The following is a 71,761-nucleotide window of genomic DNA, read 5'->3' as shown; positions in this document are numbered from 1 at the left end:
CTCCAACCACAGCTGGACCCCCATTCCACTCCTGTGGATATGAATGAGTTTTCTACAGAGAGCGCCAGGCTCAAGTGTCTACTCCCCACCCCAGGGCAGGGCTAGCCCTGGCCTGGAGGTTTACATCTCCCACTGATACAGAAACATTAGTTTCAGTGTATCAGAACAGTTCCGTTTACATCTCTGAGCTGCTGAAGAGTAGGGATGTGGCCTGCCGCGTACATCATGCAGCTGTTTTGTGCTACACCCCCAAAGTCTCCGTGGTCAGTTACTGCACAGGGCCTCTAGATGTCATCAGTAGAAACAGCAAGCACGGAGCAAGCAAAGCGAGGCATAACGCTTGGCAGAAAATTCCTCAGCGAAAGTGTGCTCTCTGATAATAAGGATAGCCCAGTTAAACGTTCAGATTACTAATGCAGCTGTACTAGTAGGAGTTTTAGTCAATTGAATACAAGCCAGAGTACTATAGGAAGAAGGATTTTCTTCAATTGAGAAAAAATGTCTCCATCAGATTTGCCTGTATGCAATTCTATGGTGCATTTTCTTAATTCATGATTGGTATGGCTTGAGAGGGCCCAGCTCACTATGGGCAGCACCTTCCCTAGGCTGGTGGCCCAGATGCTGTGAGGAAGCAAGTTGAGCAAGCCACGGGGAGCGCAGCAGTAAAGCCATATCTCCCATGGCCTCTGCCTCAATTCCCGCCTTCAGCTTCCTGCCTTGAGTTCCCGCCCTGATTTTTCCTGTGATACAGAAGAATACAATATAAGAAACTCTGTTCTCCCCAACTTGTTTTTTGACATAGTCTTTATCAGAGCAGTAGAAGACAATAGTGATGAACCAGGCATGGTGGCCCAAACTTTAATCCCACCACTCAAGAGGCAGAGGAAGGCAGATCTCTGAGTTCAATGCCAGCCTGGTCTACAGAGTGAGTTCCAGGACAGCCAGGGCTACACAGAGATGCCGTGTCCTGCCAGTAACCTTAATGTCATGCTTCGGTCTCCTTGGCAGCAAGGGGACTTTTGGCATCAGCAGCACAGAAACATGGAGTACAGGGGCGCTAAGACCTTATAAAGACTGCAGTGCCACTAGGCATAAGACTTTTCCAGCTCCATTTCCTTATAGGGCTGTTGTCCCACAGGGGATCAGAACTGAAATGTCAGATCAGGGTGTGGTCAGATTTATCCTCGGGTTATGTAACTCATGTCCTTGTTCACACGTGAGGTCACACAGGGCAAAGTGATGGAGCTGAGGTTGACTCTTATGGAGTCTATTGCCTGTCTGCCTCCCTCTCTTCACAAGGTCTAGGCTGGGACCTGAGTGTCACCAATTTTGGTAGACTGGTTTCAATGCTCAGAGTGGTCCCTTGTCCATTAGGTGGCACAAGAGACTTGGCAGTTCCTCTGATGTGTTCTGGCCTGATCCATGTCCATGTGTTTGGACATGATCCTGTCCTGCTAGGGGCCATCTTGGCACCTTAAAACATGCCAATCTCAGTACATTTCATAGTACAGAACTAGGGGAAGAGGAGCAACCAGAGCCCAGGAGCAGACTGTGTTCAGTACCTCTGCCCTCAGACTCTAGGAGAGGCAGTTTGGGGCTGGGTCCCAACAGTGGCACCCCCAAGGCAACCAAGTGTCTGGCCTCTCCAGTGCAATAGAGATGCTACTGACAATAACATCTACCTCAGACAGTTGTGAGGAGGCTAGACACCTAATGCAGGGTCCATGCAGCAGAACCGAGTTCACAGTCAGGGCAATGTGTGCCATTACTCTCCTAGACAGTGCAGTGTGGCTTCCCTGTGATGGGCAATGACCTCCAGATCCTCTCTCCACCCCCAAGACCCTCTAGACTGAAAGTCTCCTTTGCCACCTCACTTCTCTCTGTGATCTGCCATGGGGAGCTCTGCCAAGCCAGGGGAGAGGGAGAGTGGGCTGAATTTCATCTTGCCTTTTACACTGTAGTTACTGGAGATAGTTACCTCCCTCTACAGAAAAGGGAAGCTTCTATCTACTTCTCTGCCTCGAACTCGCTCTGTCCCCTCTCCTGTCAGTCCCAGGGGACCAATGCTCCCAATGCTGTGGCTAAGGTTACAGCATTGACTTTCATGGCACCCATAATCCCAGTCGTCCTTTTGTGAACTAGCCCACCCATACTTTCAAGCCAGCTGATTGGAGTGTGTCAACACTTCCCACAGGAACACTTTTTAATAATATATGCCATGCCACTTGGAGTGGGGGGCTTGTAGTGAGACAATACCTTCATGAGGAGCGGTGGCAGTGAACAGCAAGTGTATAGAACTAGAAACTGGCCTGGTTTCAGAGAGGTCACGTAGCCTTTCTGGCCTGAGGTAGAGACCCCTGTCATCAGGGAAAAACTAAAGCTTTCAGAGCAGCCATCAGGGAGTGGGGCAGGGCCGGAAGCCAAGCTCTGGCCTCTTTCCACACACTCCCTACTGCTGTTCTCAGCTCTCCCAGGGAGGGTTCCCTGGGACCAGACCAGACATAACACTGAGGGAACAGTTTCTACTCTCACTGCTTCGAGAATGGGAGGCAGGAACAACTTTGCTCAGCAGGCTGTAGCCCCTGGGAGAGCTGAGAATCTGGGACCTTGCAAGGGATCTGCAGCATCTATGATTGAATGAAGTTTGAGCAGCAACCATTAAGAGGCCCAGACCAGCCTCCCTGCCTTGAGACCAAAGGCCTTCTGGGTTTAGGAATGTGGAGGGTCTCAGAATCTCCCTGTTTGCAGAAGAGAGAATAGGGTAGAGTCGGGGGGTTGAGGGGTAGGAATTTCCTTCCCAAATATTTCTCACATTTGGGACCTCTCCCCTTCCACGTGGCTGCCTTTCTCTCTGCTTTCCTTCTAAGAACACTTCTTCCCTTTGACCATAATTCACCCCTTCCAACATGCCCTGCTCTCACCCTGCCTCCATCCGATCTTAGGCAGGGTGATATCATTCATTCTTCCCCACATCTCCACCCTCAGCACCAGCATCACCTTTAGAAATCCTAGAGGTACGGAGCCAGTGACCTAGGCCAGAACAGGCCTGAGACAGCGAACTCTACAGGAACAGCTACAGGGGAGCAACCACTGAGGGAGTAGGCTGGAGCCAGAGACCTATGCGGGTTTGAGTGTGAGTCTAGGACCTCCAAGGGTGTAGGCAGGAGCTAGAGACCTCTGCTGGTCCAGGCATGAGTCTGGAACCTCTGAGGGAGTAGACCTGAGCCAGGACCTCTGTGGGTCTGGGCATGAGTCTGGGACCTCTGAGGGAGTAGGCCTGAGCCAGGACCACTGAGGCTAGAATAACAGGAACAGAAGACCCCCCCAAAAAATGAATGAGTGAATAAATATAAAAGATATGAGACTTTAAGTAAAAATAAGCAGATTGCTTATGTGAAAAATTGCTGGCTGGCCATTCACTAATATTAAATACTAATATTTAGAAAATACTGAAAGAAAAATTCCCTCAAAAAAATGGAGGAAAAGACAAATAAAAAGTTGGAAGGCATCAACAAATCCCTTAAAGAAAACCAAGAAAAAGCAATCAAACAGATGAAAGAAACAATTCAAACTTGAAAACTGAAATAGAGACAATAAAGAAAACACAAGCTGAGGGAATTATAGAAACTGAAATCATAAAAAAATGATTAGGAACCACAAATGAAAGCATAAACAGTAGAATACAAGAGATGGAAGAAAGAATCTCAAGTGCTGAAGATACAATAGAAGAAATAGATTCATCAGTCAAAGAAAACATTAAATCTAACAAAAGCTTAGCACAAAGTATCCAGGAAATACAGGACACCATGAAAAGACCAAACCTAAGAATAATAGATATAGAAGAAGGAGAAGAAGTTCAACTCAAAAGCACAGAAAACATATTTAACAAAATTATAGAAGAAAACTTTCCCAATCTAAAGAAAGATATGCCTATGAAGATACAAGAAGCATAAAGAACACCAAATAGACTGGATAAAAAGAAAAGTCCCCTTGCCACATAATAATCAAAATGCTAAACATACAAAGTAAAGAAAGAATATGAAGAGCTGCAAAGGAAAAAGGCCAAGTAACATATTAAGGTAGACCTATCAGAATTATATCTGACTTCTCAACACTTCATGAAAGCTTCTTAAAAATTGAACACATACTTGTTAACAAAACAAACCTCAACAGGTACAAAAAAATTGGAATAACCACATGTATCTTATCAGATCATCATGGCTTAAAATTAGAATTCAACAACAACACTAATTCTAGAAAGCCCACAAACACATGGAAATTAAACAAGGCTCTCTGAAGCATCAATAGGTCAATGAAGAAATAAAAGGAGAAATTAAAGACTTCATGAAGTTCAATGAAAATGATTACACAACATACCCAAATTTATGGGACACAATGAAAGCAGGGTTAAGAGGAAAGTTCATAGCACTAAATGCCTACATAAAGAAGCTGGAAAAATTCCACACTAGTGAATTAGCAGAACATTTGAAAACTTAAGAACAAAAAGAAGCAAACTCACCCAGGAGGACTAGACGGCAGGAAATAATCAAATTGAGAGCTGAAATCAAAACCCAGGATAGCCAAAACAATCTTATACAATAAAGGATCGTCTGGAGGCATTACCATCTCTGACTTCAAACTCTATTACAGAGCTACAGTATTGAAAACAGCTTGGTATTGGCATAAAAACATAGAAGTCGACCATTGGAATTGAATAGAAGACGCTGACTTTAACCCACAAACCTATGAACACCTGATTTTCGATAAAGGAGCTAAAAGTATACAATGGAAAAAAAGAGCATCTTCAACAAATTGTGCTGGCAAAACTGGATGTCAATCTGTGGAAGAATGAAAATAGATCCATATCTATCACCATGCACAAAACTCAAGTCCAAGTGGATTAAAGACCTCAATATCAGTCCGAACACACTGAACCTGATAGAAGAGAAAGTGGGAAATACCCTACAACACGTGGGCACAGGAGACCACTTCCTATGTATAACCCCAGCAGCACAGACATTAAGGGCATCATTGAATAAATGGGACCTCCTGAGACTGAGAAGCTTCTGTAAAGCAAAGGACACTGTCACTAAGACAGAAAGGCAACCCACTGACTGGGAGAAGATCTTCACCGACCCTGCAACTGACAAAGGTCTGATCTCCAAAATATATAAAGAACTCAAGAAACTAGACCGTAAAAGGCTAATCAACCCAATTATAAAATGGAGCACTGAGCTGAACAGAGAATTCTCAACAGAAGAAGTTCAAATGGCCAAAAGACAATTAAGGTCATGCTCAACTTCCTTAGCGATCAGGGAAATGCAAATCAAGACAACTTTAAGATACCATCTTATACCTGTCAGAATGGCTAAAATAAAAAACACCAATGATAGTCTTTGCTTGAGAGGCTGTGGAGAAAGGGGTGCACTCATCCATTGCTGGTTGGAATGCAAACTTGTGCAACCACTCTGGAAAGCAGTGTGGCGGTTTCTCAGGAAATTCGGGATCAACCTACCCCTGGACCCAGCAATACCGCTCTTGGGAATATACCCAAGAGAGGCCCTATCATACAACAAAAGTATATGCTCAACTATGTTCATAGCAGCATTGTTTGTAATAGCCAGAACCTGGAAACAACCTAGATGCCCTTCAATGGAAGAATGGATGAAGAAAGTATGGAATATATACATATTAGAGTACTGCTCAGCAGTAAAAAACAAGGACTTCTTGAATTTTGCATACAAATGGATGGAAATAGAAAACACTATCCTGAGTGAGGTAAGCCAGACCCAAAAAGAGGAACATGGGATGTACTCATTCATATTTGGTTTCTAGCCATAAAAAAAGGACATTGAGCCTATAATTCGTGATCCTAGAGAAGCTAAATAAGAAGGTGAACCCAAAGACAAACATATACGCATCCTCCTGAATATTAACCTTCATCAGGTGATGAAAGGAGACAGAGACAGAGACCCACATTGGAGCACCAGACTGAAATCTCAAGGTCCAAATCAGGAGCAAAAGGAGAGAGAGTACGAGCAAGGAACTCAGGACCACGAGGGGTGCACCCACACACTGAGACAATGGGGATGTTCTATCGGGAACCCACTAAGGCCAGCTGGCCTGGGTCTGAAAAAGCATGGGATAAAACCGGACTTGCTGAACATAGCGGACAATGAGGACTACTGAGAACTCAAGAACGATGGCAATGGGTTTTTGATCCTACTGCACGTACTGGCTTTGGGGGAGCCTAGGCAGTTTGGATGCTCACCTTACTATACCTGGATGAAGGTAGGTGGTCCTTGGACTTCCCACAGGTCAGGGAACCCTGATTGCTCTTCGAGCTGATGAGGGAGGGGGACTTGATCAGGGGAGGGGGAGGGAAATGGGAGGCAGTGGCGGGGAGGAGGCAGAAATCTTTAATAAATAAATAAATAATTAAAAAAAACAGTAGCCCTCCTTTACACAAACGATAAATGGGGTGAGAAAGAAATCAGAGACACATCACCCTTCACAATAGCCACAAATAGCATAAAATATCTCAGAGTAATTCTAACCAAACAAGTAGAAGACTTGTATGACAAGAACTTTAAATCTTTGAAGAAAGAAATTTAAGATGACACCAGAAAGTGGAAAGATCTCCCATGCTCTTGGGAAGGAAGATTTAGCATAGTAAAAATGGCAATCTTATCAAAGCAATCTACAGATTCAGTACAACGTCCATCAAAATCCCTGCAAAATTATTCACAGACCTCAAAAGAATGGTACTCAACTTCATATGGAAAAGCAAAAAACCCAGGATTACCAAAACAATCCTGTATACTAAAAGAACTTCTGGAAGCATCACAATCCCTGACTTCAAACTCTACTACAGAGCTACAGTACTGAAAACAGCCCAGTATTGGCATTAAAAAAGACAGGAGTACCAATGGAACTGAATCAAAGACAGGGATATCAATCCACCCACCCATGAACACCTGATTTTTGACGAAGAAGCAAAAAATATAAAATGGAGAAAAGAAAGCATATTTAACAAATAGTGCTGGCATAACTGAATATCAACATGTAGAAGAATGAAAATTGATCCATATCTATCACCATGCACAAAACTCAAGTCCAAATGGATCAAAGACCTTAACATAAAGCCAGCCACACTGAACCTCATAGAAGAGAAAGTGGGATGTACACTTGAACACATTGGCACAGGAGACCACTTCCTACACTTTCTACACTACCACTGCCTACAGTTATAAAGTATTTATGTCTGTAATATCAGGAAGCAAGCCTAATGCAAGGCATTGCTGTGTAATTCTACCATAACGGTCAGTTCCAGAAAAGCATGACCTCTAAGGCCTCAGTCAGGAAGGTTGCACAGCACATAGGCACACCGGAGACTGAGATTCAGAGTGATGAAGCATTTTCTCAAGGTCACACCTGGAGTAAGTGGATTCATGCCAGGATCTGCTGGGTTTCAGAGCCAGGTGCTCCTAACTGCTGATACCAGAGAGAACCCTAACAGATCTGAAGAGCCTGTCTTTGTGATAGAGATGAGGCTTATTTCTAAAGAGCAAGAGAAATGGCAGACACCGGGGACTTAATGTGGCTTCCCAATGCAAATGTCCAGAGCAAATGATCATATTGGTGGCCAATTCTCCTGAAATTATCCCATTAATTTGCTGTGATGCCAATAAAACACAGTAGCACTTGGAAGAAGATCTTGACAAAGCAATTACAATTAAATTGGGTGAAAAAATGTACAAAAGTAGCCAAGAAAATGTCTAAGAAAGAAACATAGAAAGAGAGCTCACATTACCCATTCACTCTCTCGGCGGATATTTAGACTTCCCTCTCTGCAATGTGCTACAGAACGGGAGGACTTATATGGTGTGCTTCCGGGCAAAGAAGACACAGGAAAACGCTTCTTGGGAGACGGCAGCCAAAGGGATTTAAGTGCTTTGCATGTGTAACACCTTGCAACGCCCCCCCCCCCAGTATTCCAGACTCCAAACCCCAACAGCTGCACTCTGCAAGTCAGATATGAACCCACAAACATCATGTGGCCAGGAAGCAGAGGTGAAGGAGCTAAGCCTGCCCAACTTCAAGGTCACTCACTGCTGGAGACTGCAGAATGATGGTGAGACTTGCAAGCTCCTCCGGTCAATGGAGAAAGTAGATATCTTGAGACGGTTAATTTGGCATTTCAGGGTCATCATAAAGGTAATGGGGAAAATAAAAAGTTAAAGGTTTTATGATTTTATTTTATGTGCATAACTGTCCATATGTGTTCCATGTGTGTGCCATGCTCATAGAGGCCAGAAGAGGGCGTCAGATCCTCTGGAACGAGAAACTGAACCTGGATCCTCAGCAGAAATAGTGGGTGCCGCCAGTCACTTAGCCATCTCTAGCAAGAAGTTTTATAATTTGGACTGAGAAAGGCTTTTCTCAGCATATTCAGAGGCTCAGCTGTGAGCCTCTCCTTCCCAAATTTCTAAGTAGTGTGAAAATATGCTATGCTATTGAAACAATGCAGCAAACAGTTGAACAAATGTTCACCACTGTGGCTGCCACCATTGTCACCGTGACTGCCATCAACAGTAGCACTGTCATCCTTGACATCGCCACCTTCATCTCGTCATCATCATGACACATAGGGACAAGATTTTAAAAGCCTAGAAGATATATATCAAAATTTATATCTGGAAAAGGGGGCCAGGGGAAGAGATCGTATTGTGACATTTGACTTTATACACATCTGTTTTTGTGATGGATACATCTTATATTAGAATACAAACGGAAGCTCTGGGGAGCCTTACTCTGAGTAAGGACCGTCAATAAGGAAAAGAAAACAAAGCAGAAGAACTGATAGAAAGAAATGAGATCCCCTGGGTCCCCAGAGTGTGGACAATGAACAGAGTGACTTCCAGATGCTGAGACAGACACAAGGAAAAGCAACTGTTGATTTGGAGAGTTGCCCCATCTTCTCCTTGGAGAAATGGGAGTTTTCATTTTAATACTTATGTGGGTTCAAATGGATCTTTACGCTTGCTAATCAAAGTACCCTAACATAGATAAGCAGCTTATAATGAAAAACAATGCATTCAACTTTACTGGAACACAATTGCAGACTAAAACACACAGACATCAGCTATCACCTATTACACTGAAAAAAATATTAGTCAGATGATTAAATGCTCAGTATTTGTGTGTGTGTGTGTGTGTGTGAGTGAGTGTGTGTGAGAGTGAGTGTGTGTGTGTGTGTGTGTGTGTGTGCGCGCGCGCTCCACATTCACAGTGCTGTTGAGCTCATACATCTATCTGGTATATCTTTGATATAGTGCTTTGTAGTAAATCAGTTAGCCTTAGAATGAGAAATTCCATTTTCAGATAGTGTCCCAAGAAATCCTGGGCCCATTCCTGAAGGTACAGTCACCAGGATGATGACATTGTTTACGCTGCTGCGAAGACTATCAACAGCCTGGGTGTGTAACAGCAAAGGAATGAACAAGTTGGACACTGTGACAGACACTTATGGCAGACAGTGGTCCCTCCTGAGGGACAATGGTCTTATATCCTGTAAAGATTTATCACTTGTATTGGTTTAATAAAATGCAGTTTGGCCAGTAGCCAGGCAGGAAGTATAGGTGTGGCAACCAGAACAGGAGAATTCTGGGGAGAGGAAAGACTTAGTCTACAGTCGTCACCCAGATGCAGAGGAAGCAAGATAGAGTACCTCACTGATAAAGGTATCGAGGCACATGGCTAACACAGGCAATAATTATGGGTTAATTTAATATACAAGAGTTAATTAATAAGAAGCCTGAACTAAGAGGCCAACCAGTTTATAATTAATGTAGACCTCTGTGTGTTTCTTTGGGACTGAATGACTGCCATTCAGGACAGGACACAAACCTCTGTTCACAGGTCCCCATTCTCCCCAGTTCCTAGGGTTTACACCTTCTGGTCAAACCGTTACTTTGAATGTGAGCAGGACCCAAAACTTGCTTCTAGCCAATAGAATATCTCAAAATAAGTGGATGTCACTTGTGATTTGACAACTAACAGTTGTAACTTCTGTCTTGCTAGCAGATTCTCTGCTTTGCTTGCTTTGGAGAAGCCAACTGCTATAATGTGAAGGGCTGCATGGGGAAGAACTGAGGCCAGTTCCTCAGCCAACAGCCACTAAGGAACTCAAGTCCTCAGCACAGTAACCCAAATGTACCTGAATTTTATCAACAGCTGTGGAAGTAAACCAGGTAGGAGCTCTGGCCCTGTGGAGATTTTAGAAAAGGACCCAAGCCTGCCAGACACCTTCATTACAGCTAAATGAGGGAACCAGAAGTGAAGACCCCCAACTAAGCCATGGGCAGATTCTTGACCCCCAGAAACTGTGAGATGATAAATAACATACATCATGTGGGTAAGTTACCCTGACAAAACCATGTGGCGTGTGCTTTAAAACCAGACATATGTAGCTAAGGTAGCTGAGAGGAGGAGCGTGTGATCTGACCTTGACATTCAAGCCAGGCTCTGGTGAGCCTAGGAGAAGACAAGATAGTGTATGGAATAGGAAGGCTGAGTCACGGTTCTTTAGAAGAAGGGCTGAATTGAGGGTGGGGCCCACACTCTCTGCACAGTCATGTTTTCTGGAGTTGGGATTGTGTTCAGTTGTGATAGAAGCAGACTCACAATGGCTTGACCCGGAGTCATTTCATTAGCCCACATGCAAAAAGTTGCAAAGTGGCCACTCCCAAGTGGTGCTGACTTTTCTTGGAAAGAGGCAAGAAATCCCAGATTGGGCAGCAGACCAATAAAGAAATAAATCAAGACGTTCAAGTCCACCTTGGTAAACCAGAGAGTTTACTGAAGTTACTTATGGGAACAGGGCTGATTAAGAAGCAGCTATCCCACCAGGAAGTCCCCTCCCTGAGTACGACAACTCACCTTGTTGTCCACCACTGAAGAGTCCCCCCTGAGGTCAGCTCTCTACCCATCTAGACTCTGGCCTTGGGTAACTGAGGCTGGAGGAGTCAGGGCTATTGTGTCTATGGCAGTCTGTCCCCACTTCTTCTATGAAGGAATGTGACAACACCATTACCATCACATAGACCCACCCCACACGGAGTCGTCCTCATGCCTGCTTTATTGCTATGGCCGCTGACTGAGGTATCCTGCAGAGGACCACACAACCGCATGATGGCAGATGGTTATGGCGTCCAGGAGTAAAGATTCCAGTACAACACCAGGACTTGTTCCTGAGCCCTGCAACCTCTGGGTTCTGTGTCCATTTCTCCTCAGTTCTTAGTACTTTTCCCTCTGGGTCAAGCATGGCTGTCTCAATGGTGTTATCAAAGGAGACAATAGGAAGGCAGCTGAAATGGATTAAATAAAAAATGCTGTGGATCCCCAGTGGCTGCAGCTGCAGTGAGCCATGAGACCACACTGCAGGTCCCCGAGCGGGGGCAGGCAGCAGGCCCCAGAGTAGCCAGTCCCAGGTATGGACGGCACAGTTCCCATGCCGTGCTCTCAGAGGGAGGCTGGTCCTGGGCAGCAGGCCACATGGTGGTGGCAGGTGAGAGACAGACGGATAGGCACACCATGCAGAGTGAGGCTGGATATTTATTCAGTGGGTTATGGAAGGGAAGAGGGAGAAGGAGAGAAGAACAGAGAAAGAGAGGGGGAAAGGAGAGAGAGCAGAAGCTGCCTCTTAGAGAGAGAGATGGAAAGGGAAGAGACTCAGGCTGCAAGCAGGAAGGAAGATCTGCCTGCCTCGGCGGATGGGGGGAGTGGATGTGGCTTGTCTCTTAAAGAGACAGAACATATCATTACAGCAGCCAAGGTAAAGGAAGAAGGTATTCCTTCTGTCTGACTTTCCTACTCTGAGTAAGAGTTTCACACCCTTTATCTCATTAATCAGAATGGGTCACATGATAATTGTTAGCTGCAGTGTAGGCTGGGAAAGCTATTAACAGGGTTGGAAGTCAGTGCTATGGACCAGGCACAAGCTCCAAGTGTCCTTTGACTGCACCCTGGACTTATCTTCTGACCTCATCCCACAGCTCTTTGCCTCTCTGGACTTAATTAATAATCCAGTTAGGCTCCCAGGATAATTCCCACACATGGTTCTGCCTTATTCTGAGTCCATGAGTCTGCAGGCCTGGGCAGCCAGTGGTAGCTGTTACTCCTCTGCCTTACACTGAAAGTTCTCTCCTGTCCTTGGCTTAGAAGATGGTTCTTAACTCCCTTCTGCTGTGAGTCTGTGTTCTCCAGAGAAATGGAGGCAAGAGAGGATGTAGGTGTGGGGGTGTTTCTGTACTTGTGTGTCTCTCTTTGTGTGTCTATGTCTCTCTGTGTGCATATGTGTCTCTCTGTGAGTGTGTATATCTGTATATATGTGTATGTGTGTGTATGTATGTCTGTGCCTGTATGTTTGTATGTGGTCTCTATGTGTCTCTGTCTTTGTGCGTATGTGTATGTATGCTTGTCCCTCTATGTCTGTGTGTATCTGTGTATGTGCATGTGTCTATGTGAGTATAGTAGGTAGAGACAGAGATTTTCATCATTATCATTATTGTTATTTAACTTTTATATGTTTATATATTATATATGTATGTGCATGTGTGTATATTTGTATCACTATGTGTATCTGTATGTGTGTGCCTATCTGTGCGTGTATCAGTGTTTATATGTGTGTATGTGTGTGTAGGTAGAGACAGTTCTCATATGATTGTTATTATCATTTAACTTTTATGTATGTTTGTGTGTGTGTCTGTGTGGGTGTATGCCACGTGCATAGGGTGCCCACAGTGGCCAGAAGAAGGCATTGGGTCCCTTGGGACTGGACTGGAATTGCAGACAGTTGTGAGCTCCCTGGTGTGGGTGCTGGGAAACAAAGAAGACCTCTGGAAGATCAGCAAGCGCCCCTAACCACTGGGCCATCTCTCCAGCCCCCAGAGGTTTATTTGAAGAAATCAGTGCACCCAACTCTGGAGGCTGACAATTCTGCAATCCAGGGCCCTGTACTGAGGCCCCAGGGAGGCTCATGCTGCAGCTGAACTCCATCTTTGGCTGGTAGAATTCTTCTTGTTTAGAACTCATTGGCCCTTTTCATCTCACTCGGGCTTTTAACTGATTTGCTAGATACACCCACTATGTGGACGTAGCCTGCTTTTCTCGAAGTCCAATGACTTAATTCAGATCTCACCCCCAAACCCTCACAGAAACATCCAAAGGAATGTTCTCATGAATACCTCGGGCCTGTGGTCAACCCACACATCTGTCAGTTCCTTATTCTGAACCTGGGTTGGTCACGCCCTCCTTGTGGCTCCCCTAGTTTCATGCAATATTGTATACTGCAGGTGCCTTCCTGGCAGGCTGTCAGCAGTCAGCACGCCACTTCCTTCCCTTGGTCTTGGGGCTTCAAGAACCCCTTTCCTCAACTTGCTTTGTCCTCGGATCAGAATAGTTAAGAGACTAGAATTAAAATCGTGTGACTTTAACGCCCAAGCTGAGATGCCACGAGAGTGAAAATTCTGGAGGACCAGGGGCGAGTGGTCTTCTAAAGGAGGAGGAGAAGACAGCTGGGGGATGCAGAAACGAGGTTCATAAGTTGCCCAAAGATCACGATACCGTGCTTCCCATGATACTGGGCCCAGACAATCTCTTCTCATATCCTCACTTCTCATGCTCAACCCTGCATTCCTGAACCAGTTCAGGGCATTTTTGTTGCTTATGATCAGAAGATGCCTTCTCTTTGGCCACCAGGACAAAGCACAGGCTCTAGGATAATGTTCAAGTGCTGTTTTGGACTTAGATTAATGCACCTTCTCAGCCTCTCAGAAATCCACTGTCCCTGCATTCAACATCCATGTTCTAGCCAAACTCCTCCCTTCCCCCTCCCTCCCTTCCCCCATCCTTCCTCTTCCTCTCCCTTCCTTTCCCTCTCCTTCCCTCTCCCTCCTTCCCCCTCCCTCCTCCCTCTCCCTGTATGTGTATGTAGTGCTCTCTCTCTCTCTCTCTCTCTCTCTCTCTCTCTCTCACACACACACACACACACATACACACACACACACACACACACACACACACCATGCTCTCATGTGCACTTGCATGCTAGGGTTTGAACTCAGGGCTCTCTGCTCTCCTACAGGGCTGTTAGAGACAAGAGACTTAGCTCACAATTCTCCCTGTGCCTGGCTTTGGGGAAGACCTCAAGGCAGACTAGGCAGGGGCATGCGCCAGAGATAGAGACTGCATTACCACAGGAAGGGGGGAGACTCAGATCCCAGAACCCCTTCAGAAGGCCACTCCCAACTAGTCTAAGGACCTTGTACTAGGTCTTAGCTCTTAAAGGTTCCAGCATCTCCCACATTACGCAATGGGGAGCAAGTCTTGGAGGACAAACACCACTGAAACCAAAGCATCTGAAGCTGTTTCTTGGAATATCTCTCCCACCCAGTCCATGAGCTGCCCTACTCTAGAAAGTCACCTCCTGGCTTCCTCTCTACTCCGTACCCTGAGTTTTCACAGAACAGTCTGCTTCACCAAGGGAGCATATGACCTAAAAGAAGGGGCGTGTTCGTATGAATCCCTAGTTGTAGAAATGAGAAGTGGGGAGTCCTCTGTGGCTTCAATTTCCTCCTCTGCAGCCTGAAGGAAATAGCAATGCTTACCTTACAGGGCTCTGAGGAGAATCAGTTGAGATGCTGTACGCAAAGAACTCAACACCATATGCAAACACTTGACACATGGCGCGCCTTCCTGTCTCACTAGCCCGAACTGAGCACTGTGCAGATTTAGAGATGCTGGGATTGGCTAGGTCTGGGTCCTGCAGCAGCTTTCAGGGTTAGGAACTGGCTCTACTCCTCCAGGACACCAGAACTGAAACCCTCACCACATCTCAGGACTCTGGGTGCGCAAAGGCCAGCAAATCGTGCCCACTCCCAACCACACTCTTGGTCCTGCACAAACCCTAAGCCACCATAGGAAATAAGCGGTGACAAAACCCAGCTGGTTCTCAGTGGAATTTTCCACAGGCTCCTCCTATTAAATGTTATCACCATACTGTGTCATTCATTATTTTAATTGTTGCATTTGTTTGTTTGTCTTTCCCCCCTTTCTCTCTCTCTTCCTTTCCCCCTTTCTCCGCCCCCCAATTTCTAGCTGTCAGACTCGGCAGAGATTATGCATTCTACAGGAAATACCTTTTTTATTTCCCCTTTCTATTTTTGTCAACAGCAGTTTGGGTTTTCTTAGCATGAGAGATTTCTTCTGGTGCCCTTTGCCGGAAGAAGATGGTGTTCACACACTCAGAGCAGGGGAACTTGGGGATGGCAGCCTCCACAGCCCCTGTAAGGTCGGACTGATGCCTCTGTCAGGGCTTAGCCACTTCCAATGGTCTCTCCATGGGATGGAGCTGAAAAGCTTCGGAACTGGAAAAGGTTGCAGTTGGGAGGCTGGTTGCAGCATATTTCCCAGCACCGGCAGTTTGACCATCCCACCGTCTTGTAGTGATGTGGCTGTGGCGAGCAGGCCTGATTTTCGTCCCGCCTGGATCCCGCACGGCTAGCTTTACATCCGAAATAACAACACACAAATTGTATTCATTTAAACACTGCCTGGCCCGTTAGTTTCAGCCTCTTATTGGCTAATTCTCACATCTTGCTTAACCCATTTCTATTAATGTGTGTAGCACCACGAGGTGGTGACTTACCAGGAAGATTCTAGCCTATGTCCATCTTGGGTCGAAGCTTTATCGCGTTTGACCTCACTTCCTTCTACCCAGCATCCTGTTCTGTTTACTCCACCCACCTAAGGGTTGGCCTATCAAATGGGCAAAGGCAGTTTCTTTATTAACCAATGAAATAAACACAAACAGATTGGTAGATGACAATACTACATCACCGTCTTGTGGTGGCTCTGCTCCCTTGGGGTTAACTCCTTTCACCCAGCTTATTAACCCCATTCTGATCAGCACCCTGTCCTTCATTCCGGTCTTCTTCCCATCCTCTCAACAAGGCCATACCTCCTACCTCAAAGGAACTTGCTGCTCTTCCCATGGAGACACTGTCCTACCCCCTCTTATTTCGCCAGCTCAGTTCTATTGCCAATCACACTAGTCATGGTAAACATAGTTGTCCCAGGTATCCCCAGTCCTATTACCTGTTTTAATTCCCTTTAGTAGAACCACCTGGCCTGTCTGTCTCTGTGTGGTGTAGTAGACCCTTGTCTATCTTGTCCAGCTCTGGATCCTGGCACAAAATTAGTGCCCAACAGGCTTCCATAGACCTTTGCTGAGTAAATAAGTGAATTTAATACTTACTTATTTAGTTTTTGTTTATTTGTTTTTGAGGCAGGGTTTCATGCCATTTAGGACACTCTGGAGCCAAGGACAACCTTGAACTCTTGATCTTCTGGTCTCCCAAGTATTGGGATTACAGGTCTACACACCACACCTGATTTTCTCTTCCCTTTCATCTCTTGATTTGGACCTTGCCCAAGCTCTTTGCAGCAGGCATTGACTATGACGCTGCCTTTACAGACTAGGAAAGGGCCTCAGAGTTGGGAACTGATCCTCTCTGGCTGCCCATCCTTGCTGTGTGACAAAGCACAGCTCAGGACACTTGCCTAAAACAGGGAACTGTTCTCTCTGTAGGCTGACGTGGTTCTTATGCTGCTCTTGCCTGAGCCCGCTCTGCATTCACCTGACAGTTCTAGGCCAGCTGAGCATCACTCTCCAGCCGCTCTGTCATCTGAAGCGGCTGCACAGTGCAGTGACTGGAGCATCACAGGGATGGTGGAGAAAGAGCTCAAGCTGCAAAACTCCCTGATCCAGACCCCCAGAGCAGGGTATATGTTCCACCCCCCATCGCACAGGAGCCTGGACCAAACTGTGGGGGTCATTTTGAAACAGCCATCCTTCCAAGCCACCAAGGGCTCGAATCAGCCTGACGGCGCCAACGACTCAGAAAGAACTGAAGGGATCACGACCATCAACAAGATCAGATGACTTTGGGTCTAAAGAATGGACTTGGCAGTTAAGAGCACTGGCTGGTCTTCCTGAAGACTTGAGTTTGAGTCCCACCACCCTCAGAGTGGCTCATATTTGTAACTTCAGTTCCAGGCTGTCCAGTGCCGTCTTCTGGTCTCCATGGACACAAGGCACACTCATGGTGCAAAGACATACATCCAGATAGAACATTCATACATACAAAAATAAAAACTAAAAATTTTTTTAAAAAAAATAAAGAGATCATATGACCTCAGAAATTACAAAGGCTTTCAGCAGGCTGAGCTCTTGTTAATAGTGCTTGTTTCCTGGGGACTCAGGTAAGGAAGCAGCCTCTTCCAGAGGCCCCCCTAATGGCATCCCACAGAAGACAGAAAAGAGACATTGCGAGTTCCAGTCAAAGCCATTCCCATCAACACATTAGTATCCATACAAGTTACAGCCCATCATGATCTAGCTGAGAAGAGCACTATGTGGGTGTGGACAGTGGCCTCACTCATCGTGAGGAGGCCACTGGGGATGGGAGGAGCCTGGATTTGAACGTAACTCCAAGGAGAAGTGTGGGCTTGCACTTTTGTTTTGTTTGTTTTTTATTTTTTTGTTTTTCGAAACAGGGTTTCTTTGTATGTAACAGCCCTAGCTGCCCTGGAACTCACTCTGCAGACCAGGTTGGCCCCGAACTCACAGAGATCCCCCTGCCTCTGCCTCCTGAGTGCTGGGATTAAAGGCATACACCACCATGCCCGACTCAACTTGCACTTTTTACAGATGACCTGGGCTGCTTGTCAATGGCGAGCAAACAAGAGAAGCATCCAGAATGCCACCTTAAACTGGTTTGGCACATATATCCCTAGTGAGCAGAGGATATACAAAGCTCCTCTTTCCCTCCCACTGCCCTGGCCAAGGCTTTCTCCTTTGCTGTCCAAGCCTCTCTGAGGTGCCTAGGACCCCTTAGGGCTACAAATTGAGACACCTGCCTAGTGCTTACCACAGGGCTTCGATAGAGGGGCAGGATGGCCACAGTGCTGTGCCAGGCACGGGAGCAGCAGCCTGGCAGAGAAAGGCAGGTAGGTGAGTGGAGCAGCCCCTGGGTCTTTGGGGATCTGCTGTGTGAGGGAGTTCTCTGCAGAAGTTTGGCAAAGGGAAGTGAGAGATTCAAGTCTATGCAGATTTCAAGCACATACTACTGACAGGTGCTCCACCTCAGGCTGCCTTGGCTCCACATCTGGGAGATGGGACTTCCTGCCTGGACAGACTTTATTTGTCCTACCCCCAAAACCCCACCCCCTCCCTGTTGTCACCAGAACCCCGTTCTGACTGAGCTCTGCCTATTCTCAGTTCTCAAACCTCTGCCTTTCCAGGTCCCCAAACTGGTTGGTTCTTCTCTCACATTCTGCAAGCTTGGAGTGGTCAGGTCCCGGGAATTCGGGTGAAGGATTCTGCTGATTTTGGGTTTAGAATTCTCAAGCTGGAGTGGGCCATAGCTAAGCATCCCCTCTCACGCCATCAGTGTGCACGCAGGTGGGCAGGGTCTCAGGCCAGGGAGGTGCCCAGGGTAAGGGCAGGAGGAAGCCATCGGGTGTGTGTGCGGAAGGGGGGGGGGGGAGTTGATAAGTGACCCTGTAAAAAGAACAGAGACAAGGGAGAAAGTGTCCAGAGAAGGAAAGCGGGGGTTGGGGGAGAAAGAGAGGGAAAGAGAGAGGGAGGGGGAGGGAGAAGAGAGAGCAAAAGAGAGAGGGAAGGAGGAAAGAGAAGAGGAGGAGGGAGAGAGGAGGACAAATAGGAGAGAGGAGGGGATGAATATGTGAGAAAAATGCTAAGGGAAGGAGCGGCTTTCAGAATAAGGAGGAGCGAGCTAGGGGCGGGGACGAGGAAGTGGGTGTTAGGCGCCACCAGCTCCATCCTTGTCCCAGCCAGTGCAGGCGCGCGGACCTAAGCGACCCGGTGCTGGCAGCGCACAGCAACAGCACCAGGTAAGGTAAGGTGGCCGCCGCCTCCCAGGAGACGTCTCCTCGGGAAGGGAACGCGGGTGGGTGACGCGATGACCAGGCTGTGGCGTGGAAGCTTTGGCTGCCTGCTCCAGGATCCTCGGGGTGCGTTGTGACCCCGTGCCCAGTTCGACCTCGGGCTGCGCTGCAAACAGCAGGCACCTGACCTTGAGCTAGCGCCTCTACCTCGGTTTCCTCCCTGTAACCCTCAAGGGTCATACCCACCACAAAGTGGGATTAAGAGCTAGGTTTGCAACCCCATCCCGCCAAGCGAGGGATTGTGGGGCAGCCTCAGACGCCCCCTACCCGCTAGGGTGGATTTGAAAGTCTACCTTCACCTTAAGGCTTGCTTTGTCCCTCAGTCTGGGCGGTGGCGGTGGCGTTGCTCCCCTGATGTATATGTGGGAGCTTGGAGAGACTTTTGGATTGCTGAGCACCAGTGAGGCGCCTGGGGCTGATGGGAAGGAGGCTCTCTAGTTTGTCAAGAACAGGTCGCCCTGACTACATCCTCCTGAGATGCTGCCCCATAATGGGGAACGAAGACCCCCCCTGCGCTCTACTGGGAGGGAGGGACTCCTCCATCAGGGACTTGGGGTAGCTGTTGTCTGGTAGAGGAAGTGGCCTTGACTCTGGCTTTGGCCTCTGGAGCAACCCAGTGACCTTGAGCCTGGAAACCTCAGTTTCCCCACCTGACACTCATTCTGACAACAGGTTGATGCTGCTGATCCTATCCTGGCCCTGAACATGAAATATGACCCTGAAATGCATAGCTCAGGGCCCGGCACCTAGCATGTACCCCTGATCAGCTATGCTTCCCTGCTTGTTCCCTGTGTAGGGGGCAGAGTAGCTACACGCTAACTGGAGGTGGCTGATGACTGTCGGGTTCCCTTACCAAGCATTGCCTTTAAGGGTCAGGAAGGAAGGTCACTTCCCAGTGTCCCACAGAAAGCTGATACCAGGCCGACTGCCTGTGCAGCTGACTCCTCTCTGTGCTGTATCACCCTGTCTGGGTCAACCTCCTCCCGTTTTGTCTCAGCCTAGATGGTTTCCCCGGGTTCCGAAGCTGGCGCATTCCCTCTGTGGTGGACTAATAGCTAATTTGCACTCACTGCATTGACTCAGATGTGTATTATCCAACTCTCATGAAATGAAGGATACATCAGAATTGGAGGGACAAGGCAGAAGACAAAAATCTGGTGACAGATTCCATCTGGCAAACACTCCTTTTAGAAACACTATCTCCTGAAGATCTGGGGACCCTTCCAGCTGTCATGGCCATGGGGAAAACAGACCCAGCTGTGGTCCCACTCCACCAACACCCCAAAGAAGTAAAAGCAGGATTAAGCTGCAATCTGAAGGATTTAGCTCATCCCTGGGAGGGAAAACATCCCTGATACTGGGGTAAGGGTCTTGGCAGGCCAAAAATGTTCTTTGCCAAGAGTGTTTTAAGACAAGAGTACACTCACACGAAGTGACTGGGATGAGGGAAAAGACTCTATCAATCCTCAAGATAAGCACCCAAACTCAAGAGTGTCTCCACGGCTGAAGAGAGGGCTTGGCATGTCTTTACTGAAAACAGAGAGCTGGGAATGGATGGGAACAGCCTAACCCATTGCAGATACAGATGTGGCCCCAGGCTTGTGACAAAAGCTTGGGGAGAAGGGGGAAGGGAATCCAAAGGCGGTTAACAATGTTTTCCCAGGGTGACAGGGTTGTTCCTCAGGCTTTCCTGATTTTATGCAAGGAGCATATACTTCAGTCATCGGCACACAGGCTTCTGTGGCTTCCAGGACTGTGGTCATGGGGAGAAACGGAGAGAGTGAACAGACAGGCATTTCCAGTGCAGTTCTGTGAATGGACACCCTGCCTCTGAGGGTTCCAGGTACCGTGGAGCAGGTGTCCTTAGAAGCAGTTTGCCCGATTAAGTTTGTCACCATCTTTTTGTTCCCTATCTTTCATCTGACTCCCACCCGTTCCCAGTTCTCATATTTATCTCATTATGAGTTGCATAATACAGATCTGAGAATTCACTCCCCTGCTCAAAAATAGGTCCAAAGTCCTTAGATGGGAATGCATGATTCTTCTGTGCTTCATTCTTACGGGTACGCACCTTCCCAGGGACCCCTGAAGGTGGAGGTTCTAGGACCTTTTCTCACCAGTCCTTGCACAAAGCTAGTGTGAGTGTTCTTATCAGTGGCAGAAGGACACAGGCACACCTGTGTGGAAACCTGTCAATGTCACAGGCAGAGAAGGAATCATAATCACTAATGCCAACAGCACCTGACACTTTGTGTGCTCCTTAACACATGAGTAACCATCCCACAGCCCTGTGAGAAGCAATGCCCTGGCCCACGTAGGTTATAAAATGGCTCCTGAGTGACCACAAGGTGATAAACTCTGTGCTAGAGTCCAGGGACCCAACACAAGGCACCTTCTCTACAGGGAATGCAGAGGGAGAATGGAAACAGGTACCCTTAAATTGGAGAGCATAGGAAACTGGAGACCTCAGGGGGAGATGCTCAAATGATTCTGCAATAGTCGCCAGCAAGGAAGGCGGTACTGACCAACAATCATGCTGCACTTCAGGGGACCTTGTTGACAACTGCAAGGTTTTGAATGTCACGGTGTCAGGAGGGATGTAGAGACTAGGGACACTGTTGAGCAGTCCACAGCCCTGTATACTGCTGTAGACTCCCAGCCCTGCAGCAAAGAATGACCTTGCCCCAAATGTGGATGGTGCTGGGGTTCACAAACACTAGGGTGGAAGAGATCCGTCCTAAGTGAGATCAGTATGTCCAAGATGTCTGCAGGTAGACACTAAGTGTTCTTGTGAGCTGGCCACTGCCATCCAGAACCTGCTCTGTGACTGCCGGGCTCCCATGCTTCCCCTTCATGCCTCCAGAAACCAGGGTGACCTTTTATTTAACTATAAAATTTTATACTAGAAAATCCACCCATTTAAACTGTACCAGTCAAGGGTTTAATAGAGCCGCTGGCTTTCGAAAGCACCCTAAACCTTACCCACACCCATCGTATAGGTTACTCGTATTGGTGGGTCCACAGTCACCAAATTTTAAAACCACTTTCACCATCACTGAAACAAACATTAGCCGTTCACCCTCCCCTTCACCCTTCAGCAGCACCCACCTCAACCCAGCTGTTCATCTACTTTCTATCTCTGTAGGCCTTTCTGTTCTGGACATCTCGGATAAATATTCTCACAGCATGGGACCTTTCATGACTGGCTTCTTCTACCTTGGGAAATGTTTTCATGGTCCATCCTGTTGGAGCATGTTGATGCACATGCTTGCATGCCTTTTTAGAGCTGACTAATATCCCACTGTTTGGGAGCCCCTTTCTATTTACCAGTTGATGGGAAGAAGTTGGGTTGCTTCCACTCTAGGGCTGTTTTGGTCGGTGTTTCTGTGAGCACGTGGGTACAGGCCTTTTGGAAAGACGCGTACTTTTCATGGGGTGTGTACGTGGGAGCAGATGTACCCATTGACTTGAGTTCCCCCATCCGCTTGTGCCTTTTGTTCAGGATCTGTCCAAACATTCAGGTAAAGCTTCTCACCTCACTTCCTTACTTAGACCACACTGTGAACTCCACAGATGTCTGTCTGCCTGGCAGCCTGTGACCTTGGCTGTGTCTCTCCTCTCTCTGCTGGCCTCAAAACGAGCCCTCTCCTTCTCCAACTTTGGCATGTTTCCTCTGTCCATGTTGCCCCAGGTGGAGCCCCATAGAGGCCCTCCCTGGCATCTCCACCTCCAGGCTAGCCCAGACTTCCTAGAACACCTCAAAATTTCCTTTAATCATTCTTTCCAACCTGATAAAATCTTGACGAACTGCCTCAGGTGTGACTCCACATTTCCTCCCTCTCTGAGATCCTGGGCAAGTAGTTTCCTCTCTGGACCTCGGGTGACCAATCTGAAGAAACCTCAGGGGCCTATCATTGGCTGATCTCAGAGGGGTTTTTCCAACTCAACCCTTGTTTGACAGTGTAGTGAGAAGGGTGTGGGCCTGGCCACAAGGAGAGAAAGCTAGCTAGGCCCACGATGGTCATGGATCAGAGCAAGCAGAATGGCAAATTGCTATCAAACTCATGAGACCTTTCTCCTGGAGTATATGGGAACTTTGGCCTGGTTTCTGGACTCAGAAAACAGCAGAGGTGATCATAAATACTTCTAGCTCCAGAAAAAAAAATGAATACCATGGTCACTGCCAGCTCTAAAATTACTCTTGATAGAATGGCCTCCAAACATCCAACCAGCACCTCTGAGCATCAGGGCTATCCGTTCTTTCACTGAGACATTCAGGAAACACTCACTAAGCCTGCCATGTGTCGAACCCTGAGCAGTTCACAGAAGACAGAGGCAGGTGAATGTGGTGCCTGCCCAAGGATGCATGTTTAGCAGGGAAGACAGTGCTGAGGATGCCAAGGGACAGCACAGCCCTTCAACCATGTGCAGCGCCCACACTTGGAGAATCGAGCACTCCCTCTTCAGAGGAAGTCACCTCCAAAGAGTTCTAAGACTGCCTTGGAGGTGATGGGTGTGCAAGGAGTGGCTGGGTCTTCAAGGCAGAGACACAGAAGGTCCAGAGGCATGGGGCTGCAGCGCTTCTGGGTGTTCTTAGGGCAGTTAGAACAACTAGGCTTCATTTGATGTCTACAGGGGATGGGGTGGGAAAGGGTTGTACAGAGGTCCACAGGACGCAGATCCTTCTCTGCTGAGTGCACTGTGGGAGCCACATGGAAGTCTAGGCTTTCAGTGATCAGGTTTGCTATCCCTTCAGGAAGCACAGAGGAAGGTGGGCTAGAGGAGGGTACAGACCTGGAGCCCACTGAGGATGCCCTGGCCCTCAGTCCCTACAGCCAGAGAAGGGAATGGATTCAGAAGGAATGGGAGGTCAAATCACCAGGGCAGGTATGAGGGAAAGGGAAGGGAGGGATGCAAGTGGAGAGAAACAGCAGCGGGAATGGGTCAGGCTCCTAGGGTCTCGGCTGCCATGAAGGAGGCCCAGACTGATGGGAGGTAGCATCTGAACCCAGAGTTCCAGTGTCTGGAGATGGAGGATGAAGGAAGCCAGACAGGGTAGTTCAGACCCAGGCATCTGGGTGGCAGAGAAACAGGAATGAAAATGCAGAGAATAAAAGATGAATGAAGCCTTCTGGGAACCTGAAGAACAGACAGTATGCTGGGAAGTGGGCGGGGGGAAGGGGGGACACAGACAGACAGACGGACGGATGGACGACTGAGGCCTCATCACAGCCAAGAGCAGGAGGCTCAGCTGCAGGGCTACTATGGGTTATTTCCAGAAGCAAAAATACTCATTACTCAGGAGAAAGCCTTCGGTTGGAGTCGGGCATCTCTCGCCTCAGCTCCCACGCCCAGAGTAGAGCATATGCTATCTTGCTACTCTAACAGAGGAGGATGTTAGTCCTCCCCACACTACTGCCAACGAATCTGTCCCGATCGGGAGCGAAACTCAAGCAATAATGACCTCTGAAAAGGCATTTCGAAAAGGGAGGTGTAAGACAGGGAGTCTTCCAGACTCTGCAGGGCACAGGAGGACATGCAGTGACCACATGTCCAGGGGACTTCCACAGAATCCACAAGATGTTTGTTTGTTTGAATGAGCCAAATGTTTCATGTTTCCCCAGCAGATATTAATTGTGCAGAGCGGTGGGTTTTGCCAGAACTTTTCCATGCATCTACTTGCTGTGTTTCGGTTATAGTCATACACCCATCACCCTCTCTCTGGTCCCTTCCCACTCCCACTAATCCCCTGGCTCTTTCCAACCACGTTTTCTTCTGCTGTCACATCTGTGTGTGTGTGTGTGTGTGCGCGCGCAGGCACGTGTACACACATGCATGTGCATTTGCACACGTGTGTCTCAGTGGTTTTCACTGGAGTTGTTTAGAGGAGCATGGGCAAAGGTTTGTTTACGTGGGGAGTTTGCCAGTGGCTATACCACTGAAGAAAGTTTTCCTTCCTACCAAGCAACATTCACCGTGTGGGTTCTAGGAGATGTGGAGCCTTGAGACCCTTCCGTGATGGACTGTCAGTTAGGCTCAGTCCTGCATCCATAGGTACATCAGCTGTGAGTTCGAGAGTGCAGGGGCTACATCATGCCTGGCTCAGTGCTCCACACCTCCCCCATGCTACATCATGCCTGGCTCAGTGCTCCACACCTCCCCCATGCTTCCCACCCCCTTCCTTGGGCTCTTGCATTCTTTCTGCCCTTTCTTCCAAGATGTGCCCCGAGCGTTGGGGTGCTGTAAACGTCTCCTTTGTGGTTGGATATTTATCAGTTGTTTATTTATCAGCATTTTGATGTTATGAGTCTCTGCAGTCAGGGCTAGCAAAGCTGACAGCAGCACTCGTGAACGGGCCTGGACGCAGCCGTGTAGAGGCATTTGGATGGGCACATCATGTCCATTCAGCAAGATAAAGCAATTGCTTCTTCACTGGGGCCTGCGTCTTCCCCAGCCACAGGCTTTTGGTGGGTTTCTAGTAATAGAAGTGAATTGCCTCCTGTAGAGTAGGCATCTAATCCAATCAAAAGTCTGCTAGTTCCCCTCATAGCTGTCTCGCCTCTGTTGCGCCTGGGGACTCCTCTTGCCTGGCTGGTTATATTGTTAGATGCAGGGCACACAGTTGAAAGGTATAGCTGTTGACAGCTCTCCCCCTGCGGCCTGCACAGTCCCTTCCAACACTGAGGGCTAACACAGTGGGAAGGAAGTTTCCAGACTAATTCCAGGTCAGTTTCTCTGTGCCCTGCAACCGAGGCATATGCGAGTCACCATTTTTAAAGGAAAGTTCACTGGAAATGAAGGCATCCTGTTTTAGAGCCAAAAGGTTGGAATTCACATCCAGCATTCTAGCTTCTTCTGAAAAATGTAACGAGGTGGCTCTGGGCTCATAGCTGTTCAGTGGCCACCCCTCTGGACATGGCTCTACCCGTCCCCAACACACACAGTGGATGTTAAGGTACACAGCCCACACACAGCCTATGTGGATAACGTGGACAAGAGGATTTGATCAATCCTGAGCAGGGCTGATGAGGTTTCATCATGAAACCCGGAACATCATGTCCCTTTTCTGTTGTTTGTTTGGAGACAGGCTATCTAATCCAGTGTGGCCTCAAATTTACAATTCTCTGGCCCAAGGCCTCCAAATATGGGAATTACAGGTATACACCACCATCCCTGAATTGACAGGCAACTAAAAGCCTAAGACTTGTTTACGTCTTGAATTTTCCATTAGTATCTTCAGGTTGTGGATGATCACAGAGAAGAAAACACAACAGATAAAAGGGCTCGCTGCATTTTATTTAAATTTTCATTATATTCATATTATATATGTATTCATATTTTTACCCCAAAGGGGAACATGTATATGCTATCCTATATTGCATGCGCTGGTTTTTATTTGCTAACATTAACTCTCAATAAAGAAAGAATGTAATAATTGGTATCAATAACACATACCCCAAAAAAACAGTTTTTACAATCAAATCTCTCTGGGCATTAGTATTTTGCGGTGTTCTCCCCTGCTTCATGTGGATAGGATAGAAGTTCATAGAATCATTACATTTGAATTATTTGAATCCTAGTGAGTTTTAAAAATCTAATTACAAGTATTTCCCCCATTATTATTTGTAGTTTCCAGTGTGTGGCAGTAGTAGATGTAGCATCTCTGATGCTTGACTCAACTACTCTTAAGTTCTGAGCATCAAAATTCACTTTCACCAGTCAAGCCATTGTCAAGAGCACAACCCCTTCTGTGGCTAAGTGGGCATGTCTGGGAAGTCTGGCCCTTGGGGTTGGTAGAGCAGGAATGGCGGGGGCAGAGGGATAAGAGAGCTGCTAAGTGAGAGGGCGGGACGGAGATCCAGAGGAGGAGCAGCAGAACAGGGTAAATGCAGGGGAGAAGCTAAAGAAAGGCAGGCAGACATGTGGGCCAGGGATTGGCTTGTCTGTCAGCAACCCACAGCATTGATGCCCTGATGTGAGCTCGGAGATACTGGGGCTTGAGATGCAGTTGCCTCCTGATCCCTTACAAGTCAGATGATGTGGTGGTTTGAATAGGAATGGACCCCATAGGCTCATATATTTCAATGCTTAGTCATCAGGGAATGGTATTATTTGATAAGGATTAGGAGGCGTGGTCTTGCTAGAGTGGGTGTGGCCTTGTTAGAGGAAATGTGTCACTAGAGGTGGGGTTTTGAGGTTTCAAGATGTTCTATTGGGATCTCACCAAGGCCAGCTGGCCTAAGTCTGAAAAAGCATGGGATAAATCCGGACTAGCTGAACATAGCGGACAATGAGGAATACTGAGAATTCAAGAACAATTGCAGTGGGTTTTTGATCCTACTGCACGTACTGGCTTTGTGGGAGCCTAGGCAGTTTGGATGCTCACCTTACGAGACCTGGATAGAGGTGGGCAGTCCTTGGGCTTCCCACAGGTCAGGGAACCCTGATTGCTCTTCGAGCAGATGAGGGGGGGGGGGACTTGATCGGGGGAGGGGGAGGGAAATGGGAAGCGGTTGCGGGGACGAAGCAGAAATCCTTAATAAATAATTAAATTTAAATAAATAAAATAAAATAAAATAAATTCATCCTAAAAAAAAAAAAAAAAGTCCTAGCCAGACCCAGTGGCTCTCTCTTCCTGCTGCCTGCAGATCCAAATGTGAACCGCTCAACTACTTCTCCAGCACCAGGTCTGACTGCCTACTGCCATGGTCCGTGCCATGCTCCCCACCAAGCTCCCCATCATGATGATAATGAAGCTGTAAGCCAGCCCCGGTTAAATGTTTCCTCTCGTAAGAGTTGCCTTGGTTATAATATCTCTTCACAGCAATAGAACACTGACTAGGGCAGACAATATTGTACAGGGACAGCTGGTTCTTCTAGGTGACAGGTGAGAGGTAGGGAGACCTGAGCTGTTGCAGCCAGAGAGAAGGTGCTGGTCTAGGGGAGTCTTGCTCTTGACCTTTAATCAAAAAGCCTCCTAACATCCTCTGAGGTCAGGATTATTTCACCACTTTTCAGGAGGGGAAATGGAAGCAGGAAACAAAGCTACTATCCCCAAATTGCTTATCCCTGGTCTAGTCAGATCCTGTCCATGCTTCTGGCCTGGACACCTGACTTCATGGGCACTCCAAGCTCTCCCAGCTCTGTGATGAGAGCCCCCAGCAACTGCCAAAAAAAAAAAAAAAGGTGTTTTTTTGCATCTGGTGTCTGAGGCTCACTGAGAATGAAATGGGGTGGGGAGTGGGAACAAGGCTGTGACCAAGTCACTCAAAGCCATGAGGCTGTTGAAATAGCGTCCACATGCAATGTATCCGGGGTGGATTAGGAAGGAGGCTACAAGGCCAGCCAGAATTGCCTACATCAGAGAGGGAATGGGGAAGGAGAGGAAATGAGACTTCTCCAGTGAGGGAAACCGAGGCTGGATTCTCCACTGGACTGTCTATATAGACATCTTCAGGGAGGCTGCGCCTTGTCTACAGTCTTATCACACACCCTTGAAAGACACATTGTGACACAGAGGCATAGAGAGCCCTGTCCCCCCTCAGATGCCGCAGTGTTCATGTCACCAATGTCTGTCATCCATGTGACATCCAGGACATGAGCCTCGTCTGCTCACTTGAGTATTTTAAAATAAACTTGTATCTATTTTAAATTCGAGTATTTTAAACTAAAACAAACCAGGGGCCAGTGTGGAGATGCTCAGAGGAAGAGCTCTTCTCAAGGATTCCTGGGGGCTTAGGTTCCATCCTGGCACCACTGTTAGCAGAACAATTTCCCACTAGTGAATTCAGGCTTCGTTTCTATTCTACGAGCACATGCTACCTTTCCATTGCAACAGTTAATAGAATTACAGAAGGAACTTAGTTCCTTGTTATAATAACCAATCTACCTCCAAGTTTTCCTGACCAACTCCCCTGCTTCAGGGCCATGACTGTGTTCAAACCCATGCAACCCTAACAGGACCCTCTTAATATTCTCAAAAAGCCTCAGCACTCCCCCAGGGGAATTGGCCTCTTCTGCTCTTGGCCTGAGCCGCAGAACCTCAAAGATGTCATGATCATCTAATTGGGTAGAGACTTTCTAAGAAGCCTCATTTTAACAAACTAAGGGAATTGCTACCTCAAAACGGCAAGCTCCAGCCTCTCAGAGACCAGGAAGCTGGCATTCCTGCCTGGTAAATCTGCTCTAAGTGACCCCCAGCATGAGGATAGACCCAAAGCTGACCACTAGCGATGTGGCCCTGGAATGTCTTCCAAAGGCACCAGCCAAGTGCAGTTAGCTAGAGGATGCCACAGCAGAGCCCAGCCTTCCGTAGACATGCTCAGGACACTTCCCTCGTCTTTCTGCTGGGCAGACAGCATCCAGCACAAAGCCTGTCTTCACAAGTGAGGCCCGCCTCATGAGACTTCTTGAGGTCTGTTCTAGAAGTGTGTGCTTTTGCTCCTTGTAAACTAAAAAATATTATGAAGCCAAGCCATGACAGTCAGACACTGACCCTAACTAGAAATCTAGATGTTTCCATTATATCTCCCGATTATAAAAATGGGCATTTAAAAAATTATGAGATTGTTTACGCCCAATAACACTCTTCAGCAGACTGAAATGCATGTAAGCACTGGCTTACTTCTTTACAAGAACATCAGCAAACTGAGGGTAATGCATGTCACTGAAGGGGCTGGGGTCAATCAAAGAAAGCTAGCCCGTCCATCCATGTGGAATACTGGACAGAGATTCCTGCACACTCAACGATCACTGGGCTGTTTCCCGTCTTCAGTCTGGCAACAGATGATGCATAGGTCCCATGAGCCTTGCCCTTACCGCTGGCTTCCCTTCTTCTCCCTCACCCCATGGCCTCCCTGAGACCGGACCGCAGGGACCCCTTGACTGTTCACAGTGGAGGTCAGTCCACTGGCCAAAGACCTGCCACAAGAAAACTACTAAAATCTTATCCTGGCTAGCTTTGCCAAACCCTGTCTGGGCACAGGCCTGTTACAGTGTTTCTTATTCCACCATGACTGAAAGGTGGTTTGACCAGAAGCCTCTGAGGATCTTTATCAGAAGAGCCACCAAGGGCTTATTAGGCTTATGAGCCCTGTGTGGGTTTGGTCTCCTCAGCAGATTGGAATCTTACAAATCTCCCTCGACCCCATGTCTCAGGAAACTTCTCTCCACGTATTATGTATTTAGAGTCTGACTATGCCTTGCCCCCAGGATAGACTCCTAGCTCCACAATAATCCATCCCTTCCCACTTGGCCTCACCCCTCTTCCTCACGATTACTGCCACTGTTAGGGGGCTGTCACCAAAGTGACCCCTTCCAGCACGAGCTCCCCTTCCTCTCTGCTCTCCCCCTTCATTCTCCACCTTCCAACCCAAACACAGGCCCATCCAGCCTGCCCTGGCCCCATTCCCAGTCCACAAGCTGCTTTAGATAGACTTGTTTTAGTCGCTCGCTGCCTCTCTCCATCTGGTGACCTTGGCTGCCTTCACTTCCAGACAAGGTGGGACTTCAAATAGGCTTCTGTGACAGAGAAGCAGACAGTCGCCATGAGGCATGCCATCTGTGGGGGAGCCTCCATGTTCCTCACACCGCCCCGACTTCCACTTTCGTCCTCTCAGCTGAGTGTTGTGATATACTACTCAGAGACGGAAGCACAGCCTCAGAGAGGTCAGCGACTTTCCCAGCAACATAATGACGGCACTGCTAAGCCAATATCCGACACACATCAGGCAGCTGCCTTCCCACAACATGGTGATGGTTCCCTGGGGAGGGTGAGATAATCCCGCTGGTGCAGAGCAGGCAGCCCTGGGGACCACCGAAGATAGATTTGGGTCATCAGTGACATACATATAACTAATGCCCAGATGTCATGTAAACTTTCCTTTGACCGTGGAGAAGACACCTGTCACACGCTACCATTCCCACTCTCCACCACCTTTCGAAAGCAGGCCAGTCACCCTCTGGTCTGCCCTCTGGGGCATCAATGACATTGGCTGTGCATTTATTGTTAGGGTGACCTATGTGTGGGAGAGTGATTCTATCCATGCAGATGAAGAGCAAAAAATTCCTTTTACAAAAATATTTAACCAATTCAAGGGGGGAAAATGTCAGATAAAAATATAGATGTGATGTTTTGTAAATTTGGCTAAGATTGTGATGGGGTGGAGGAGTGGAGGAGGCTTGAGAAACAGGGAGAGGGAGACAAGATGAATACAAGGTGAATTCCAAGGTTGACTCTTGACAGACATAACCAACTGTGTGACCTTCATCAAGGTAGTTGGTTTCTCTGTGTCATTTTGCAAAATGGGGTGACAGTGATATTCCACAGTTCTCCTACAGGCCTCACATTGAGGTAATGGGTGTGGAGAGACTGGGGGAAAAGGATGACCTAAGATAACCAATAGGGTGAATGTTCTTGGCAAGGGTTAGTTGTTTGCCTCTGATACCTCTAAAATGACCCAGCCGACTATAAAGCTTTTTCCTATACAACTAACCTGTACCCTGGGGCAGAGAACAGAGAAGAAGGAAAGACCCGGTCCCTGGGGAGATGGTGACAGAGGTGACCATAGCAGTGACTGTGGTGATGACTGAGATGATGAGGGTGATGGCAGGGTGGGAGTGGCGTATCCATTTGGCAGACTTGAAGGCAGTGCGGAACAGAGATGCAAGGACCTGAAAGATACAGAGTTCTGTAGCTCTGTCTGTAAGGAAGGACCTGGAGCCTCTCACAGACCTACAAAAAAAAAAATTGCAAACTCATGTCCATGCATACAAAGTTACAGATCAAAAATACAAGAGAGAAAAACACTAACTGCCAGTGGCACCATGTAATCACACAGCTTCATAGTGTTAGCCATCTGGTCACAACCACGGTGTCCTTTCTGTGGAAGTGCATAAACTGCAATGCTTTCCAGCCCTGCTCCCCGGGGAATATCGTTTTCAACAGAAAGTGTGCGAGGCCCTTGACAGGTCTCTAAATGACATATTGGAAAAAGTCTTGTAAGAAAGTTCTCTGTCATTAAAAGTACGTAAGGAGACCAAGATGGCTGTCTCTTGGGGGTAAAAGGGCCTTCGTGAATATTAGGGGGTGGCTGTGTTTGGATTCTATCCACATCTCTTCTATTTTGTTATTTGGTAGACACATAATTCCTTCCTGCTTTCTTTTGTTCCTTCCTTCCTTCCTTCCCCCCCCTTCCTTCTCTTCATGCATATAGAGTAGGGAGAACCTCAAGTCATTCTAAGCCTGCTTACTCATTTTTCTACCAAAGAAACTGAGTGTATAAGATATAACCTAGAAAATCAGAGTCGCACCAGGACTTAGCCTGGGAATCCAAATTTTCACTAGGTTACCCTCCTCACCCCAGTTCCTGCCCTGGGAGTTTTTGACCCCAAGGTGGTGGGGATTTGAGCTCCCAAAGCAGGGAGTCCTCTACTTTGCTTCCTTGAGAACCAAGGCAGAAGTTTGCCTTGGCTCAGTCTAGCCCCCGTTGATACACACCTTCACCAAGCCTTCCCCACACCTGCATGCCAACCCTTGCTCAGGGTACACTTTGACCAAGATACTCCAATTCCTAATCTATAAAATAGATATGAACAGTAGCTACAGAGCCGCAGTGGAGATTAAATGAGATCTCGTGTGTAATAGGAGCTAGAATGTTCCCTGGTACTTCAAAGTGCTTGGTAAATGGGGCATTACTATGTGATGGTCATTCAAGTCATATTTGGCCACTCTCCAGCTAACAACCATTGATCTCCTATTGCCTGTCAGAGAGCAAGATAAAGGGGCTCTTAGATCTTACACTAACCAGAGCTCACACTCCTACAGGGAGTGGCAACAAGCCAGGTGGGTATAGGCAGGACGCTGAGGCAGGAGAATCAAGAATTCATGGTCACTCTCGCCTACCTAGTGAGTGCAAAGTCAGCTTGGCCATGAGATTCTGTATCAAAAGAATTAAGTAATGCAAAATGTGCTATGTAAAAGGCCGGGTGGGGTGGTCGTGACAGTGGTGGGTGGTCGGGTGGATCCCCCTTCAGAACTGATACCTGTGCTGAGCTACTGAATCTGTGCTGGCAGAGTATCACAGAGTTGGTGGCACCAATAAAGAAGGTGGCAGCGAGAGGAGAGAAGACGGATATGGATTTTTGAGGCAGGACACATGGGGTTGGCTGGTGGTTGGGTGCTAGTGATGAAGGAGCATTTCACTGAGCAATGTTCATCTCTGAACAATGAATTGGTTGAAGGCCGGGCAAGAACAGAATAGAAAAAAAGACTCAGAGACCTATTGTCTGAAGTTTCTGTCCCACCTGGTCCTGAAGCCATTAAATCCCAAAGAATCACACAGAGGTCTACATTAATTATGAATTGATTGGCCCATTAGCTCAGGCTTCTATAAACTAATTCTTATAATTTACATTAGCCCATTATTCTTGTCTGTGTTAGCCATGTGGCTTGATACCTTTTTCAGCAAGGCTTGCTCTGTGTCTGGCTTCCTCTGCAGCTGGGTGATGACTGCAGACTGAAACTTCCCTCTTCCCAGAATTCTCATTGCCCCACCTCTACTTCCTGCCTGGTCACCCCACCTCTACTTCCTGCCTGGCTACTGGCTGATCAGCATTTATTTAAAACACAAGTGACAGGGTACAGACTACCCCACCCCCTTTTTTAAAACAAGAACTCTGAACCGAATCTCCTTTGTTTAGCTTTTCTATTGACCATTATCCATAACAACTTGTAAGCCAATTCTAAACAAAGACAAACATCCATAATCCATTTTTTTGGGGAATGCGAGCATAGTTTTCCAAGCTATTTCCTGCTGATTGGAGGTGCTGATAATCTTATGGGGACCTGAAGAAAAATTAGAATCATGATCAAGTCCTGACTGGAGTATCCTGTGAGGCTTGATCATCTCAGGCAGCAGTCTTGGAACTGTTCTGGATGTAGAGCTCAGACATCTGGGCCATTCCTCCTATCAGAGATTCCTCAGGAGGTCTTCCTTGGTCAAACCTGACTTTTCTTAAGGCAGAATGAATCCACGGGGACCCACTTCCTGGTTTCTGAGTGGCGATACACAGAGCAGACAAGTCTACAAACAGTAACTAAACCACTGGTCACCAGGGGTCGGAGGAGGGGACCGACAAGGAGAGTGTCTGCTTACAGGATGCTGTGTTTTAGAAGCCAGCTGAGGGGAGGGTTGTACGGTGTGACCAAGATACTGAAAACTGCCAGACTCTGCACCGCCATAACAGAGACTTATGCAAATTCCAGCTCAGGCAGGGAAAAATAGATGGCGCAGGAATAATGGCTTTCTCAGACAAACACAAAACTAAGGGACCATGTCCCCAGGAGGGTCTTGGCCACCTCCATGCACTGCTGTCAGATGCTAAGCAGATGTCCCTGAAAGGGAGACGTGACAGCCGAGCTAGCCAGATTCTAGATGCACATGGGAAGGCCGTGAATGCTCCCAGACTCTGACCTGAACCTTGTTCAAAGTTCTGCCGGCCGCCTCCCCAGCTGTGCGTCTTTAGACAAGTGACTTGCCCTCTCTGAGCCTTAGTTTTGCTACTCATCAGGTGGCAATAATGACCCCTGCTGTCGACGTGTTACCACCTGTATGTGCCTGGTCTGTGGAGGGTGACGGGAGCATGGGATGGTCACAGTCTAGGCTTCAAGTCCAAGCCACCTTCTCTTTCTATGATCCATCCATCATACTAGAGAGGCCTCTGTGCCCCCCAACATCCTGCTCTGAGCTGATGGGAACCTGACTGGGGGGCAGCAAAGCTCTTACCACCCTGGGCCAAGAGCAGCAGCTACAGGCCTTTGCCCCAAATTCCAGATGACATTCAGATATGCTCACCTTCAGCCTGTTTGTGTAGGGGGGTGGAGGGCACGATGTTTGGAACAAGGTGACATAAGGAGAAACAAAAGCCAGCTCTCGTTCTAGGTTCATGTGGCCGGAAGACACACAGTGTGGAATGAAAACCTCTGTACGGCTAGGCCTTCCCACTAAGCTACAGCCCCGGCTTTTCTTCCTTCGGTGATGGTAACGACCAAATGTCCCATCCACTATGGATGAGGAAGCAGCTGCTGATCTCACTATACAAAAAAACTGAAAGGCTCCCATGGCCATGCTTTTCAGGAAGGAAGAAGCCCGAGCTGCAAACGCAGGCAGTCAGGCCAAGCGGCCTTTGTCTGTTGAAAAGCTAAATGCAGAGTGGCTAAAAATAGGGCCTGTGGAGGCAGGCGGATCTGGGCTCAAATCCTGACTTGCCTTCTTCCCGGTTTTGAGACTCTGGGCAAGTGCCACAACTCCTAAACTTTGCTTTCTGCCTTTGTCAAGTGGGGAGAATAAAAACCCCTCCCCTGACAAAACTGTGCAAAGATGAAATAGAACAGCGCACAGCCCCAGGCCAGCCATGAGGCAAACCCTGTGGGCTAAGCTAGTTCCCCAGGGGACCAGCCTCACTGACTGCTCAGGGAGACATGGCATTCTGTGTGTCATCCACTCCACAGATGGGCTTGAACTTGTTCTGAGAACCGTCACTGGCACCCTGTTGCTGTCAGAAGACTAAACATCTAAACACTCCATCCCTAGCTGCATTTGCCTCCCAACGACCAGCTGGGAAGACAGGCAGGCTCTGGACCTCGCAAGCAAGGCAGGCACTGCCATTTCTACTCTAAGGGAACCTCTGGGGGACATGGCACAGTCACACACATGACCATCGGCTGTGAACCTCTCGGAGGGAAGGAGAATGGCCCCGGGGCTTAGGAGCCTGGAGGCAGTAGACTTCTTACAATGCAGCCCTCTCCCTAAGCTAGAGCCCTTAGCACCTCTGCCTCCACCCCTCTCGTTCTGACACACACACCCTCACACATTCACTTACTCTGATACACACACTAAACGTACACACTCAGAGCTGCCCCCACCCCAGGGCTGGTTCCTCTGAGTCTCCTTACCTCTCTCAACCTTTATTGTCCACCCCTTGCTGTTCTGAGTTCCTGGAGAGCTGGGACCTGCCATGTCATTTCCATCTGTGTCCCTGGCCCCTGCCTCGTTCTTCTGCATATGACGCTAAGTCCCAAGTCTCAGCTCAAGACGAACCTCCATGTCAGCATTTCCTGGCAGCCCCAAGAGGGCAGAGAGCACTCTTGAGAAGGCCTGACCTCATTTCAGCCACGACCCTCTAAGCCCAAGTCACCTTGCCAGTCACCATATGAGGTGGCTGCTCTGAGGCCTAGGTGACTCTGTTCTTCCACAAAGAATGAAAGTCATGGTGCTTCAGTAGCTACCTGCTTGCTGCATCCACTTAGGGCTGCTTCTTAGGAGTTGGTTCTGGGGCACTTCTAACCCTCTCCGCCCGGGGTACGTGGGACACTGAAGTAAATGGGCTGCCCTCTGGAGACCCAGTGACATCAGTGTCTGATCACCTATGGTGATGGCTAGGGGCATCATCAGTGCCTGCTCATGCAAACCCGTCAGGGACCTCTGATGGGTGCAGGAAAACAAGGCCCAGGAGTCCTGCTCCTGCCTTCCCAGTTCAGGCATCCTCTACCACTCTCCCTGTCCCCTGCTAGAAGTTTCCCACGCATCGTAGGTTAAAGAACACCATCTCTTACCTCAAGCTCTTTGGGGGTCTGCTCTCCATGTGGGATCTGCTTGCTCCCCATTTTCACTGCCACCTCCTTTCCGTCTTCCATGGCTCTCTCCACTCTCCCCTGTAGGGTACTTGATACAATTGCTATTAAATCAGCAAGTCTAGCACAGCTTCCATGGTTCATCCCTGCGCCACACCCCGGCCTCCATGTCTGTTGTGCTTGCAGCTCTGTCCCAAGAGCCCAGCCCAGGGTCTGCACCTGGATGGCTTTCAGGAAATGGATGGCGCATGCGTGCTGTCGGATGGCGCATGTGTGCTGTTGGGCCCTGATGAAGGTGCGGTTTGGCGTGGTGTGCACCCTGGTGCAATGCCGTTTGGCATGGGATGTGCTCAGGGTTTCAGTTTCCTTATGCTCACCATTTTGGTACCCACCAACTGAAGAAGGAAGTAGTCATTCTGGGACACCTTTGTCCCTCTGAAGAGAGCACATCAGAAACAGAACTCACATCCATCAGGGTCAGAGTCCCTGACTTCGGCACGCCTCTATTTCCCAGAATGCTTTTCTAGAATGAGAATCAGCCCACTTACGTCCCAGGAAGAATGCCCAGTGACCTCCATGTTCCTTAAGTGATGCTGGAGATACACACCATTGAGCCTTAACTGACCCCCACCCCACCCCCACTCTCTGGCTGCCTGTAGCCAAGCCTGGCATCCCACAAGGTCATGTTGGTGGTGAAAGCACATGTTTCACAGAAGGGAAAACTCTACTTACCACAGAGGGCATAGCACCAAGCCGAATTTCATCCAATAGGACTGGTCCAGCCTGTCCCCCAGCCCATGCTTTCCTAGTCATTTTTTTCTAGATTAGTAGCAATGAGATAGAAGCTGGGGCATCAGACCAACCTAGATTTACCCCCCGCTACTTTCCAGACATAGTGAAATGGTGTTCCGGACATCACCCCAATTCAGTTCCTGAGGAGACAGTACAGACAGTAAATTACCCCAGAGTGCCCCAGGAGGAACATTTATTTTTCACAAGGCCATGAAAACTCAGAACTCTGAACAAAAAGCATTAGCTATGGACAGGTAAGGAAAAATGAGGGGTTTGGAGGATGGAAAAACTACCTCCAAGAACCAGGAGATGACGGGAGACAAGCCTTGGAAGAAGAGTAAGAACATCCAGGACAAGAAAGGGCTGGAGGGCATGCCAGGCAGCAGAAACAACACCTGCAGTGGCTCAGGGTCAGAGGGGCCCTGGCATGTTCCAGAAGCAGGAAAAAGTGAATCCTGCCACAGCTGTGATCCTCAGAATGCTGGGAGGCACAATGGGTGTTCAGCAGGCAGGAACTGACATTGACAGTAGGAGATTGGGCCAGATCACAGAGTGTGTTGAATACCCAGCCAAAGGCAGGTCATGGGAACCGGCCAGAGCAGACCTCCCCACGCAGAGCCCAGCATAGCTGGGTGGGTGTAACAGGTACCCAAGAGATGCAATGGGGTCCCAGCCTATGGTTGCTTCTGAGCGCTGCTTATGTGGGCCACCTGGGATGAAAGGCATACAATGAGTTTGTTAACAAGGTGGCAGTGGTTGGGGACACCTGTGGGTAAAATCGGAAGCTTTCCTTTGTGTACTGGAGACGTGCTCTGCATGGGTACATTCAGGAAGCCTCTCTTTCAAATGTGTTAAGGCAATTATGAGGAACCTTTGAAAGGTGATATATAAATGCACAGCTGAAGTATTTGTGGGCAACCCATGAGATGGCAAAGGAAATGGCTGGTGAATAACAAACACATCTTTCTCACACACAGACAGAGGTAGAGTCAAACTGCTTGAATTTGTATCAAAGATAAGATATCATGCATACTATTTTTTTTCAATTTTACACAACTGCTTTGGAATATTCAATATAAAACAAACATATTTCACCTGTCCATTCAGGCATAGTCACCAGGCCCAATGAGCCTCAATGATGAGCATTCAGGTGGGGAAATGACCTATAAACACTTCACACTGTACACACTTCTCTTCATATGAGCAATGAGAAAGGATGTGGATGGGTGGGTGGATGGATGAATGGATGGGTGGGTGGATGGATGGATGGATGGATGGATGGGTAGGTAGATGGATGGATGGATGGATGGATGGATGGATGGATGGATAGGTGGATGGATGGATAGGTGGATGGATGGGTGGGTGGGTAAATGGATGGATGGGTGGATGGGTAGACGGACGGATGAATGGATAAATGGATGGATGGTTGGATGGGAGGGTGTATGGATGGATGTTTGGGTGGGTGGATGTATGGATAAATGTATGTATGGATGGATGGATGCATGGATGGGTAGGTGGATGGATGGTGAGATCCAATTGGCAAGGCCAATTGAAATCTAATCAGAGAATGGGCACTAAGGATGAACCACAGGCACTTGAACTATGGATGTTAATCAGCTTTCCACACTGTGACAAAAACCTGAGGTAAACAAGAAAATAAGGTTTATTGGAGCTTGTAACTCTAGAGGTTTAAGTTCATGGTCTTGACCCCGTGGCTTTGGGCTTGTGGCAACAAAGCACATCGTGGCAGAAAGTGCATGGCAGAGGGATCTGTTTACCTCACAGCAGCCAGGAAGCAAAGACGGAGACAGGAGGGGTTCAAGGCCCCATAACCCCTTCAGTCCTTCATTAGCTTATCCTCATGACCCCACTTCCTCCCTGCAGGCCCTGCCTTCTAAACCTTCTACCACCTCTAGCAGTACCACAGGCTGGTGACCAAGCCTTTGGAGGCCACTTATCCAAACTATAGCACTGAATTTGAGTCTAGGCTCTGCCAGTACTCAGAGAAACTACATCACTTGGTTCTTTGTCATGGTTGAATGGAGACGATCTCTCATTCCGGGGGCTGCCATTAGGATTCGAGGATGTTTATCTACTATGAGCAACATCACTCAGGCCAGGCCTGGTACACAGTGCAGAGTCATCACAGTGTACGATCTATCACCCTCTTCACAGTCCCCATATATGAACAGGAAGACAGTGAAGTGGATCCTGGGAAGACTAACAAAGAAAGAATAACAACTGGTCACCTGTCCTTCCCTGGCGCCTGGAACATTCCAGCATGTTCTAAGTCCCCAGAGAAGAGATTGTTTGAAGAAAACTAGAGGGGAGGAGAGAAGGAGGAAGGGAGGAAAGGAGAGAGGGAGGGAAGAAGAGGGAGGGAAGGATGGGATTTCTAATTATATTGAGAGCTGTTTCACCCAGCTTTGAAGAGTCTCCCAAATATTAACTTGAATATCAGCCCAATGCCAAAATGCCTACAGCCAGCTGTCAAGGAATTGGAGAGAAAATTATTATCAGAAATAGGGAGTCTCAAAAAAAAAAAAAGTCTATCCTTTTTGCTTCCCCTCCAAAGTTAATTAAGTGTGGTGGTAAGACCCGAGCTGTTTGGTCTCTTCATGTAATGAAGGGCTCCTCCAGAAATAATAGCCAGAGGATCAGCTCACAGGGCTGAGAGCTCGGCTCACAGGGCTGAGAGGCTGAGGCAGCTGGAGCAGCAGAGGATGTCGGGAACCCTGCTCCAGCACAGCCATTCCGACCAGAGGAGGCATTTGTATTCAGACTGCAGAGAGCTCCAGGCAAGAGCTGGAGAGGAGAGGCAGGATTTATTATGTCCCTTGGTGATCCGCTTGCTTCCAAGAGGGTTCCTCTGGCTGTCATTTAGATTTCCACAGTCTCAATCCTTAGGAAAGCCTGCTAGCTGCTCTCCCAAAACAAAACAAAACAAAAAAGAGGGGCTTGTGTAAAAGGGGTCGCCATGAAACAAGACCTGACCTTGTCTCTCATCAACTGGAAGCACAGGCTGTCACCACTGGAAGGGATGTGTGGAGGTGACCTGGTATCTGGGTGTTGTGAGTAAAGCTATTGACTGAGTAGTCTTTGTGGGAGGGGGGAGTAGGAGGGAAGGAGAAGGGAGAGGGGGAAGGAGAGAGGGAGGGAGGGGAGAAGGGAGGAAAGCAAAATGGAGAGCAGAGAACACACTGAAATGCCTGAGAAGGTGGTAGAGTGGTAGGAAAACCACTTCCAGCCACACCGTGAACTGTTAGAGCCTTTAGGGTCAAGTGATCTGTGTGCTGGCTGACCTGGAAGTGGAAGAGTATACACTGCTAAATACAAACCAGGAAGACTTGGGCATGAGTGTTGAACACTGAGCAAGGATGGAGTGGACAGATCATGGAGACAGCAGACGATGCTATGTCTAGCCCTCTGCCTGCTTTTGCACAGGAGACAGGATGCTTTGAAATCACTTGGGGTGGAGAAATCAAGATGATGTTGTTGCAGATGAAAGCAGCATGAAATTCACAGTTCCTTGTCCATCACAAAGCTTGACTGGACCACAGTCCACGCCTTCTTTGGCACATGGTCCTCTGCGGCTGCTCTTTTGCTGCAGTGGCAGAGGCGTCAATTCAGCAGACATCCTGCAGGCTGGGCAAAGAAAAGAATACAAGCTGCCTGGTTCTTCCTCCGAAAACATTACTGGTCCCCAGTTTAGAGTGCTCACCACACTTAATAAGAGTAAGTTTAAGCCATTACTTTATCCACTCAATGTATCATTTCATTGACAGATAACAAAGGCTGCTGGTGGAGCCAAGCACTAGCAGCCAGCTGGGAGCGAATGAGAGCAGTCCTATCCTAGAACCCCCCCCCCCTTTCATTTATTTTCTCCCCAGGGTATTCTAGCCCTTACATCCTGGTACCCTTCACCACCCCATCACATGCCCTGACCAGCTTGGTCCTTCCTAAGGAAGGGTACCTGGAAGAGTCTCATGCCTCCTAGTTTCTCACCAGGTGATGAAGTCTAGAAAGATTCACCTTGGAACTGGCCTTGTTGCTGGTCTAATGATGAAGGGCTAAACACTCAATCTTTGCATTTTCAGCTCCTGTGACCCCAGAGCGGGCAACTGATAGTCCTCAGTCTTAGGCCATGGATGGAAGCGGGCCCCAGTCATGCAGAAGGACATGACAGCCTATGTGTATGAGCCCTTGCACCTAAAGCAAAAGCCACCTCAAGACACAGCCATCAGCGCCTCAGTCTCCATGAGGATCCTAGAAGGTAGACACATACTACAGACCTGGAAGGAAGGTGATGTGGAAGACCAGCTGAGGACTGGGCTTTGAGCCTTGAAGACCCTGTCTTACTTATTCTTATGCCCTGTACTGCACAAGGAACAGCTTGATCTATTCCCACAACATTAGGCTAGTCACTAGACCCTCCCCAACCTTCCTTTGGCTTGGCCAGGAACCCAAAGCCCAGTGGTAGGAGCTGGAAGAGAAGTAACCAAGGCCCAGGGTGAGTGTCAAAGCTACAGGGCGCCCCAGAATGGAGCCCAATGGCACTATCCATTCCTGTTGCTTAGACTCTACTGTATGGAAAGTCACCATCAGTTTGATCCTCACCACCCTCATTCTCATCACCATTGCTGGCAATGTGGTCGTCTGCCTGGCTGTCAGCCTAAACCGTCGGCTCCGCAGTCTGACCAATTGCTTCATTGTGTCCTTGGCGGCTACTGACCTGCTGCTTGGCCTCCTGGTGCTGCCCTTCTCTGCCATTTACCAGCTCTCTTTCAAGTGGACCTTTGGCCGGGTCTTCTGCAGCATCTACACCAGCCTGGATGTGATGCTCTGCACAGCCTCCATCCTCAACCTCTTCATGATCAGCTTGGACCGCTACTGTGCTGTCACAGACCCACTGAGGTACCCCGTGCTGGTCACTCCAGTTCGTGTTGCCATTTCTTTGGTCTTCATTTGGGTCATTTCCATCACCCTATCCTTCCTGTCTATTCACCTGGGGTGGAACAGCAGAAACGAGACCAGGGGAGACAATGACACCTCCAAGTGCAAAGTGCAGGTCAACGAGGTGTACGGGCTGGTGGACGGGCTGGTCACCTTCTACCTGCCTCTTCTCATCATGTGTGTCACCTACTACAGAATCTTTAAGATCGCCAGGGAGCAGGCCAAAAGGATCAATCACATTGGCTCTTGGAAGGCAGCCACCATCAGAGAGCACAAAGCCACTGTGACGTTGGCTGCGGTCATGGGAGCGTTCATTATCTGCTGGTTTCCCTACTTCACGACGTTTGTTTATCGTGGGCTGAGAGGTGATGATGCCATCAATGAGGTGGTTGAAGGCATCGTTCTGTGGCTAGGCTACGCCAATTCAGCCCTGAACCCTATCCTGTACGCTGCTTTCAACAGAGACTTCCGCATGGCTTACCAACAGCTCTTCTGCTGCAAGCTTGCCAGCCACAACCCCTACAAATCCTCCCTGAGGCTGAACAGTTCTCTGCTGTCCAGGAACCAAAGCCGAGAAGTCAGATGGCAGGAGGAGAAGCCCCTGAAGCTCCAAGTGTGGAGTAGGAAAGAAATCACACCTCCCCAAGGAACCCCAGACAGGTAAACCTTTGTGTGGGTTGGAGGTGCCGGGAGACACCTCACCCTCTGTGTGGGTGGCGCTGAGACCATTCCGTGAGCATTTTACAGAAATCATCTCTCATCCTCCAATGGCTCTCTTAGGTAGAACCTCTACCTTCAGTTTTAGAAGGCCACATTAAAGGTACCGGAGATCTTATCAAAGGCCACAGAGCTGGGACCTGGACAATGTGCTACTCACCCCAGAGCTCAGAGGCCCTTCTTTCTAACTAAATTGCCTTTCCACTCAGGTGACCTAAGTAGAAGGCCCAACTCTGCCACTTAGGCTTTGTGGGTGGTCAGTTAAAAACCCTCAGAGGAACACCCAAAAGCCATGCGCAAATCAGCTCTTCCTTGAGGAGTGTTCAAGTTAGTAGGGGATGAAAACGGCAGAGGTCAGAAGGTGGGGCCTCAGTGGAAACTAAAGTGTGGGCCTTGTGTGTGGAGCGTGGAGAAAGACAGACACGAGGACTAAGGCAGGCTTTGGAAAGACGGGTGTGGTTAGCAGAGCTGAGCCTTGGACAGAAGGCCGTGCCAGCCCCTTTGATGTGGGCAAGAGAGTGAGCCTGTAGATGTGTAAGAAGGAAGTTGCATTAACCCATGGATGCGGGGAGAGAGAACAGCAAAGTCTTGTAGGCTACTTAAAAAACAAAAAGCCTGCAGAACATTGGGTATCCAGAGTGCAAGTGATAGCCGGGACAGGGCGCGGGAGCACAGCAACAAAATTCCACCTCTGAGAGGTGTTCAAGCTGGGAAGAGAAAAGAATCAAAATGAAATTTCAGTAAATTCCCTGGGGACAAAGTTACGGCAGGGTACTGAGGGAATCCATGGCACTGTCCTGGGAGGCACTCAATAAGGTCTCTGTGTACAGAGCCCTGTGGCACCGTCCTGGGACACACTCAGAAAGCTCACGTGTGCAGGCTCCATGGCAGTGCCCTGGGACACACTGAGGTCATTTGCTGTATGCAAAGCCAGCTCCTCCATGAGTCATGAACAGAGGATTGAAAAACACCAAACAGACAAGTTGCTCCTTAATGTGGCTTTTCTCTCTCTTTCCCCAGACCATACCTCTGCCCCTACAGGGCTGGTCTGTGGAACAGACCCATTCGTTCATTCATTAGTTCATTCATTCATTCACAAGCCCCTGTGAGAGGTTCTGAGTTCCGAGGATCAACTGTGAGGGTTGAACTGCCTCATTACATACCTGGCCTTCATCCCTTCTGTCCTCACAGGTGTCACCCCCTCCTAGGTGTGGAGGGTCCTCCCATAGATGTCACACCTGTCCCCCTCCCCTCTGTATCATTGAAAATCCCATTGCCCCTGCTCCCTCCCCTCTGTATCATTGAAAATCCCATTGTCCCTGCTCCCTCCCCTCTGTATCATTGAAAATCCCATTGCCCCTGCTCCCTCCCCTCTGTATCATTGAAAATCCCATTGCCCCTGCTCCCTCCCCTCTGTATCATTGAAAATCCCATTGCCCCTGCTCCCTCCCCTCTGTATCATTGAAAATCCCATTGCCCCTGCTCCTGAACTCGTGCTCCAGTGTCAATCCTGTCATCTGGGCCTCCGGACTCCCCCTCTCAAGTCCACCCCCCACGCCAGCCCAAGGTCACCCTGCACGTGGAGACTCCCTTGTCCCAGCCTGATAGGTAAAATGCTCCTCTCAGGCACGTCATTCTCCCTCTTCCATTCAGGAGGCCACAGAGCTGATTTAGTTCGTAGTGGAGGAAAAACAAAGATGCAGGGTTACAGACTAGACAGAAGAAAGTCGCCACTGTTTGGCTAGTGTATCACCTTGAATCCATCATCCCTGCTCGCTCTTTAGCTAATATTCACCTGTTGACCCTGTTCCTTAAACATTCTCTCAGTACATGCTTGGCAGGAATGGCTGGGTCACACCGGGCTCCCTCCACTTGCTCTCTATAGAAGCCAAAGGAGGGCAACCGATGCCCTGGAGCTAGCTATAGACAGTTGTGGGGCCACCTGACACGGATGTTGGGAATCAGCCTAGGTTTTCTGCAAGAGCAGCACACTCTCTAGACAGCTCTCTGACTCCTAATCTCCACTTCACAGAAGGGCAACTGAGGCTCAGAGTCCAGCAGGTTCCCCCAAGCAACACCAGCTGGGAGTTCCTAGCTGCTCCGCTAATGAGTACTTTCTGGACGCTGGGCATCTGGCAGGTCTGGATGTCCACATTTTCTTCTGTCCCCAGAGTCACCCTGGGGAAAGCCAAGGACAGTTAAGAGGCGGTGCTTGCCTGTGGCAGTGAGTCCAGAGCTCAGGTCCTAGAGAGCTCAATTGTCGTCTGTCTTCAGCCTCTAGGAACGCAGACAGGCTTGGGGGAGGGGAGCAGAGGAGCCCCCACACTTTAGAATTGCAACAGACTAAGAACAGACAGCCGCTGGTTTTCTCTGCTCTGCCTGAGTGACTGTGACCTTGAGCATCCCTCAGGAAGGTCAGCTCCCTGCTTTCCTGCTGACTGGCAGTTTGTCCTTTCTGTCTGAGGGCAGGAACAGAACTTACCCAGCGCCTTTAACTCTACTCCTGAAGAAGACCGACCTAGATTATCCTGAGTGAAGCCGGTGGAGACCTCAGGAGAGAGGTTAGCAAAGCTGGCTGCTCCTACTTTCTCTGTGCCCGGGTAGCCAGCTCCCAGTTTGAGGCTCTGTCTGCCCCTTCCTCTGCCCTGCTGTGGGAGCACCTCACCCGCCTGACTGCATCACTACAAGTGAGCTTTTACCAAGTGTTTGCCAAGGTCTTTGTTAGCTGCCTGAGCTGTCGGTACATAGCAGTGAACAGAACACAGACCCCATTCTCAGGTGAGCACTACTTCTCACAGAGCGGTCCCGAGCCACTAGCAACTGCCCAGAGACAAGCCGACCGGCGGCAGGCTACCGCTGCTTCAAATATGGTAGAACTAAGATTCCCATCCATGCCTGTCTGTCCTCCAAGCCTGGCCTCTGGCCACCAACACACACCTGGACTTGAACCTGCCTCTGCTTTTGACAAATACCCCAGACGCAGTCCTGTAGACACTGGAAGGGGAAGCTGAGGCATTGGAAGGCTTTGACCTATCTGTAAGGCAGAGCAGGTGGAGAGGCTGGACCCTTTGGGTCTTATCCCCTCACTCGCTTGCTCCCATAATCTCTGGGGAGATAAGACTCTCAGGCGGGCACCTAGCCTATCAGTACCTCTGAGTGTGCACTTCCTCATTCCAGCAGAGCCCCTGCATTTCTGCTCCTGACTCGACAATGACCAGGTGCCTCAAGGGCTGGAGTATGAACCAGGTGCCTTCTCCTTCACCTTTCAACACTCCCCTTGCCAGGGAGCCAGAGTGTCATCCAGTTCCTGAGTCTGCCTTCCTTACCTCCAAAACCACACAAGACCTTTCTAAAAATGTCTTGCTAATGGTCCAACCCTTCTGTTGGGAATGGAAGTCAAGGCTTACCCAGCCACCAGAGCGTTGTACTGCTTGGAACCTCCAGTTGCACTGATCCCTGAGGCTAGGCCCTGCCCCTGTCACTCATTGCTGGATTCCCCAACAGCCAGCCTGTGCCTGGCATGCTGGCAGATGTCCAGATAAATTATTGTCCTAGGTCTATGCAAACCCTGAGAAGATATGAATGTTAGTTACTTCACTGTAGACATCAGGAAACCAGCCTCAAAGAGGGTAGTGTGAGAGCCTAGGAAAACTCAAAGAGAGCTTGTTCCCTTTTCTTATACATCAGGTCATAGGGGGCCCTCCCTCGAGCCTTGACACCAGGGCCAGATCTCACAGCAGCATCCAGGCCCATCTCTGAGTCATAAAGCCTCAGACGGGAAGCTTTTCCAGAGCCACCCACCCCCACCAGCTCCCATAGGTGACCCTGGAAGAGAGAAGGCACATGACAGTAGCAGAACATGCATCTCTAGCCAGGATAGCCTTCCATAGAGCCAAGCACAGCGTGACCTTACTATGGGGTGGGGTTGCTTGGTTTCCTGTAAGTTCATTCTCTGGAGATGGGCCACAAGATCTGTGGACATGCCAGAGCGTCATGTCTGACAGACACTTCCCCACAGGGGCTGTTACTAAGAGGAGTTTTGTGCATCGCCCTAAACTTGTTAGCTGGTTCAAGAGCCCAAATGCATTTATTTCCATCTTCTGACTCTCCAACAAGGCCTAGATTTTTGGCATGTTGATTTCATCATTTCTTAACGGCCCCTCCTCAAATATTAAAAGACAGTGACGCCCTCTGTCCCTGGGGTCCTGTTGGCTGCCTTGTATAGGTCAGGTCTCCCTCTCTGCCCTGATGTCAGCTGCTGCAGGTCAGGTAGGCTCAGTGTGAGTCATGGTGCCTCTACTTGCTGGTCGGTGACAATCTGAGGTCCACTTTCCAGTCTATAAAGTGGTCACAAGTCTCACTGTCTTTTAAAGGTGCAGGCCCTTAGCATCCCTGGCATGTGGCATGTGTGTGAACAAAGGGGATTCTTTACTTCATCATCCATGTCTTCCTCTTCCCTGTCTACATCTCATCGTTTCATCTTTCTTTCACATTTTCTCCCTCTCAGTCCAGAGACTGTCAACCCACCCATTCAAAGTGCACACACTAGTGTTTTCCAGAACCTTCACAGAAGAGTGTGGCCAATGTCATAGCCAATTTTGGAGCACTTATCTTCCCCCAAGGGAACCCTATTCCCTACTGTTGTCACCTCCCAGTTCCCACAGCCCATTCCTGCATCCTCTAACTCAAAGGAAGTGCCCTGTCTATGTAGCTTTCCTGATCCTGGATATTTTGTGCCCGGTTTCTTTCATTTAACAAGATATTTCAAAAAAATTCACTTTTCCTGTGTCTGGTCTTCCTTTATCCATTCTTTTTGTCTTTGCTTTCCTCTCTTTCCTTCCTTCTTAAGGCCCATTCATCTTTCACCAGGAACGGTGATGGAGGCACAGGGAAGTTCTGTGGGTCTTTGGACACAGATAGCTCTCCATGGGCTCAGCTGAAGACCCAGTGTAAGGTTATGTCTGGGACCTAACTGGCTCAGATCCTACCCTTCTCTTTTCACCCCTCCAGGTGGCCTCAAATGCCTAGATACTACAAACCTGCTCCGTGAGCAGACAGCCATGACCACAGATAACCACGGCCACAGACAGCCACAGCCACAGGCAGCATGGCCACAGAAAGCCATAGCTTTATCTTCTTTCTCTGGAAATAGTGTGGGATATGGGATCCCCTTCTATCCTCAGTGGAAGTCAAGGGAAAGAGAATAAAAAGAGAAGTAGGGATCCCCGTCACAGTCTCAAAAGTCCAGAGGATAAATTAGAGCCCCAGAAGGAAACAGTGCATCCAAGGATGGGTGCCTTTGGAGCCAGATGGAGGTTGAACCCGCTTCACCTTCTTCCCGGGACTATTCCTCTCCTCTGGTCTCTCTCCAAGGCAAGTCAGCAGGTGCTGCCTTCCTAGGGCCTTGAGGGGGAGGAAAGAGCCACAGCATTGCTGCCTTTACACCCTTAAGATAAAAGACTTCACCCAGCTGAGAAGACAGGAAAAAACCCAAAGGCCCTTTCCCTGTGGGACCCAGCTCCTGGCAGCAAGCAGCTTGGGAGCACAAAGGAAGCGCCCCTTCCCTTTCCCCCCTCCCAGCCACCTGATGCCCTGGGCTAAACCAGGTTACAGACCTTCCCAGACCCACAGGAGACATCCCAGCAGGAAGCAGATGGGAAAAGCTTCTCTTCAGAGTGTCAGGCTCTGTATCTAAAATTGTAACAGGAAGAAAAGATCCTATTCCTTGTGTCTTTGAGGTACTGTGTCTAGTTCAGATGCACAAATTCTTACTGCCATCAGGGAATCCCCCCCCCCCCCGCCGTTCAGCACAGTGTCACCCTGCTCAGCTTCTCAACCTAGGAATGGCAGGCTGTGCCATACAGATGAGGTCCATGGGAGGCCGGGATAGCCCAGAGCGTGTAAGTACAGACCGTGACATCTGTGCCGTCTATCTCCTAACAGTGAGTTTCTCGGATCATGTCAGTTGCTAAATAACACACACCTGTGCTCAGTCTGCCACCGTAGCTGAAAGGCAGCCGTGAACAAGTAAATGCATGAAGGTGGCTGTGTCCCAGTAAAGTATTGTTTATGGGCACTAAAATGTCAGTTGCATAACATTTTCATGGGTCATGAAGGGCTGCTTTACATTTTGATAGCCTTTTTTTTTTTTATTAGAACAAGCAGTAGGTAATATTGGATCCATGGACTGTAATTCACCAATGCTGGTACAGGGGTAAGATCTGAATACTAATTCCCAGCCACACTCTGTCTGGGACTTTACGTATATGCTTTGCCCTCTCTAAGCCCCAGTTTGCCCATCTGAAAAAAATGGGAATTAAAATCATCTTCCTAAAAGGGTCAGGAGGAGGCTTCTCACCAGTTCACACACATTGCCTGGCACAGCTATGCTCGAACCTGGAAAGCAGGAGATTTTATTCCCCAGTGGCAAAAGTTTGGGGCTTCAGTGGATTTGTCTTGGGCCAATCCTGGATTACTCAGATTGGCTCCTGAACCTCTTGTCCTTTCTTCATCTGAAAGCTGGGAACTCGGATTAGTCACGGGGGACTCTTCCAACAATAACTACATATAAATGCTTAACGAGGGAGTGAAATTATGCCCACAACCCCAACTGTGATGTGTCAAGAATCTCTGGCAGCAGCCAGAGGAATATGGTTTTCATACTAATGAGTCACTTAGCGTGTGGAAGAGAATGCAACAAAATTTGTTCTTGTCAGGATGAGCTACAGGATGAGCAGGGCAGGTGAGGGCATTGGCAGGCACCAGCAAGCTCTGCAGCAAGCTCTCCAGCCTTCGGAACAGGCAGCCTGGCTTCTTGGTGGTTCTGTCTTTACTATAGGGGTGTCTGCTGGCTGCGACCCTGAAAAGCACGCATCCTTCTCTGAGACTCAATTTCCTCACCTGTAAAAGAGCTGGTCTGCCCCTGCAGAGACAGCAGGGAACCCCGGTTGGGGTGACACTGGTATTTATGTAACGCAGAGCTGTTTGCAGCAGAGTGTTGGGAGCCAGGGAGGGTGTCTACATCTGCGAATTCCCTGACAGGGAGGATGATGTCTTCCCTGCCTAGAGATAAGGAGTGAATGGGGGCCCTGTAGCAAGTGCTGAAGAGTGAGTGGCAGGTATTGATTGCCACATGAGCATCAGTAGGTCTTCTTGTCCTGTATGTGACCCACGCAAAGCTGCAGGAGACAGAGCGAACTGCCTTACAGCCCACGTAAGACAGTCCTGTGTTGGAGAACCACCCACATGCCGTCACCACCCACTGACTGGAATTCAAGATAGGTGTCAGGGAAGTCCCTGACTCTATTACTTTCAATTCATCCCAGATGAAAGGCAAAAACAGACTAGAGACAAGTCCACCCAGGCCCAGCCAGTTAAGACGATGAATTTAACTGGGGTGACAGGAGTGTGCGCAATTCAGACGGCCGCAGCCTGGGAAGCCGCCCCCAGCTTGAATGAGACCTCTCAGACACTACCCCACTGCAGCTCCCTGTGCAATCTGCAGGTGGCTGCACCACCCAAGGGTCTCCTTCTCCAAAGAGACTGTTCACTGCTGTATAAGCTCGAGAGGAAAGTCGCTTGTAAGTCTTATGACTCCTGGGCCACCTTCCCCCTCTTGTGGGGAATGTTAATTTTTGTTTAAGTAGAATCTACAGCTGAAAGTCAGAGAATCATCATTCTTCCTGCCACGGACTCCTGAAGTAACGACTCTGCACCGCCTTCCTCTCCCTGTCCAGGGGCACACGGGGTCCCCAAGTCACAGCGGAAAGATGGAAAGATGAGTCTTGTGCCCTGCCCCTGTGAGGGTTAGCCTCTAGCTAGCAACTTGTATATTCTCTCTCTCTCTCTCTCTCTCTCTCTCTCTCTCTCTCTCTCTCTCTCCTAGCTGCTGGTGTTTGCTCTGATTCATCGAGTCTTTGATTCACCGATTCCCACTTTTGCCAGTTTCACACCTAATCCCCACCCATGAAGTTGACCATCTGAGGCCCGTGGAAGCTGTCTCTCAGGGGCAGCCAGCTGACCTGGGCTTTACTTCCTTTCTCTAAAATGCCCCAGTCTGTAAAGTACGCTGATGGTGTTCGGCACCTCCCTCTGGGTACAGGGCTAAGACTATCAGCACAAGCCTGGGTACCCCCTGGGGTAAGAGTCTTCCTCTTGTTCTGCACAGGGAGCAGGCAGACCCTGAGTTCACAGATGAAGGAAAACTTTAAGTTTCCAGTGTCAGACACCTCTGTCCCATCCATCTGTGACCCCAGTGACTCTGGATGCTGAAGGCGGTCACCACAGGACTCACCCTACCTCCAGCCTCTGGGGTAAGTTTCCCAGGCTGTCTGGGCCCCTCTAGACCCGCCCTGTGCCACATCTATGCAGGCACAAGTAGGATGTCTAGCCTGGATCACAGCTGGCCAGCTGCCAAGCTCTTCTGGGCACTATCAAGAATCAGCCCTATCCGCAGGCCCTGGTATCTGTTTGCTGTCGTAAGCAACTCCACGACAAGTACCATCAAACAGAGAACACCCAGGTTTCTTTCAGACTGTCCTAGAAACTGAATTTCTAGAAACAGAGGTCCACTCAGAGGGAAGGGATATTTTAGGCCTTTTGTTCCACTTTCTTGGTCTTCGGGACAGGCTATGTGGCCTTCCCTGACGCTAGCCACATCTGAAGGTATCACTTCCTCAAAGCCGTGTCAGCAGCAGAATCCTGGAAGTGTTGCATGGATGTGTGGTCAGCTGACCAGAGCAGAGGGTAAAGCCCAAACAGGAAGAAAGATTGCTGGCCTATAAAGATGTCAGTGGGAACAGAGGAAGGAGAAATAATTCTCTGAGGGAGCTGAGGAGGAGCCATGTGAAGGAAAACCCCTGTGCTAAACTCAAGACTCTAAACACAGTAGGGTCTAGAACAAAGAGACCAGCATGGACATGCAGGCGCTGGACCCAGGCTTTAGAGTCCCAGAGCTGGTCAAATGGCAGGCTTTGCCGAGCTCCAGGTTCCCTATTGATGAAACGGGCAGGCTACTTTGTCTGCCTCCTCAGGGTGAAGTGAAATGACACAAGGAAGTAAACTTCCAGAATTGCATCGGATACACCCCACTAGACACCTGGCTAACCACTAAGCCTTTAGCACATGGACCTTTAGGGGACAGTGAAGATGCAGACAACAGAGGGGCAAGTTCCCTTCCCCCATGCTCTGAGGTGCTCACAAACCCCACGCAGAGTCCTGGGGAAGGGCCAGTCTATTACCACAGGGAACTTGCCTGGGGTAGTGTGGCCAGTGGGCTGTGCCAGGAAAGACAATTCACAACACCCCTCTGCTCCAGTGCCGTCAGCCGCCCCCGTGCCTGTAGGTCACACCTCAGGCAGAACCATCCTGTTGTGGCAAAAGGATGCCTTTCTGCCCCCTCTGCATCTCCGGGTCCTCCTCCAGCCCCACGCCCCCACACCCCCAAACATTTGGGGGTGCTGCTGCATTCCTTGTACCAGGAGAAAACACAATGCCCCGTACTTCTCCCACCTAAGAGCAAGTAAAGGCTTCTGTTTCACACAACTCATGCCCGGCCTGCTTCTCACTCACAGGCACACACTCCCAGGCTCTGGACGCGCACATTTGTGTGTGTGCACACCCAGCCACACAGGAATGCACACTCTGAAGCTCGTGCCCTCTTCCTTGCTGCTCACTCGAAGGTCCACGTGTTGTTCTCGGTCTATACCTTAGCTGTCAATCAGTGTGTGCTGTCACTCAAAATCCCTGGTGGATGGTTACTGAGCCCAAACCATCTTGTCTCTTGGGCAGTCTCTGAGGACCATCCTATCACGCATGTAGTCTGCTTCCTAGGGAGCAACGCGTCGTCATAGGAAAGGGGTGTGCTTTGGGGTCAGATGACATGGCTCACACTGGTCTCTGATGAGAGGACTTGGGGCATCTCCCCCTACCTGGAGCCTCAGTTTCATGATCTGTGAAAACTCAACGCCACCTTGCAAAGCCTGCCACTGTGGTAGTGAGGCAGAAAAACAGCGCAGCGACCAGCTACCGACTCGGGCCGTGCTGCTTCTTGTCAATCGCTTCTGTGGGTTTTTAAGTCACATTATCTTTATTTTATTTGTGTGTGTTTGTGTGCATGTGTACATGTGTGTGTGCACCATGGCATACACGTGGAAGTCAGAGGACAACCTGTGGGAGCTTGTTCTCTCCTTCTACCACGTGGGTCCCAGAGTTCAAACCCAAGCATTGGTCAAACAGAACACAGGAACCCTGCTTCTGGTTCTTCCATTGTCACGCAAGGACATAGCTATCGCTCAGATGTCTGCTGAAATGGCAGAATGAACGAGGCAAGAATAAAATGTCAGCTGCAGAGCAAAGCAATCATAAAACATGATAGCATCTACATAAAAAAATGTAGGCAGAACAAAACAAAAATACTTGCTGAAGCGAATCAGGTACTGGTGAAGTTAGAGTTCTTAATTTAAACATTCTTTAAACCATAGAGATGTACTTTAAGTCGAATCCGTTTGGGTGGTTGATTATTTCATTCAAAAATATAAAATAACTGAATTCTGTAGCAGCAAGATTTTCTGGATAAGGGTGCGAGAGCAGCACTCCACAACACACATATACACACGCACACACACATAGGCACACATGCACACACATATACACACGCACACATACATAGGCACACATGCACACACACATATACACACGCGCACACACACATAGGCGCACACACACACACATATACACACGCACACACACATAGGCACACACGCACACACACATAGGCACACATGCACACACATGTGCATACACACATCTCAGCTGCCACTGTCTGCTAGGGTTCCTGCTGACAAGGCTGTTGCAGAAAGGTGGGAGAGGTGAAGTAGACAGCATGCAGACGAGGACTGACTGCCAGAGTTACCCAGATGGGGCTCCCCTACACCGCCTGTCTAAGACTGACTGAAACATTCATGTGTCATTTCACATACATGAACACCCACACTGACACTACACAATGAATGGATGATGAACAGTCAGGATGGCCCAGAGAGTCGAGGCGCTTGCTGCCAAGCCTGATGATCTGAGTTCGATCCCTGGGTCCCACGCTGTAGAAGGAGGGACCAACTGTTACACATTGTCCCCTGACTTCCACATAAGCAGTATGGCATGTGCAACAATACACACACGAATAAATACACGTGATTGTTTGTTCAAACATAAAAGGAAAGGAAAATCTGGCACATGCTGTTATGACACTCTTAGCTTAGTGTGGGAGACAGGGAAGCAATGCAGTGGCGAGCTCAGGGGAACAAGTGCAGAAACAAGAAGTGAGTAATTCTGGGAGACCTCAGAGACAGATGTACAAAGGGGACAACTGGACAGCCTTGAGGCAGGAGTAGAAGAAACAAAGGGCTGGGGACAGCATTCAGTGGCCCTGGGTTCCGGCCCCATCACCATGAAGGTGGATAAGAAATGAAGGACATGTCAAGTGTTAGGAAAACATATGCAGAGTTACAGACACAAGACAGGTAGTCCGTGGTTCTGTCTGGCCATCTGGCCTGCAGACAGCAGATGGCAATGGAAGAGGGCCCTCTGCTGGGGTCCTGGGGTGTTGCTGTTACTATTATCACAGAGGGAACTCTAGGGTCTGGAGTGGAAGTGGGGGGAGGCATCTCATGAGGGAGTGTTGATGCTGGGTTCTGACCCCTGGTGGCTGAATATATCCTAACGCCTTCAGTGTGAAAGTTTCTGATTCAAATAACATTTATTTGGGAGATATTCTCAGCCTGGACACGTATGCACCAGTAGCGCAAGTTCAGTGTAAAGGGACGGATTTTGGGTGGTAACTGACTCACAGACCGTGAGGTCAAGGGTAGCTTGAGCACGGCTAGAACCAATGTTGAAGGTCACTGCCCACAGGCTTCATTCTCACCCTCTCCCCACATGACCTGCAGCGGGCCCAAGCTCCTACCCCACTGCCAGTTCAGACCCAACAGAAAAGCGGCTCCCACCCCACTGCTCCAGTGAAAACCTTCAGGGTTAAGTTTCCTTGTTGAATTAGGTCTTGGTTCTAGTGCCTTGAAACCCATCGCCATAAACCCGGTGAAGAAGCCAAAGCAACGGGGAGGAGGTCAGCTCACCTCTTCCACGTGGGCAGGAGTAGGGATCTCAGGGAAGAGCTAAAGTGCGGTTTCCAGGATGAGACAATGAAAAGGTGGAAGGGCAGGCGCCACAATGACACCCCCCCCCCCCGTCCTCTCTTAGAGCCCAGCTAGCGTTCTTTTGTTCCATATGTTGGGGCTCAAAACAGAAACGTGCCACAGGGCTATGAAGGGGTTGAGCATGGAAAGCCTTCTAGTGAGTGTCTCTACAAATACAGGGTGGCGTCTGCACACAACAAGGACAACATATAAACTTATAGAAGGAAAACATGGGATACTTTGATGACGTTGAGATGTCAAGGATTTCATAAGCAAACCCCAAAGGGAAAATAGATCAATGTGGCTATTAAAATTAAGAACTCTCGCTGCACAAGCATGCAGACCTGAGTTCGAATCCTCAGAACCACATTAAGAAGCCAGGCATGGTCACAGGTGCTTGCAATCCCAGCATTGAGGGGTGGAGACAAGCGGACCTCCAGAGTTTCCAGCCAGCCTCCCCAAAAGGCTGCACTTCAGATTCAGTGAGAGCCCTCTCTCCGGGTAATGAGGCAAGAATAAAATGTCAGCTGCAGATCAAAGCAATCATAAAACATGATAGCATCTACATAAAAAAATGTAGGCAGAACAAAACAGAAATACTTGCTGAAGCGAATCAAGTGCTGGTGAAGTTGGAGTTCTTAAGTTAAACATTCCTTAAACCATTATAGATGTACTTTAAGTCGAATCCGTTTGGATGGTTGATGTATTTCATTCAAAAATACATAATAACTGAATTCTGTAGCAGCAAGATTTGCTGGAGGATTTATTTGAGCTGTTTGTCTTTGGTTGCCTCTACCTTTGACATTTTACTGTGAATATGTAATGTCTCCCGAGCATGGTTACCTGGGTAATTAATTACTGACTCCACGAGGACAATGGCTAGTTACCCTCAGTGTGAGGGAGCTTCTCAAGTAATTTCAGCAATAAGTGCTTCCTCGGAGCCACCAGAATATTCTTCCAAGGGCAGTTACCTCCCTGCTAGCTTGACCAAATATGTACATTGCTCACATGGTTGCAATACCCTCTAGAATGCGACAGGCGTGACCCGGCAGTCTGGTTAGAGGTACAGTGTGCTGGGAGAGAGAGTCAGGGTCACCTGGAGGTTCCTAGCAGTGGCTCAGAGTGTGCCACGCATCAAAGGAAGCTGGGAACCAGCTGTGTCTTTGTTCCAAGAGCCTTGCAAAGCCAGGCGGCTACAGCGTCCACCACCATTGAGTGACAGGCAGAAGTGTGTAGGGAGGCGCAATGTTCTTCCCCCTCCTCTGTATGGAAGGAGGCGTAGAGAGCTTGGTTACCCCCACTGGATGGCAGCGAAACTTTGAGAGCCCTGGGCTCCATCCCCAGCACTGCAAGAATTTTGGAAAAGACACAAACACAGCTAGCACACATTACATGGGCCCTACTCATAATGCATTCATTCAGGTGTTTTTTATAACACTGGGTTCTTGCCAGAGTTGGGGAATGTAACGATGAGGAGCCCCATGTGAGATTCAGAGGCTCAGAACTGACCTTGTCTACACACATGCAGAAGCAGAGCCGGGATTTGAAGGCAAGGCTCCCGAGAGCTCCTCCTTGTTGCTGCCCATGCATGGCTCTAGGCAGGGAAGAGAATCCCTGCCACCCCACACTACTTATTCCAGGTCCAGGCAGAGTGGACGCAGAGCAGACAGCCTCATTCCTGGTCCCGTGGACTTGTCTCATTGGCTAACCTGCTCTACATTGCTTTCTGATGCTTTGGATTCTTCCAAAGCTATAACTAAAAGCAACTTGGGGAGAAGAGGGTTCATTTTAGCTCACAGGTGACATGGTGGAAAGCCAAGGCTTTCCTTATAACTCAAGACAGGAGCTTCAAGCAGAAATCGGCAAAGGACAGCTGCTAAATGGCTTGCTCATTCTGGCTTGTTCCGCTAGCTTTTTAATAAAGCCCATGCCCTCCTGCCTAGAAATGACACCACCCACAGTGGGCTGTATCTTCTTACAGCAATTAGTAATCAAGAAAAATCCCCCACAGACTTGCTCACAGGCCAATCTGATGGAGGCATTTTCTCATTGAGGGTTCCTCCTCCCATGTGTGCCACATTGGTAACCAAGGTGGCCAGTGATTCCACCCCAGCTCTAACCTGTGCTTGTGTCTGCAGGAGACCAGTGCTGTCCTGCAACACCTGCTCCAATAACCTTCTAAGCTGCTGTAAGAGCCTATGGGGGCTTCGTTTTCTCCGGCAACACCCAGAAGGCGCCCCAGAGGAACAGTCGGGAGAGCTACAATCTGAGAAGGCAGAAAGGATACCATCACAAGAAGAAATGAGGGCACTGCCCTGTGAGGTTGTCTAGACTCTGCCCAGGACACCAAGATCCTGGCCCTATCACCTGGACCTCCCTTCTGGAGCCTCTATGGACCAAGCCCTCAAACCACTGAGGACAAACTTCAGCCTGAGCCTGGGACATCACAGAACACACAGACCAGTTTCCCTGTGAGTGGATTCCAGACAGGTGCTTGGGCTCTTCTAGGCTGAATTCCTTGGGTTCAGAGCTCACACTGGTGCTGGCTCTAGGAGACATGAGCAAAAAGCAGGACAGATGTACACACATGCATGTATGGATGTGTTTCTGTAGAAAACACGCACATCTGCTGAGCAGAGCAAAGGATGTTGCTATAGAGCACTGGCCTCACTAAGTGCTAAGTATTTTGCCTACATGGATTCTCATCACGTTTATATATGTGATTAGGACCAGCAACACTGGCCAGACTTTACAGAGCTAGAAATTAAGAGTCAGAGAAGTGTGGAATGTACCTCAGGCCACTCAGCTAGAAAACGTGCCTGGGATAGAGGTACTCAGAAAGTACTTGGTGAGTGGGTAGATGTGTGGAAAAATGGATGGATGGATGGATGGATGGATGATGGGTAGATAGATGGATGATAGGTGAATGGGTGAATGATGGATGAAGAGTGGATGGATGAAGGGTGGATGATGAAGGATGGATGGATGGATGGATGGATGGATGACAGATGGATGAGAGATGGTGGGTAGATGGATAAATGATGGGTGGATGGATGGATGGATGGATGGATGGATGACAGATGGATGAGAGATGATGGGTAGATGGATAAATGATGGGTGAATGGATGGATGGATGACGGATGAGAGATGATGGGTAGATGGATGAATGATGGGTGGATAAATGATGTTTTTGAAACAACACTACACTGCCACTCAAAAGAGTAGTCAAGATAGTCCCTCAACTCAGCTAACCCTCCTCTAGCAAATCTTAGGCCTCCAGGAAGCCCTCCATGATGAAATACAGCCATTGATGGTGCTTGTTATGACCAAAAAGAGGTGTGCAGAGGACTTGCAGGGCAAAGTGTGTCTATTGCGTCCAGAAGGACAGGCAGAAGTCAGGAAAATGCAAAGGGTACAAATGTGTGGGCTGACCCAGTGCTGCCTTCTGCTGGCCACATGACCTGGACGTACTCTCTGCCACTCTGGGCTGCTCTTTACTCCTCTGTACAAATGGAAAAGCTAACCTTTCTGTAGTTAGAGATGTACTGAAGAGACTCAAGGAGGTGGAGTTGGTAAGCGTTCCAAAGAGATGAGGATGTTTATGGGTTTCTCTCCCCTAGCGCTTCCTTGACCTCTCCTGATACCCATGCTACCCTGGGTTTCCAAGACCCTCTCCTGGCCCCCAACATCCCGTTAACTTTTCAGCTCTCTTTGTGACTCATTGACCTCCACACAACCATTAGATATGACTGTTCCCTGGGGCTCCAGGCTGAGACTGCTCACTCTGGCCCTCCCTTTGCAACCTCATCTACCTTCAGGACTCCAGTCACAAAACAGAAGAGATAATTCACTGACCTATAGCTGTAGGCAAGGCACCGGGCCATGCTTCTCCTCTGCCCCAATGCTTGAAAGGTACCTTACCTCTAATATGCCCACAACCACACTCTCCCTCACCTGCTTCTCTAAAGTCCTCCTTCTCGAGCAAAGGTCACATCCTGAGCTTCAAAACCTGAGGTCAGCCTCGTCCCTCCCTTTGCCTTGCTTCCCATGGTGGACACTCTAGAGTCTTAGCCCCCACACGGGTCTGCCCGACTGGTAATCACAGTCCCTGTTTCACCTGATCCAGCTGCTGAAGTCTCTAACAAAACAAGTGGAGAAGCTGCTTAGGTCTCTTTCCTATACTCCCCACCTGCCCAGCCCCTTCCTCCAGTCAGCTCTCCTCACAACAGCCTCGACAGACTGGGAAAACGCATGCCCTATTGTGTCAATTACAAGCTAGGACCTTCTCTAGACTGACCCATTGGCCTGGCTTTGTCAGCTTCCATGTCCCTCCAGCTTCCCCCTGCACCATCCTCCACCTCCTTTTAATTCTGCCCCCATTTGCCTTGTTGTTTTGCTTAGAGCTACCATTACTAGCAACCAAAGCACACAGAGTGCTATTTCCATGACCTTAAATGCTCTTTTGTCCTTTGGACAAAGTCAGCATCATGAGATCTCAGCTAAAATACCATTTCCTTGTCCCTTGCGACCCATCCTACTCCAGGCCCTTGCCACACTGCAGGACTTTCTTTAGAGGCTATTGGCTTGGTTGTAATGCAGCAGTTGACTGTGGTTCCTTAGACACCGTCTTACTCACCTACACATGAGTTCTTTCGGGTGACCTTCTCCCGCTTACCCCCTGGAAAAGTGTTCACACATAGCAGAAGTTAAGTGAAGACTCGCTGGGTGAACGTGCAAAGAATGCTCCACACTATTGTAAGAGCTAACCTGCCAATAAACTTCAAGGCATCGTTGGTTCTGATGACCACCAGAGACGACCATTGAATCTCGTGGTCAAATTTCCTCTGAAAGCCCAAGAAACCCATCTAGGTGTCTCCTCAGGACTCTATGGCAGGTGAATCTCTTAAGTCACAGTGCAACTAACTGGAGACGGGAGACCTCCAGTGCAAAGGGACCTGCCCAACCACGGAAACAATCAGGGCTCAAGACCATGGTGCCCAGGGACAACGTGCCACTTCATAGGATTCCTGCAAATGTGAGCTCTCTGGAGCTTCTCAGGGAAGCAGAAATGGGTGCATGGTGCCTAGAGAGGATCAGCTGCAGTGGGACTTCAAATCCATGCTCTGTGTTGCCATGTCCCAATAAAGTTGTCAAAGCAAGCACTGCCTTGGTATCTCCCTCCCTTCCCCTTCCTGCTCTCCCTCCATGATAAGGGAATACTCCCAAACTTTATCATGTGGTATCTTGATTTAGAAAGGGAAAGTACACAATTGGTGTTGGGGATCTGCTGAGGAGCCCAGACACAGGGAATCAGTTTAGAGCCCTACCTCAGCTGAGCTGGCCAAGAATATGAACCTTTCAGAACACCCAGAGGCCCGTTTCCACTCAGCCCGCTGGCTGTGGTCCTGAGGACCAGCACTGGAGACAGCCAATCGGCATACAGATAAGGAGTGAGAGTTTATCACGCTTGGGCTGTTTGCTCTGGGTCATTCAAGCAAGAAATGACCGCCACAGACACACATCTCCCATGAGAATTTCAAGTATTCCACTAAGAATTCATCAGCCCTCAACTGGTCGCTTCTTGGTGGCTGGAATGAATTCCCTTCACCTCATTATTTCAAGGTCATTGCCCATGTCAGCACCACATCCCCAATCTCCCTGTTCAAGGCCATGGGACACAGTGGGCATCTCACACCCTGTCATGTGACCGCCCTCAGAAGCTGGTCTGACTGCACCAGGGCTTTACTCCCTGGGGCTTTGCTAAAATCTCACGTGCAACATAAGCCTGGCTTGATTCCCAGAGAAACAGTGACCCCCACAAAGGACTTGCCTTCTGGGTTCTGTGGATTCCAGATGAACCTGAACATTGTTTACAACTGACATCTTGGAGCCCTTTCCATACCCAGGTTTGTTCTTCGAGTGACTGTCTCCATGAGAAATCCGCCAGTTAGCACCCACAAAATGAGGCTGGAAGAGGGAAATGTGACCCAGGGAACAACCCCAGAGAACGGCACAGTTGAGCTCACAGCTCGAGCCTGCTTGTCAGCAATCTGTCTTTTCTGATTTATAATTTGAAGTTGTTTTTAAGGTCTTAAGTGATTCCAGAGATAGGCTCTTAAAAACAGAAGTGGCTATGTAAACAGGATGGGGGACATGGCAATATCAATGGACAGATCAACATGGGAAGGGGGAAGTTTAGAGCCCCCCCTCCCCATAGCAAACTTGCACAGAGTCCTCCTCGTGGACAAAGAATTATAGGAAATTAATGGCTTCTGGGAAAAGAAGAATTAGCCTCTCCTGAGGATGAGCCCCCTTAGTGGTTGTCAATGTAGACTTGTCATTCTTGAAACTACATGTACACCACCAGTCAAATCAGACTCAGCAGGGTGCATTTGTCTGTATTTGTGCATGCACATATATACATATATCTCTATATTAGGTAGCAATAATAATCAAAGTGAAAGAGGCTGTTCGCTTGAGAGTGGGGGGAGACTTGGGGTGGGAGGGAGGAAAGGGAGGGGAAGTGATGTTGTTCTATTTCAATTAAAAACATGAGAAATAAAAGAACACATACACTAAAATATTATAGTACCATAAAGAAAAATGAGGCTCATTTAGCAAACCCCCACCCTCATCTTTTTCCCTAATAAATTTTTGATGAAGCGATAGCCTCAGATTTCAGCACAGCATTTAATTAAATTTGATTTTTTTTTTGTTTTAATCACCAAAGTTGCAGCATATGTAAGGACGTGAATTCAACACTACGTCTTCGTAATTCAACCAGAACAGCAACACCAAGGTCTCCCTCATTATTCTTAGCCACGGGAGCTTGTCCCCTGGCTTATGCATCTGTCTGCCTATTCACGGACATTGAGTCACTGGTAATGATTTTTATGTGTAAGCAATGGGATGCTGATAATCTGTCAGTGTTTCCTTGTCGGGGCTGCGGTGCACACTTACTGCAGGACACGGACAGCCCCTGGCTTACATTGGCTCTACTTAGTTTTCTCTCTTCGTGGTGAGGGTGACACACATGTTGTAGTCATAACTGCCATCTTGTCCTAGGTTAGACAGCTACAATGGGGTCCCTTCTAGTGATCCTGGGTGGCAGTCATGGGATGCAGCTCCTCCTCGGCCATCGGATCACCAGGGTGAGCAGTCAGCACTCTGCAGTGCACTGCCTTGTTTGGTGAGGGTATGGCTGTATTTGCAGTATATGACTGTAAACACTGAATTGCTCCTGAGTCTGAAGGTTTGACTAGCCGAGAGAGGATAGTCCAACTTCCCTCCATGTGTCTCTTAGCCTCTTCTAGGACCTAGGGGTCCATCCAAGCATACTGTCTTGAAAATGACATGGCACACAAGAACAACCCCAGAAGCAGGTGCTTATTTCAAGGTTCTGAGCAAATACATTACTAACAAAAGCAAGTTCATGGTCAGTCCACAGACTGAGCAAATAAATCCATTCTCCGTGTGGAACTGAGACGGAGAGATGAACTATCAAATCAAAATAGCTCATTATTTCCCATCCTTCTGCATCCCTCCTTCACAAGGACAAATCAGACACGGCCCTGGCAGATTTGCACACCTACAGCGACCACCCACGTTCATTGGCATAGACTAAGAAGAAGGATGACATCAGCAATTTATGATCAAGGTCCCTGTTATTCATCCATGTCCCTGCCCTGCCCTCCACAATACACTAAGAACAACTGCCACTGCAGCCAGACATACTGCAGAAACTACTGGACAGGGGAACAAGGCCGCTATGTGGAATGGTGGATCTAGATTTTTTTCAGAAGGGTATACAAATCTGGATTTTTATTAACAGCACTAAATTGAGTTCATATTTGTAAAACTATCAGCATAATATCAGATATAGAATAAATGCTGTACAATTGGATGAAGACAGAAGGGACAAAGGAAGTGGAGGTGTAGGGGGCAGATGAAGGCTGGCTGAGAAAGATGACAAGTGAGAGAGAAAGGAGAGAGCTCAGAGACTGACAATGTGGAAATGAAACTATACAGCAACACTGACTTTCTCCACGCCACATCTGGCCAGATTTCTCCTGGCTCTTGGCTTCTGATTCATTGCTGTTGTTGCTGTCCTGGGAGCACCTCTAGCAGGAAATGGGGGGGGTGGGTGTTCACAGAGGAGCCGCCCCATGCTTCTCTGCACTGGGGGTACGCCCGCTGCCTGATACCCTCTGTGTGCACTGGGGAAGGAGTGAGAGCACAGGATGCGAGCGATTCCATCCTGAGAAGGCTTTCTCTGAAGGTCAAGTGTGAGCCACAGAGCTTCCTGACCCTCCGACCTCTGTGGGTTGGGTCTGACCATGTGTCTTGTCACTTCTACTCCTGTGATAAAACATCACAACGAAGGCAACTTAGAGAAAAAGAGTTGATTTGGGCCCACAGTTTCAGAGGTCAGAGTCCGTAATGGTGGAAACAACACAGCAGCAGGTAGACCTGTGGCTAAGCTGGAAGCTGAGAGCTGAGACCTCACATCTCAAACTGCAAGCGTAAAGCAGAGAAAACAAACTGGAAATGGCACAAGGTTTTGAAACTTCAAAGCTAACCCCAGTAGCATACTTCCTCCAACAAAGCCACACCTCTTAAACTTACCCAAACAGAACCACCAACTGGGTCCAAGAATTTAATGTTGGGTTGGAGAGATGGCTCAGAGGTTAAGGGCACTGACTGTTCTTCGAGAGGTCCTGAGTTCAATCCCCAGCAACCACATGGTTGTTCACAACCATCCACAATGGGATCTGGTGCCCTCTTCTGGCAGAACACTGTATTCTTTTTTTTTCTCTCTGTGGCTTTGGAGCCTGTCCTGGAACTAGCTCTGTAGTCCAGGCTGGTCTCGAACTCACAGAGATCCGCCTGCCTCTGCTTCCCAAGTGCTGTACTGTATTCTTAATAAAGAAAGAATTCAAATGTCCAAGACTATGGGGGACATCTCATTCAAACTACCTCATAAAGGCATCCATAGACCCCTAACTACCTAGCTCCCAATCCCCATTTTCTCCTCACTGTGTCTCCCAAACATCCCAAAGTTGATGGGTTGTAATGCATGGGCATCGAACTCCAGATCTTCAACTGCTCAGCACATCAGGTTCCTCCTGTGTAAAATACGGATGATTACAATCTGTCAGAGAATTCTCAGAACTGAAATGAGACTGTGTCCCTTAGAACAGCAACCCAACAGAAGGGCATACGTGGTATTTATTAGAGTTTGAATCTAAAAATGTCCCCTAAGGGTATGTTTAGCCACCAGCTGATGGCGTTTTGAAAAGTGATTTGATCATGAGAATGCTAACGCCGTCAGGGGATAAAGCCACAGATGAATATACTTACTGTACAGTGAGCAGCTCTGCCTCTGCACCCCTCCCAGGAAGACGCTCTGCCCCATCTCATGCCCAAAACAATAGACAAAAACCTCTAAATCCATGAGTCTAAATAAACATGGCTTCACCTTCACAGCTTCACACAATGGCCTCTCTAGAGATGTCCTATGTGCAAGCCACGCCCAGTGGGACAAACCACTTCCTGTTGCCTTCAAGAAGTACGACTCTTGGCCACCTCTCCAGCACCATGTCTGTCTGCGTGGTGCCTTGTCATTATGTCAGATAATAGACTGAACCTCTGAAACTGTAGCTGCTATCTCAATTTAATGTTTTCTTTATAAGAGTTGCTGTGGGCCGGGCAGTGGTGGTGCACGCCTTTAATCCCAGCACTCGGGAGGCAGAGGCAGGCGGATCTCTGTGAGTTCGAGGCCAGCCTGGTCTACAATAGCTAGTTTCAGGACAGGAACCAAAAACTACGGAGAAACTCTGTCTCGAAAATAAAAAATTTAAAAAAAAAAAAAGAGTTGCTGTGGTCATGGTATCTCTTCACAACAATAGAAACCTAAGATGGTTTCCCTCAGGGGCAAGAAAGATGATCAGTTATCTGTTCAGGGAGAAGGATAACACACAATGTGATAGTCTGTTGTCTATGCGACACTAGCAAGTCAGTATCTAACTCAGCAAACAGAATCTCTAAACAGTATTTCATCCAGCCCTACTGTGAACTAGCCTGCTCCTGGCTGTCCCCAGCAGAACAAGTCAGAAGTGTCACGTATAGACTTTACATTTGTATGAGTTACAGTTAGATTTTGGACAGCAATCTTGGGTTCTAGGAACAGCTGGTGGATGGGGCGCCACCTGGTGGCCAGACTATTTATTCATTAGCCACCATAAGTCCACAAAAATTTGGGGCATAGGAGCTTCCAAAGAATGAAAAAAAATCCCAAGAACCAAAAGATGCTTCTTTAGAACTCCCCAAAGTACATGATTTAATAACTACAAAGCATAACTTGTCAAACATGGCTTAGTCCAGTTACATAAAAATCACTTTTACCTTTTAAAATGTGTAGGGGAGGATTCCACGGAGCTCCAGTGGAGACCAGAAGGCAGTTTGTAGACGTTGGTTCTCTCCTACCATGTTGTCAGACTGGGTGGTAAGTGCCTTGGCCGCTGAGCCACTTCACCAACCTGCAAAAGTATTTTTAATATGAGATATTTTCCGTAGACACCTTTGTTCTTTGTTATGGTAGTGTGGATTGAACCCAGCGCCTCACGTATACTAGACACAGGTTTAATACTGAACCTCACCCCCACTACCGCACTTCTGATATACAGAATCCCTCAGGTAGCAGGGGAGGCATGGTCTGTGAGCCATTCTTATGGGATGTAAAATGGACACAAATGTAGCCCCACGCTTAGCACCATTCTCTAGCACTGTTTCTAAGATGATGTCAAACCCTGGCCCTGCAGCAACACCATCTTGATATCCTAAAATCTTAAGGAAGAAAATGAGCGCGATCCCTGCCTCCCCCAAATCTGTCACCACAGTCTGTGGCATCCCCCGTGATCCCTTTCCTGTGATATAGTCACAGGATCCTGATAGTCCCCTTCTACTATCCTGGTGACAATGGGCTCTGAGGACCTAACAAGGAAATACTTAGGAGTTGAAGGCCCTAGTTTGTGTTGGGTTTTGTCTGTGCCCTGTGAAATCCCTTCACCCTTCAGTAACTGGGGTCGTTCCAAGGTGCAAGGGATAGGTCCTGAGGAAAAATTCTCATCTCCACATCTACAAGGCCATGACTTCTTAAAGCCACTACTTTTCCTTACATCCTAATTTTCATTTTGATCATTTATAACTGCCAATTTAATCAGCTACGGAAAGCAGATGTAAGACAAGAAAGTATAACCAGCTTGTCCTTGGCCAGAACCACCCCAAAAGCAGTCTCGGAGCCACGGGGGCAACAGTTGAGAACCCCCTCCTGACTGGGCAGCTGCTATCAGGCTCAGAATATCATGGTTTACAGAGCCGACTTCCACATCGGCTCAAGATAAAATATGCAAACCCCAGGACTGGAGTCACGGCCAAAGAGAATCCCACACCTCGCTTCTCTTCAAAACCCAGAGAACTGTGTTCTGACTCCAGCCGAGGTTCTAAGAAAGCCTGGGAGACCTGTCACTTGTCCGTATGCATTTCAATTTCCCCATCTGGAAAGTAGGAGTGACCATTATTACCAAGATCAATGACAGGATAAAACAGGCAAGGCATCCAATGTCTACCTGGTAAGCTTTGCTAGTAAATATTTACTTTAAAAGTCACCTCACATTGAAGTCAATAATAGTTTCACATGTCACTAAACATAGTACATTTCCAGGTTTAAAAACTCCTGGGTCTGGACAGTTGGCAAGGATCCTGTCTTCAAGGACTTGTTGGCTTGGGAGCGTTCACTTATCAACACAGGATAATGCTTCCTAACCCGTCTGAAATGACCTCCTCAGTTTTGAATTCAGTTGAACATCACCAGCTGGTAAAATATTGGTGTTTGCAGAGCACATTTGAATATAAACATTGATTGAGTTTGATTTTGCAATTTTGTGGCCCTTTAAAAAAAAATTCTCTAACAGTGTCTTGTGTTCTCTCTTGAAAAACTAAAATTAAGATCCAGAGGGGAAGAGTAGTGGGAGGAAGAGCTGAGCTGAGACTCGGAACTGCTAAGCCAAGGCATTGGATCTCAAGGTTGTCTAAATGTTTACCCGATTTAAATAGAATGGGAACCTGCCCCGCCCCTCATGGGGGGAACTGAAAATCCTGGATTTCTCAAGATCCAGCCCACCCATCCTTCTTCCTCCAGGCCAGCATTGTCAGAAAACAAAGTCGGCATGTTGTCAGCAGAGAAGGCGATGATGTTCAGGTTGTGTTGAGACTGCGGGTGTACTATTCTGTTCACTTCCTGATCTGGTGGCTAGTTCTCAGTCAGGTCTGCACTAGCGAGTGCCCGCTCACATTTTAACCCTGTCCTCTCCTGTGAAGCCCTCCTGCTTAGATCAAATGCAAATATCAAACACCTGCACAACCCTCCCGGTCTCCTGTGACCTGAGATGCAGACACATGGCTTAGCATTGCTCCACCTGAGGCTCAGAACAATTAATTGTGCCTTCTACACCAAAGGTGGAGGCTTAGATAGCAGTTTGGCTCTTTCTGGTTCAAGGTCAAAGCCAGGCATGGGCCTTTAAGGGCAGCCACAGCTTCCAGCCAGCCCAGCTCTGCAAAACATTCTGTGAACTTTTAATGATCCCGGTATTAATAGTCCCTCTCGGCTGAAACCCCATACTAACCGATGAAGTATTGGATGGTGTCCGATAGAATGAACATGCTATTAGGGAAAGACGGGCTTTCCTTTGAGACTCCTGCTTTTCATCCTTGCCTCCAACTGTTCCTCATTGGTCAAATGTCCTTGGGGTTCAGAGGATGTGTTCGCTTTACCCCTTTGTAGACCACACTTGCAGAAAATGGGGCGTAAGATTTCCTAAACCAAATGTTATTTACTAGTTGCCATGCTATTCTGATAACAAAATATCTGAGATAATCAATTCACTAAGAGAAGGGTTTGTTTAGACTCACAATTTTGGAGAGCCCAGTTCATGGTTGGTTGGCCCCATTGCCAAGTTCATGACAAAGCAAAACCAATCACTTCATGTCCAGGAAGCAGAAGGGAACAGTAAATGCCCCAATCTTTTCTTCACTGATTGCTCCTAATGACTTAACATTTTCTAACCAAACTCTATCTCTGTAAGTTCTCATTACTTTGCAGTGATCACCTAGGAACCAAGTTGTCATCTTCCTGAGAACCAAGCTTCCAAAACTAGAGCTTTTGAATTCAAGAACAGTACTAAAAGCCAAGTCTGGGGCTGTCGGGCATTTCCCCAGACCCAGCTCCACAGTGGTCCATACTGATGATGTGCACATGGTTAGACCCAAAGGACATGTGAAAGAAGTTTTCACTCTTAGATGTGTGTAAGACCTGAGATACATTGGATGGAGCCAAGATAGAAAGAGACAGGAGATAGCCTCATGCCGTGGTCCAGCTCCCCTCATCTTCTATGTTTTGGTACAGAACCTTAGGAAGCCCAATGATATTAAACATAAACCTGAATTTCCAGGCTAGTTTTGACAGTGCAATGGGGACCCCATATCTTGAGATTCTGCACCCAAGGATTCAACCAACCCATGATCAAAGCCTTTTGAAAAACATATCTTAAAAAAAGTATAATTTGTCTACTGAAAATATACAAACATTTTTATCATCACTATTCCCTAAGTAAGACAGTGTGACAGTTATTTGCATACACCTACACTGAATAGCAAATTATAAATTACATAAAGGCTACTTAAAGTATATGGAAGGATTAAAGAGATTATATGCAAACACGACACCAACTTATATGGGTAATTTGCATTTTTGTTTAGGGAGATTCTAAAACTAAACTTCCATGATGTTGAAGTACAGCTGTATATTTGTGGGGTCAGAGAATAGAGCACATTCAGTCACTTGTATGCCAGTTCTACAGTGCTGTCTGACCAACAGATTAGTCGCTGAAAGTGTAGCAGTTTAACAACACACGTGGCAATAGTCTCGCACCTGCTCAGGTGGCTTTTGTGCCCCGAGTTCTCGGAGGAGGCAGCTATAGTCAACCTCACCTCTGGGGCTCCAGTCCCACCTCCCAGCTTGGTGAGGGCAGGGCTGCTTGACTACCAAACTCAGTCAATGGTTGTTGGTCGCCTTCTCAAAGGCTATGGCTGAGGGATTCTGCGTCTCAGTGACTCTCACTTGGGGACCGTTCTTGTTTCCTTGGCAAAGATTCCTCCACATGGCAGCTTGCTTTATCAGAGGGGGAAGCAAAGTGATCATGAAGAGATGGCTAGAAAGGATGAAGGCTCCAAACTTAGAAACTGTGATGGTGACTGTTGGCTGTCGCCTGGCAAGATCTAGAACCACTATGAGTCAGGTCCTCTGAGTACCCTTGTAAGGGAGCCTTGACTAGGTTTGTTGAAATTATTGAAATGGGAAGACCCACTTTAAATGTGAATTAAAAAAAAAAATGTTGTTCTTTGCCTGCCTGTCTTTGTGTCTTGCTAGTTGAGTTCATACGCTCTGCTGTTGCTGCTGTCGCTGCCGCTGCAGCTGCTGCAGCTGCTGCAGCTGCTATTGTCCTTTGCTGACTTCAGAATTGAATTTCTTTGGACTACCAACACAACCTGAAATACCAGTAGTTCTCCAGGATCCTCCAGGTTTTTGGTGCCAGATTGGCAATGCTGAGGCATCCAGCCTTGTGGAGTGAGCTCCTGTCGTGTTCTCAGCTTCTACAGGGTATAGACAGCCTTTGTGGATCTGTTCTGGCTGTATTGTGGGAGCCAATCCACTGAGCCCCCTTTGTACTGCACTTTCATCCTACAGGTCCTGCCCCACTGGAGAACCCTGACTGTAAGCTACCGTGACATGGTGAAGTATGAGTTTAACTTTCCTCTGTTTCCTGACACGGAACACCTAAAACCCATGGCTTTGGGGGATTAATAAGGATAGCTTTTGTATGCCGATAAATGACTGGTATCTAGAGCCCATGGCATGACTTCAGGATGGGTACTAGTCACTAAAATGACCAAGCCATGACTTTCAGTACCTTTCCCCAACCTCTGGAGAGGAAGGGAAAGAGACTGAAGGTTAAACTCTTTTCACTGATGCTTCATGATGCATGCAATCATGCCTGAGTAATGAAATCTCAAAAAAAAAAAAAAAAGACATGGTTGTGGGGTTTCCAGATCCGAGTCTGTGTAGACGCTGTGGAGGGGACACCTGAAGCCCAGTCCCTCTCTTCACACCTTGTCCTGCCCATCGCTCCGTCTGCTGCTCACCAGCAGGTAACAAGCTAGCAAACATGTCTTCTTGAATTACATAAGCCCCATTAACAAAGTCATCAAACACAGAGGTGTGACCAGAAAATCCAGCCTGCAGCCAGTCTCTCAGGGGCTCAGGCCACAGTCTGTGCCCAAGACTGGCATCTGAAGTGGGGGTTGGTCTCGGGGCTGAGAGCTCAGCCCACAGTAGCTACTTCCTCGGAAAAAGACGTGTCAGTCCTGGATTAAAGGCAGCTGTCATGCCTGCTGCATAATCTGCAGGACTGCTTGCTGGGAAGGGGGAAATCCCCACATTCCTATTGCCTAGCGTCACAGAAGTTTTCGATGTTTCTAAAAGTGGAATGAAATGGTGGGGAGCTCTTTCCTGCTCTCTAACCTTTATCTCAGTGATGCACTGCTGCACAGATAGGCAGTTCATGAAGAAGAGGAGTATGTTTGGTCATGCGCAAAAGACTGGCAAGTCTAAGAAGCAGGACACTAGCCGACAGTGAGGACCCTGGCTGCATCCTAACATGACATCACACAGTATCATATGGCAAGAGCAAGCAAGTTTCCTAGCTCAGCCCCCCTCTCCTTAGAAAGCTGCAATAGGACCATGGAGGCTCCCCCCTCCTGCCCGCCCTCCTACTTCAATCAACCCTTATTGCCTCCCAAATGTCCTGCCTCCAAAGACCATTGACATGTGAACTTGGACATTAAGTTTCTAACATATAGACCGTGGGGACAAATATCACAACTTTGTCATGTTCTAATGATTCAAAGCAAGTCACTACACCACCCTACACTCAGAGAGAGGATTATACCAGGACACAAATACCAGAAGTATAGGCTATTGTAGAAGCTGCCTTCTTAGACTGGCCTGGTTCGTGACTTCTGGTTATTGAGGTGGCTGGAATGTTGCCTTTCCTAAGCTCAAGAGTAGATTTGCCTCTGCTGAGAAGCTCATGAAGCTACTGCTCACCATGACCTAGGTCCCAGTTTGGGGACTCAGGAGAATCTTCGTACTTCTGACTGTGCCAAGGCCAAGACTGTGCTCTCAGAGCTGCTCCCAAGAGTTGAGTGCTCCCTAGAGCACTACCTAGCATCCTAGACAGATAAGTAAAGCCCAATTCAGAGGGAGCTTCCATGAAGGACAGAAATTACCACCTCCCTGTTCCAATTACCAGCTGAGCTAATTGCAAAA

The 71,761-nt window shown here is 48.4% G+C and overlaps 1 protein-coding gene across 4 annotated transcripts; it reads left to right on the top strand.

Annotated features, from left to right (window-relative positions):
• Positions 1 to 18,881: 18,881 nt before the first annotated feature.
• Hrh2 (histamine receptor H2) lies at positions 18,882 to 58,240 on the top strand. Of its 4 annotated transcripts, XR_005974976.1 has the most exons (4): positions 18,923 to 18,978; positions 41,554 to 43,069; positions 51,294 to 51,438; positions 57,456 to 57,552. XR_005974976.1 is itself a non-coding variant. In XM_041659658.1 (3 exons), exons 2-3 carry the CDS (start codon positions 41,997 to 41,999, stop codon positions 57,646 to 57,648), a joined length of 1,266 nt encoding a protein of 421 aa, XP_041515592.1. In that variant the 5' UTR covers positions 18,882 to 18,983; positions 41,554 to 41,996; the 3' UTR covers positions 57,649 to 58,240. The 4 variants fall into 4 exon arrangements, 3 of the variants coding, with proteins under 3 accessions (XP_041515592.1, XP_041515591.1, XP_041515594.1); XM_041659658.1 differs by lacking the exon at positions 51,294 to 51,438 and having other exon boundaries at positions 18,882 to 18,983; positions 57,456 to 58,240; XM_041659657.1 differs by lacking the exon at positions 51,294 to 51,438 and having other exon boundaries at positions 57,456 to 58,240.
• Positions 58,241 to 71,761: the final 13,521 nt, after the last annotated feature.

The sequence above is a fragment of the Microtus oregoni genome, unplaced genomic scaffold (assembly GCF_018167655.1).
Source record: "Microtus oregoni isolate MIOR12 unplaced genomic scaffold, Mior012 000011F_ref0000422, whole genome shotgun sequence".
In the NCBI taxonomy this organism is placed as follows: domain Eukaryota; kingdom Metazoa; phylum Chordata; class Mammalia; order Rodentia; family Cricetidae; genus Microtus; species Microtus oregoni.
The sequence above is the reverse complement of the archived record's forward strand: the minus strand, read 5'-3'. Positions and strand labels throughout refer to the sequence as shown.

Excerpts from the sequence above, each read along its gene's own strand:
- Hrh2 (XM_041659658.1), top strand. The coding sequence starts at position 41,997 with ATGGAGCCCAATGGCACTATCCATTCCTGTTGCTTAGACTCTACTGTA. Across the intron at positions 43,070-57,455 it reads CCCCAAGGAACCCCAGACAG|GAGACCAGTGCTGTCCTGCA; the intron begins GTAAACCTTTGT and ends TTGTGTCTGCAG.